General features: G+C 38.2%; 4 protein-coding genes across 8 annotated transcripts; 2 read left to right on the top strand and 2 right to left on the bottom strand.

Moving 5' to 3' along the window:
* Positions 1–31075: 31075 nt before the first annotated feature.
* On the bottom strand, positions 31076–31957 carry LOC138907439 (uncharacterized). Its single transcript, XM_070198036.1, has 2 exons — positions 31587–31957; positions 31076–31460 (listed from the first exon to the last, which is right to left on the bottom strand). Exons 1-2 carry the CDS (start codon positions 31955–31957, stop codon positions 31076–31078), a joined length of 756 nt encoding a protein of 251 aa, XP_070054137.1.
* A 1541-nt stretch (positions 31958–33498) lies between these two features.
* Positions 33499–37352, top strand: LOC104120840 (uncharacterized). The gene is made up of 3 exons (XM_009632693.4): positions 33499–34222; positions 34308–35061; positions 35928–37352. Exons 1-3 carry the CDS (start codon positions 33858–33860, stop codon positions 37011–37013), a joined length of 2205 nt encoding a protein of 734 aa, XP_009630988.1. The 5' UTR covers positions 33499–33857; the 3' UTR covers positions 37014–37352.
* Positions 37353–41507: 4155 nt separating this feature from the next.
* Positions 41508–43643, top strand: LOC104120846 (uncharacterized). The gene is made up of 2 exons (XM_009632701.4): positions 41508–41998; positions 43180–43643. Exons 1-2 carry the CDS (start codon positions 41632–41634, stop codon positions 43500–43502), a joined length of 690 nt encoding a protein of 229 aa, XP_009630996.1. The 5' UTR covers positions 41508–41631; the 3' UTR covers positions 43503–43643.
* Positions 43644–43946: 303 nt separating this feature from the next.
* Positions 43947–51444, bottom strand: LOC104120853 (protein EMSY-LIKE 3-like). 5 transcript variants are annotated; one of them, XM_009632726.4, is made up of 11 exons: positions 51123–51423; positions 50894–50983; positions 48963–49022; positions 48396–48598; positions 47973–48308; positions 47685–47873; positions 46517–46585; positions 45667–45888; positions 45488–45556; positions 45341–45404; positions 43947–44370 (listed from the first exon to the last, which is right to left on the bottom strand). In XM_009632726.4, the coding sequence occupies exons 4-11, from the start codon at positions 48492–48494 to the stop codon at positions 44210–44212; spliced, it is 1209 nt and encodes a 402-aa protein (XP_009631021.1). In that variant the 5' UTR covers positions 48495–48598; positions 48963–49022; positions 50894–50983; positions 51123–51423; the 3' UTR covers positions 43947–44209. The 5 variants fall into 5 exon arrangements, with proteins under 5 accessions (XP_009631021.1, XP_009631014.1, XP_009631030.1 ...); XM_009632719.4 differs by lacking the exon at positions 48963–49022 and having other exon boundaries at positions 51123–51424; XM_009632735.4 differs by lacking the exon at positions 50894–50983.
* Positions 51445–72089: the final 20645 nt, after the last annotated feature.

The following is a 72089-nucleotide window of genomic DNA, read 5'->3' as shown; positions in this document are numbered from 1 at the left end:
AACCACGGGATGTAGTACCTTGTGTTGAAGATAGGGTGAGGCTCGTGGCACTCTGAGATGCAACTAGGGAATATCGTGCCCTGTGTTAGCAATGAGAAATGTAACCAGGGGATGTAGTACCCTGTGTTAGCGATAAGGTGAGGCTCGTGGCACTTTAAGATGCTACTAGGGAATGTCGTACCCTATGTTAGCAATGATAAATGTAACCAGGGGATGTAGTACCCTGTGTTGGCAATAAGATGAGGCTCGTGGCACTCTGAGATGCTACTAGGGAATGTTGTACCATATGTTGGTAAGAGAAATGTAACCAGGGGATGTAGTACCTTGTGTTGAAGATAGGGTGAGGCTCGTGGCACTCTGAGATGCTACTAGGGAATGTCGTGCCCTATGTTAGCAATGAGAAATGTAACCAGGGGATGTAGTACCCTGTGTTAGCGATAAGATGAGGCTCGTGGCACTCTAGGATGCTACTAGGGAATGTTGTACCCTATTTTGGCAGAAAGTAATGCAACCAGGGGATGTAGTACCCTATGTTAAAGATAGGGTATTGATTCCCTAAAATGAAACTAAATATAAAATGATTACATGTATATTGGAAGAAAAATAAGGATTTGAGAACTTCACTTGGTGGTGTTCGTCTTTTCACGAACTATTTCCTACAACTGTTATGTTCCTGTTCTGAACAAAGAAAGATTCATTAGTTTTAAAATGGTGGTCAGTTAGTGGCCTTGATTTCTTGGGAGACTTGACCTTGCGTCCATTACACTTGTTAGAAAAACTGACTCCGTCGATGATTGTACAAATTGCCGGGAGATTCTGTCTTTTCTTTCTGGAGATCTTCTTTCTCAACATCAAAACCCAACCATTTTGCGCCTATCACCATTTGTGTTCATGGTGCAAACAACCTTGCTCCCAAAATAACTTTTAACTGAGTAACTTTTGTAGACCCTTGAAACATTGTTCAATCCTTCAAGCCTTTTGTTCGTCAGGAAAAATAACAGATGGCTTTATGCCTTTGCCCATACGATTTATGCCCAGCAATCTTTGCTTTATATAACGGAGAAACTGTAACCAGTTTTGCGGCCTTTTCTTTGCTTTGCTTTGACAAAATTAGACTGAAAGAGACTCAAAAAAGTAATGCGAAAGAAAATAAGAAGGGGAACTAATAGGTATTACAACTTAATCAAGAAGTGTCCCTTTCAGAGGAAATAATAATATAGGACTTATCTGGAGGAAGTATGCTGACTTCAATGAACATGACATACCCTTTGAACTGGATGCCCGATCCGTTTGAACCGTCTAATTCTCGAAATTTGTTGTAAACTTAACTTTGAAACTGAGTTCTTCGTCTTGACCATGCTTGTGTCGGGATGTACAAAGCCTTAAATCGATCAATGATGCCCTTTGTGGGTTTTCACCAATTGACCTCTCTCATTTGCCTTTCTCTCAACTCACTATTGCCTTATAGTGCCCGTGAAGATTTTCACTAATAAGACTCTCTTATTTAATTTTTTCTCTCTTCAATGGCTGAGGCATTACCCGTAGTATATTGACTTAGCATTCTCGAAAGTTGATCAGAAGGTCTTAGCAGGGAAAGGTAAAAAGAATTATTCAACTGAATTACAACTTTTGGAACCATTTTGATGGAACAACCATCGAAAAATAAAATAAAATCATGCCCCAGTTTGTTTGAATACTGAAAAAATATGGATTTTTGTTTTGGTGTGACCGAACCCCAGAGTGAGGCTGCCTACATATCCTTTCGGAATCAGGTCGAACGTAGCTCAATTAACATGAACTTGTTTTAATGACTTTTTTTTTAAAGTACATTGGTTCCAAAAGAGGGAAAAACAAAGAAATATAAACAAGGCTTCAAAGGGATAACTAGGGTTGACCAGTGTTTGGGTAGCAAGAATGATAGCCTTTCGTCATCCCAACCTGAAAATGCTAACTATAAGAATGCCCCAACAGAGCCATGTCATACATAGTATCTCTTGACCGCATCTGCGTTGACGGATATGTCAGTCACCTTTCCTTCTATATCTGCCAAGTGTAGAGCTTCTTTTGACAATACTTTCTTGACGAGGTAAGGACCTTGCCAATTTGGGGCGAACTTTCCTTTTGCTTCTTCCTGGTGTGGAAAGATACGTTTCAAAACAAGTTGTCCTACCTCGAATTATCTTGGGCGCACTTTTCTATTATAAGCGTGTGCCATTCTTTGTTGGTATAACTGACCAAAACAAACTGCCGCCAAACACTTTTCATCAATCAAATTCAACTATTCCAATTGGGACTTCACCCATTCAGTGTCCTCAATCCCTGCTTCAACAATGATTCAGAGAGAGGGAATCTCAATTTCAGCAGGTATGACCACTTCAGTTCCATAAACCAATAAGTAGGGCGTTGCGCCAACTGATGTACTGACAGTTGTCCGGTATCCCAAAAGAGCAAAAGGCAGTTTCTCGTGCCATTGTCTAGACCCTTGGATCATCTTCCTAAAAATCTTCTTGATGTTCTTATTCGCAGCTTCAACAGCTCCATTAGATTTGGGACGGTAAGGAGTAGAATTGCGATGCTCAATTTTAAATTATTCACATACCTCCTTCATCAGATGACTATTCAAATTAGCAGCATTATCTGTAATAATGGTTTTTGGAATACCGAAACGACAGATGATGTTGGAGTGAACAAAGTCTACTACTGCTTTCTTGGTAACTGCTTTCAATGTAATAGCTTCCACCCATTTGGTGAAGTAATCAATTGCAACCAATATGAATATGTGCCCATTTGAAGCTTTTGGCTCGATTGGGCCAATGACGTCCATTCCCCAAGCAACAAAAGGCCAAGGAGCCGACATAGGATACAACTCTAAAGGTGGCGAGTGAATCAAATCACTGTGAATCTGACACTGGTGGCACTTGCGAACAAAACGAAAGCAATCTTGTTCCATAGTAAGCCAATAATATTCTGCCCGAAGGATTTTCTTTGGTAGAACATATCCATTCATGTGCGGACCACAAACTCCCGAATGCACCTCATTCATAATCATTTTAGCTTCTTTGGCATCCACACATCTCAACAAATTCAAATCCAGAGTTCTTTTGTATAGGATATCCCCACTCAAAAAGAAACCATTAGAGAGTCACCTAATAGTTCTCTTTTGATCCCTGTTAGCATGTTCCGGATATTCTCTTGTTTTCAGAAACTGTTTAATATCACGATACCATGGTTCACCATCTGGTTCTACTTTGATTGTATTGCAATAACCATGTTGATACTGAATTTGAATTCCTAATGGGTCAATGTGAGTATTACCCGGATATGGAAGCATTGAGGCTAGGGTGGCCAAGGCATCAGCTAATTCATTGTGAAACCTGGGAATGTACCTGAATTCGATGGACTTAAACCTTTTGCTAAGATCCTCCACACATTGTGTATATGGAATGAGCTTGATGTCTAGAGTCTCCCAATCACCTTGAGCCTGCTGAATAAGCAAATCTGAATCTCCCATCACCAACAGTTCATGCACATTTAGATGTATTGCCATGTTCAGACCCATGATGCAAGCTTCATATTCTGTTGTGTTGTTTGTACAGAAAAAATGAAGTCGTGCCGTAGCAGGGTAATGTTGCCCAGTAGGTGATACCAGAATTGTCCCAATCCCTACGTCTTTGATGTTGACAGCCCCATCAAAGTATAGTTTCCAAATTTGACTGTCATCTTGGACTACTTCTTCAACTAAATTAACCTCTTCATTTGGGAAATATGTGTTCAAAGATTCATACTCATCATCAACCGGGTTTTCTGCCAGATGATCAGCCAAAGCTTGTGCCTTCATGGCAGTGTGAGTGACATAAACAATATCAAACTCTGTGAGCAAGATTTGCCAATTTGCTTGTTGGCATTGGCTTCTGAAAGATGTACTTCAGGGGATCCATTCGGGATATGAGGTAAGTTGTATAGGCCAAAAGATAATGCCTAAGCTTCTGGGAGACCCAGGTTAAGGCGCAACATGTCTTTTCCAAAAGAGTGTATTTGGCCTCATAAGTGGTGAACTTTTTGCTCAAATAATATATTGCTTGTTCCCTTTTGCCTGTGGCATCATGTTGACCTAGAACACAACCAAAGGAACTATCCATTACTGACAGATATAAAAACAGAGGCCTATCAGGTTCCAGCGGGACCAAAATAGGGAGATTTGACAAATATTCCTTGATCTTATCAAAAGCTTCTTGGCACTCATCTGTCCACTTGATAGCGGCATTCTTTTTCAACAACTTAAAAATAGGCTCACATGTGGTTGTAAGCTGCGAGATGAACCTACTAATGTAATTCAACCTCCCGAGTAAACTCATGACTTCTGTTTTGTTCTTCGGGGGAGGCAGCTCTCGAATGGTCTTTATCTTGGAGGGATCTAACTCAATGCCCCTTCGACTAACTATAAAACCCAAAAGCTTCCCAAAAGGAACTCCAAATGCAGATTTGGCTGGATTGAGTTTGAGATTTTACCTTCGTAGCCTTTCAAAGAACTTTTTCAAGTCTTGCACATAGTAAGCTTGTGTTCTCGACTTAATGATCACATCATCAACGTACACTTCAATCTCTTTATGCATCATGTCATGGAATATGGTAGTCATGGCTCTCATGTAAGTTGACCCTGCATTCTTCAAACCGAATGGCATGACCCTATAACAATAAGTTCCCCATGGAGTTGTGAAGGCGGTCTTTTCTGCATCTTCTTTATCCATCAGAATTTGGTGATATCCAGTATAACAATCCACAAAAGATTGGATTTCATGTTTAGCACAATTATCAACAAGGATATGAATGTTGGGTAAGGGAAAGTTGTCCTTTGGACTTGTTTTGTTTAAATCCCTATAGTTAACACAAAATCTGATTTTCCCATCCTTCTTTGGCACTGGCACAACATTTGCTAACCATGTAGTGTATCAGGCGACCCTGATCACATTTGCACTTAGTTGCTTCGTGATTTCTTCTTTAATCTTATCACTCATGTCTGTCTTAAACTTCCTTTGTTTTTGCTGGATTGGTGAAAAATTAGGATGTGTGGGAAGCTTATGGACCACTAGATCGGCACTCAAACCCGGCATGTCATCATACGACCAAGCAAATACATCTCTGTACTCGAACAAAACTTGAATTATGGCATCTCTCGTCTTTTGTTCAGTATGAATGCTTATTTTTGTTTCTCTGGTTTCTTTAGGACTTCCCAGGTTAATTGCCTCAGTTTCATTTAAGTTAGGCTTAGGCTTATTCTCAAATTGATCCAATTCCCTTTTTATTTCTCTAAAAGCCTCATCTTCGTCATACTCAACTTCTTGATTCATTATTTTGAGATTAGATAGCTGTTTAAGATCTAGGCATGAAGTTCGCGTGCATGTCATGTTTTTAAAGCCAGCATTATCGAAACTAAAAATGATAAGAAATTAACAAAAATTAGGGAAATAAAAAGATAGAATTTTACTACGAAAATGGAACTTCATTTCATTGAATTTGAAAGGATAGAAGGGTTAACATCACAGCAAAGCAATTAAACTAAAATATCTGGATTACAACCCTTAAAATAATCCAAATACAGAAAAAATAACAAAACAGGCTACCAAGACTCCTTCCTGGTGGGAAGAGGAGTTGCTTCCCAGTTGCTGAGCGAGGTATCTGGACCAATCAGTTGAACACTTGCACGGCTAGGGCCCTCCCTAACTTGAACCATATTGATCTCATAGAACATCTCCTTGAGACCCTGGCAAACTCCGTCAATGTCATCCTGAGTAGAAGGATTTTGGACTTCTTCAAATTGTGGCTTGACAAAAGAGTAGGCAATGTGAGGGATTGGTTTGGACAGATTCCAACCATTCTTTTTGCGGGCCTTGGCTCTGTCTATGTCAGCTGATGTTGGTTTAAAGCCCAAGCTAAAGGTATTTTTCTTTGAAAATAGAGCAATGTGGTTCACAATTCCTTGCAAAGAGGATCCCAATCCTTTTCCTGGTTCATAGCCGTTCCTCAACATCAGCGAAGCTACCATCATAGATGTGGCTGAAAGACAGGGATGCAGAATTGGTTTTCCTTCTTCCACTTGGTCCACCTCAATCACCTCAAATTCTTGATATATGATGGATTCACATCCTTCATTGGCCTCGATATATGTAATGGACGGGTCTTTATTGACGGATGATTCGTCCTCCCCATGAACAATAATTTCTTGCCCGTCACACTCGAATTTGACCATTTGATGTAGGGTGGATGGTACAGCTCTGGCCATATGGATCCACAGCCTTCCCAAAAGAAAATTATAGGAAGTTTCCATATCTAACACTTGAAAGACAATGTTAAAATCAACCGGGCCGATTGTCATGGTGAGTTCGATTTCCCCAATAGTGTCTCTTTTTGAACCATCAAAAGCTCTGATGCTGACATTACTGCTTCGAATTCTGTTAGTGTCAATGTTCAGCTGTTGTAGAGTGTAAAAAGGAGACACATATACACTTGAGCCTCCGTCAATCATGACTCCTTTTACGTAGTGCCCTTCACATTTGACCATAAGATGCAAAGCTCTATTGTGGCCAGCCCCTTCCTCAGGCAAATCATCATCACTGAAAGTAATTCTATTTACTTCAAAGAATCTTTCAGCCATTTTTTCTAGCTGATTCACTGTTGTCTTTTCTGAGACATATGCCTCGTTCAGAGTTTTGATCAACACACGACGATGCTCTTCTGAATGCAAAAGCAGAGATAACAAATATATCTGAGCAGGAGTTTTCCTTAGTTGGTCAATGATTGAGTAGTCTTGCATTTTCATCTTCTTAAGGAATTCCTCCGCTTCTTTTTCTGCTACGGGTTCTTTCACTGGAAAGTGACTTTCCCTGGCTTGCTTAGCTTGTCTCAATTCCTCTGGTGAATAACACCTTCCAGAGCAGGTCAAGCCCCCCATTTCACCTGGTTCTTCAACTATCTCTTTTCCTTTGTATGTCATGAAAGTCTTGTTATAATTTCAGGGAATAGCTTTTGTGTTTGTCACTAGGAGTTGGGCAATAGGTCGGATCACTACTGGCTCTGTTATATTCCTCAAACCATTATTCGAAATGATCTTTTGAATGCCCCCGGGGATGTAAATTTTTGGACCACCCAATTGAACCTCAACCTTTTTTGTGCTTCCAGGAACATAAAGAATCATTTTTTCAGAACATGCCAAGTTCAAACTAGAATTCGCACCTTTCACAATCAACGATGCCAATTGCGGCGGGCTCACTATCACTTTTGGTTCTGGCCCTATGGTTTTAACAACCATCTCTGTCTTGCTAAACTGCTTATAATCTCGATCATCATAAATCATCCCAATAAAATGTGTATTATCATGAGTTGGGAGCAGATTGTTTGTGATATTAGGAGTATCCTCATTGTTTGTTACCACAATTGCCTTTGCTTCAATCAAATTTTCAATGGCTTTCTTTAATGTCCAACAATTTTCAGTATTATGCCTTTGGGTGTTAGAGTGATACTCACATCTTGCATTTGAGTCAAAACCTTTTGAATTTGGATTCACATAACGTGGCATAATAGGTTCAATCAACTTCAACTGCATCAACTTTCGAAATAGACTTGTATACGATTCTCCAATTGGGGTGAACTCTTTCTTTGGCTCTTGTTCTCTCACATATTCTTGTCGGGGACGAGGATTATATGGTGCCTAAAAATTCGGCCGGAGTTGACAGGAGCCTTGTGGAATCGGTGCCTGCCATTGTTGGTGATTGGGAGGCCTAGCATAAGCCTGAGCATTAAACACTGTGTATTGTTGCAGGGGAACCGAGTATCGGGGACCTTGAGGCGGATAATAATGTTGAGGAGAATCGGATTGTCCTTGTTGGAATTGTACGTAAGAAGGAGCTATTCCTCTTTGAACTCCCCCGAACCCAGATGCCATCATGGATCCTTCCCCCTTCTTTTTCCGATTTCCGAAACTGCCTGACCCGCTTTGAATTGCTTGTGTGGTCGCCTTAAGGGCTGCCTGACTCACAATTTTGCCTGACTTCATGCCATTCTCAACTATTTCACCAATCTTAATCGCCTCAGCGAAAGGTTTACTAATGGAGGCCAACATGTAATGGAGGTAATCAGGATCTTGAGCTTGGAGAAAATAGTCAATCATTTCTGCCTCTTTCATTAGTGGTTTGACCCTAGCAGCCTGCTCTCTCCACTTGATTGCATATTCTCTGAAGCTTTCTGTTGGTTTCTTCTTTATGTTGATGAGAGAGGAGCGGTCTGGCACTATATTAATGTTGTACTGAAACTGTTGGACAAAATCTTGAGCCATGTCATTCCAAACGTGCCAGTGAGAGATGTCTTGATCTATGAACCACTCTAAAGCAATTCCTGTCAAACTTTCCCCAAAATAAGCCATGAGCAATTCTTCTTTGCCTCCCGCTCCCCTTAATTGGTTACAATACCTCTTCAAATGGGCAACGGGATCACCATGCCCATCATACTTATCAAACTTGGGGGTCTTGAAGCCGGGTGGCAAATGAACATGGGAAAACATGCATAGATCGTTAAACGAAACACTCTTGTGGCCCCCCAAACCCTGTATGTTTCTCATGGTTTGTTCCAAGCTCTTCATTTTTCTGGTCATTTCCTCTTATTCCATATTCTTTTCGGGATTTTCGATCTCAATTGGGAACACGTTATGAGGAGTATGCTTGTATGAATCTGGAACCTTTAAAGTCAGTTCTGGAGAGTAATGTTGGGCATCATGAGCATCTAGTTGTGGATCATTATTGGACTTTTGAGCAAGAGCCGATTGAGGGACAGTGAAAGTATGGACAATGGGTATAGTAGGTGAGTCATTTCTGAGGGGTACGATTGGAGGACGTGGAATGGAGGTACTGGGGATAGTGGGAAGGTTAATGCTCGGACTGAATCCAGGTTGGTACAATGGGTTACTTGTTATGGAGATAGGCACTTGAGTGGCAACTGACACATTATGAAGATTATTTGAGGGCCCTATGGGTAGTGAGGGCGGTGCTTGTCCATTCACCCAGGCTTGGTACATCTCTGTCAATTGTTGCTTCAACACTCTTACTTCTTCAACCAGTCCTGAACCTTGTTCAACCAATTGTCCATGGACATCATCATTATCTGACTCATTCTCATTGTTGTTTGCCATTCTACTTTTTCCTTTTGATCTCGTGTTGTAAGGGTGAGTCGCCAGTTTAAACCACAAACCAATCACCTATGTTTTACTTTATTTTTAAAAATGACAAACAACAAACGTATTAGAGTTAGGTATTTTGCAGATATTAATCACACATTATATGTCATGCACCTAATGCCATTTTCATTTCTAAAATGATCTTGGAAGGCTTTATGCTTCATCCCGGCTTATTGATTTATTTCCTCTTGAATTTAACGCTTTTTTTTCTTTTTTTTTCTTTTTTTATTTCTTTTAAGATTAATTATGGCTATGATCGCATCCGATGAGGATTGCCTACTTATCATGACGCCGCATGAATCAGACCATTACGTAGTTCAGGGGAGAAATAATAACAATTTTGATTTTTTGATTTTTTTTTTTTAAATAGAACAGACTAAAATATTTTTCATTCATTTTCAACCATTTTTTTTTATATACAATGAGATAAAAGTAAATATATATAAACTGACTCTACTGACTCTAAAGACATAAACATGACTGGAATAAATATTGATAAGAATAAAAGATTCCAAATATAAAATTAAAATGCGATAAACGAAAATGAAACTAAAAGCTAATTGATTGCACTAAAACTTTAGTCTTCAATGGTCTTCTTGCTTAAATTGATATCATCAATGATCTACATCTCTTGGCCTCCATTCTCCCCTCAAAGTCTCGTACAAATTTTGAAACACCACTGGCAACTGTGGGACTAGGGCACGTGCCTGTTGACCAACTTTCTCATTGTTTAAATGGCGATGATCATCATGAATATATGCTGCTTTTTCTGCCAATCGAAGTACTTGCTCTCTAGATTGCCCCATATTCACGTGACAATTCTGCAACCACATCTGGGTAGTGTTGAGGGCATGCCCCATCTGAGCCTTCCGTCCCTCATATTCTTCAATGCGACGGTTTAGCACATCTCTCTCAATCATCCACTAACGCCGCTCTGCCTCGAAATCTGCATGTTGATGACCCTTCTTCTGCCTTTTTATTTCTTCTAATTGTGCATGAAACTGACCCTTTGAGCGTATCCAGTGGGCCCTTTCTCTTTCAAACTGCTCTTTCTGCTGATCAAACTCTAATTGTTATTGGTTCGCATCTTCTTCAATGATACTCAAGTCTTCTTGCAGCTTATGTATTTCAGCATTTTTGTTCGCCTCAACTCTTCTAACTAAACCAATCGTGTTTGCCAGTTCTTCTTCTAAGTGGGCTGCCTCATTTTTAGCATGTTTTAGATCTTTATCCATGACCCGTAAGGCAAGTTGATAATCTTTCTCAATATTTAAACGAATCTGAGCGACTCTGTCTTGCTGCTGGGCTTGTTGTTTGGCTATGGTCATCTGAGCATGCTCCAATTCCTCTTTCAGCCTTTCTATAGTTCTTTGATCATTTCTCCTCCTGTTCGACCCCTCAGGCCTATCTCCAAATGACGAAGGATCATTAAACCAGGTAATATATTCAAGGATCACCTCTCTACGATCTCGGTCTTCTACCATCTCATTCAACTCCGAAACTTTACTTGCATACCAAATTCTTATAATTTTGTCTTCGTCATGAGGTTGATCTTTACCGAAATCATAACAGAACTTGCTCATATCTCGTGTTGGTGGCACCTCTTGTAGTCGTGCAAACTGGCGCATTACCCGAAGTGGAGCATAGGGCTGAACACCATCCAATCCTATGAGTACCAAATAAGAATGGTATGCAGACTCACAGATGACCTCTTTAGAGGAAAACCAATCATAATTCCAAGTGATTCGTATGGCGTACAGAGTAAGAAGTAGTTCTTTCCAGGCATCTATCCCTTCTGGTAAGTCACATTTATCAATTCTTTTCTGGTGATCATAAGTATGATTGGGCCATAGCTCCCTAAAATCAGTGATCGTAGGATGACGGCAAAAATGCTCCAAAAACCATATCTGTAGCAAAATGTTGCAACCATCAAAGTTTCGTGCGCCCAATTTACATCTAGTTAAAGCACAAAAAATGCAAGAAAGAATCATAGGGACCAAAGTATAATCATCCCCTTTTGAAGTCAGAGCCTCAGCTACACCTGCCAAGCGGAGGTCAATGCGTCCTTCCCTTTCCGGGAAAACTACGCGCCCCAAAAAAGCAACCATAAATGCAAACCTTCTATGAACCTTCCATGTTTTCTTATTTTCCTTTGATTTCAATTTTTCCACATTCCTTTCAAAATTGCATTCTAGTCCATACAAGTGAAACAGAAATCCCAACTTAACCCACTTGCCTCCTAAACCTTCATATTGTCCGTAATTTATGTTCAGGAGCTTCAGAAACTTACCCTCATTAACATTCTTTGGTACTATGGACCTTTGGCGGCGAATATTGAGGTCCCTCCCCTAAAAATGGGCGATTTCCTCCAAGGTCGGAGTCATTTCACAGTCGCTAAAACGGAACACATTGTTTTCAGGATCCCAGTGTGGAATCAAAGCTTCGATCACATCCCTCCTGGGCTTGATCGTCATCATGTGAACCAAATGTCCCAAGTACTTCTTTATTTGGTTTCGCTCATATTCCTTAAAGTCTCTCCACCAATCCTACAACAACTGTGGTATCTGATCGATAATCAGAAAATCTAGTATCCCTTCTAATCTGGGACTCTTTTCAGATTTACCTCTTTCCCCACTCATGGTGTACCTGTTTACCCAGACACGAGGTTAGGCTTTAATCAAATATATTATTGACACAAAAAATCCGATTTCATGGGTTTTGACTCTATAAAAATAAAAAATAAAAAAAGCCAAACTGTGGGACTAAAAAATTAATTACATTAGTAAAATAATCATGAAATTAAAAAATAAAAGGCTCAAAAATGACTATTTTTTCTTATAAACAAATGAACAGAAAAAAACTGGCCTCTTTTGTTAAAACGGCCATTTCGCATTTCTAAGGAAGGTTTCAAGGCTATTTCGACAAAAGGACCGGATGCAAGGACAAAACTAGTCAAAAGAGATAAAACTGACAAAGTGACTATATTATTATTATTATTATTATTTGGAAAAAAAACAATAATAGTCCATAGACACTTTTGTTTTGTTTTTTGGAGGTTGAACCTGATGAAGGTTGCCTACGTATCTCACATCCGGTGAGAATCAAACCTGCGTAGTTCGGTCTAAATAAATAAATTTTAAAAAACCATTTTGAAAATTGTGATTTTACACATTAGAACCCTTCAAAATTTTATTTTATTTTTTTTTTAAAATGGGTTTTTTAATGAAAATTTTGAGGAAATTTTCTCTTTTTCTCTTCCCTGTTCAATCAATCTATCCTAAAGCCGGTCAACATTTTAGTAAAGCCTACCAAATAATGTTACATGTAGAATAGAAAAATGAACATGTTGGTCTAAAAAAATTGGTACATGTCCTATACGGGCTCGGCCCCTATGCCGAGTCCCGCTAAGTCCAATGCATATGATGCAAATAAAGCGTAGCCTACTAGGGATATTCATTGTTGGTGGCTTGTTCTTCTAAGTTTTCAAATTCTAAAGGAGATGGTATCTAGACCTGGCTTACCTGAGTGGACGACCCGAGCCGAAGAGCGTCAACAGTAGTAGAACAGCACTGGCTAGCTAACGGCTCTCCCGCCTAAACATGTGTGACTAAATACTTCACCAGAAGCTGGTAGGCTAACTGGCTTTATCTCAAGACAGGAATTTTGTGATGCTGGTAGGCAAACACAACATAACTACCTATCAGAAGACTCAGAGGGGTGCGAGAGAGGATACAATTTATATCACAGTTCAAATAAATGTTAAAGCGGTAATGAAGCGACAAATAGCACATTAGGCTTCCAAAAACAATAATATCCAAAGCATGATAAAAGCCAAACAAGAATCAGTATATAAAGCTCGAAATCTTATTAGTAGTTATCCCCAGCAGAGTCGCCAGAGCTGTCACACCTCCTTTTCTCCCACGCAACCCTTATTACGAGGTTGAGTTAGAAGAGTTTTTCCAATTAAAGTGACGTTTTGAAAAGGGATTATTTATTATTCAGATTCGCCACTTGGAATTGAGTTTTGGTGTTCCAAGTCACCTTTTATTGAATCCCTTATCAAAAGGAAGATTTGACTCTTAATTTATGGTCTACGAAAATAGAAGATTGAGTAAGGAATTCTGTTGACTGAGGGGAAGGTGTAAGGCACCCCTCGAGTCCCGTGGTTCTAGCACGGTCGCTTTATTGACTAATGTAAGGCTTAAATTAATTTTTAGCTATTCTTCCATTTTATTGATTATGGCTTATTTATTACCGCGTAATTAATTATTATATTATTTTGATTTTTATTTTTTAATTGTGTTCACCAAGATGCGGTACGCACACAAGGTACTTCTTTGGAATTAAATGTTAAACCAAGGTACGGAACGTACATATAGTTATAACATAATTATTTTATATTTAAAAGCATCAAGACGCGGAATGCGCACATGATCCTTTTATTATTTAAGCATATCAATCCAAGGTTCGGATATGAACACGTGGGCTAATATTTAAAGTGTGTCTAAAAGTTTTCTATCATATTCAGAGTATTCATTTATTTTGTCTCTTTCAGATTCGAGACATTTATTTTTATAATTTATTATTATAAAGATTGTTTTGCCAAAGTTGTACGAATGCGCCTTGGTTTTAATTTTGGAACTTGTAATTTTGTCACGTGAACGCATACACAATCACGATGATTCGATTAATTAAGAGCGGGCTTAAAGCATTCTAACATATATGAATTATTTACCTAGGTTTGAGATTATTGTAAAGCCTATGAATTATGGATATAAAATTGTGGAAGAGTGATGTAACTTAATTGATAAGATATTACTAAAAATATATTTAAGGGTTAGACCTAGAGATGTAAATTGACAGATTATTTTCTTAAACTTACTATATTTATTTTTGTCTTATTCGATAACCTTGCCCTTAAAGATTCTGTGAACTAACTACAAATGATACAAATAGAACAACAAATTAGCTACATGAAACTAAGCCGAGGAGCAAATAGACTTAAGGAGAACAAAGAAAGCATGTGATTAAGAAGAAACTAACTAAAATAAACTTAGCATTAATACAGTAGACAATTAAAGAAAACTATCTAAAGAACATTTAAGCATGTATGTCATGGAAACGAAACTGCCAAAGGAAAATAGTGAACAAAATCTATCTCCAAACTCATTTTTTCATTTTTTTTCATTTTTTTAAGATTTACCAAAACTCAAAATACTATAAATTAACACAAAAAATAAAAAAAAACTTATGAGCTACAGATTAATCACAAATAGGCCATATCATTAAACAACCTAAGTTAGAGAACTCAGCCACAATAGAGCGACACAGCAATAGCTTTCGATCAAGGCAAATAAACACATTCAAAGACATCACTAACAATGATTTAACATAAAGAAAAAGAGAAGAATGAACCTTTAAAGTAAAACTCTTTTTTATATTGCAAAGTCTCCAGTAGAACACGTCGAATAACCACAAGCTAATAACCCAGCGAAAATCCAATGACGAATACTAAAAGTTGACTCAAAGCGGGAATCTCGAACGGACTCGGCAACCTTGATCGGACCCGCCGTACATATACCTCAACTCAACCTCTCACTCCCCTTTTAATTTTTTTTTTAAAAAGAAGGGCTGTTTTTGGACTGATGTTTGAGCTTTTCTTGCTGGTTTCTTGGTTTCACAGGTATTTTAATGGAAGTTCGCACCTGTTTTTTTTTGTTGTTGTTTGTATAGCTGGAGAAAAAATGTGTTTATGAGCTCCTCTCCATCTTTTTCATCCCCGCTCCTTTTATTCTATTTGTATTAAAAGTCTTATAGTTCCTAACTGTTTGTGTATGTGATCGTGGGATTAAGGGGATATAGGGGTTGGGACGTGAGTGTGTGCATTGGTGTAGAGTGACGTGAGGGGTGGGGGAAGTTAGGATTGTTAGCTTAGTCAAATCAGATTTTTAGAGATAAAGTTTGAGATCTTTTAACGTAACTTCATTTTTTTTACTTTTTTTTTTTGTCTTTTATTTTAAAAGATAAATTAAATTATTAATATAATAAGATTAACCAACATTTCTTATAACATGGAAAAACTAAATATTTACATGTACTTTAAATAATACTAAGAAAAGATACCATAATTTACTTATTAAAATTCTAATTAAAAGAAACCAAATATGTTTTTGTAAATTTTCTTTTTCTCTTTACAAATAGAAATAAAATTTGTACTATAAGTATGTGAATATCTTTGTAGTTTCTTTTTTAATAAAACCTATTAAGAGTAAGATAAAAGTTTAAAATATTAAGATTAAACCTAAAAGAAATATTTACACTAAAATTGTATAGAATTTGGGTGTGGTAAAAAATTAGGTGTTCACAATATTTTCAATTAAATGCTCTTTTAGTTTAGAGGTGGAATTTGAGAAGACAATAGTTAATGTCTAATAGTGAAAGATTACGTTCATTAGCTTGAACTAACAAAATTATATAGTAGTAGTTATAAATGAACAATGCAAAGTTATTATCATTTATGGATGTCACGATCCAAAATCATCTAGCCGTGATGGTACCTAACACAACCCATTAGGTAAGCCAAGTAACAGTCAACACAACTCAAAGAGAATAATAAGAGTAAATAAGTAAAATAACTGAATTTCTATACAACTCCCATGGATTGGTAGTCAAATCATAAGCTTCTAAGACTTAGAATTTACAAAGTCGGTATGAAATAAATACATCATCTGTTCGAAATATACATAAACATATTTATAAATTTAAAGCTATCAAGGACAAGTGGCAGCTATATACGGAAGGCAGGTACATCTTCAATACCAGCTCCCGCCATACACAGCAACATCAGCTCCAGGATCTGCACGCAAGGTGTAGAAGTGTAGTATGAGTACAACCGACCTCATGTACTCAATAAGTAACAAACCTAACCTCAGGTTGAAAGCACTGACGAGCTCGGAAGATGGTCAGAGTTCAACACCAATAGCTAGTAACAACTCGTAATAATGTAATAAAGACAATAAAGGTAATAACTTAAGAGATATGTGTTCAGCACATTCACAGTTACGGGAAAGTAAACATGCTTTCATGTGTGACAATTAAAGTCCAAATCTTACCACCGAAATCAACTAAACATGAGTTTATCAAAGAACTGTATTTACCAAATCACAACACCAGATAAGGATTTCTGCTTACTAATTAGCATAATGAAAGTACATCTTTATGCTTACAGGTCAATGTACAAGTCAAGTCATTAATAATCATATACCTTCTAGCATGAGGATTGTACATCTCTATGCCTATATGTCAAGTATACATGTCAAATCATCAAATGTCATATTATCATCTAGCATGAGGAAAACATATCTATATGCCTACATTTCAAGTTATCATTTGACATATTACCGTCTAGCATAAGGAAAATACATCTCTATGCCTACATGTCAAATATACATGTAAACCAAATATCATCACAGTGAAAACATCAAGAATAACCACACTTAGTATGCTAACGGTGCATGGCACAAGGCCCTAACAATCTCACACATCAACACTTTGCACTATACGGGTGCCTAGCATAAATGCTCTCATCAAAGCACGTATATAAAATAATGTACATGCGCCCACTGCTGGCATGTCAGACTCCGGAGAGGCGGATCCTGCCCAAGCGCTAATCATACTCACTTAGCCCAAATAGTGGGTCCTAGTGCACGGGTCACCCCAAATCAATAATACTTAGCCCAATACGAGCCCGGCATGTGCGTTACCTCAAAATTGGCCCAAACTCGGTGATTAACCGTTCAAGTCTCAAATAAACACTTCTCATAATACTCCGTTCAACAGTGTTACACATATGAGGCAACAACAATATGTGAGGAATAAAATAAGAAAATATTTAGACAGAGATATCATACACGGATATAGCATCATGACTGAGAGTATGTGTACAATTAATGCAAATAGCTCAGAAACGGCAAGAATAGCCTATCAAGTCTCAAATAGGTAGCACATATCCTAGACATGATTTCTAACAGGAATCAGAACTCAAAATGATTATACAGGTCTAGAAAACACATATATAACAAGGAATGATAGAAAAATAAACCCATAATAGACTAAAAGCCACCTCTAATCATAAACACTCTGGTGCACGCATACACGCCTGTCACCTAACCTGTATGTCACCCAATACCTCTCATATAGCATAGTTCCCAGGGTTAAATACCCTCAAATCTAGTTTAGATATATTACATACCTCAAACAAGCCAAATCTAATACCGAGCAAGCCAAACAATACTTCTAGAAATAACATCACGTGCGAAACATTCTCCAAACGGCTCGAAACTAGCCAAAAGCAACTCAAAAATATCAAATAATGCCAAAGAGAATAAACCCAAACTATAAAGATCGAATCATTAAATATTCAAGTCAACCTCGGGCTCGCACCTCGGAACCCGACAAAATATATAAATTCCCACAACCCATTCGAATACAAGTCCAACCATATCAATTTTACTCAAATCTGACTCCAAATTGATGTTTAAATCTCAAATATTCAATTTAGAAACGTTTAGACAAAACCCTTAATTCCTCTTTTGCAATCATCAATCAAATGCCAGAATCAAAGATGGAATCACGGAATATAATCAAAACCGAGTAGAAAACACTTACCCCAATCCATGTGGTGAAAATCGCCTCCAAAATCTCCCAGATCCGAGCTCCAAAACTCAAAATATGATAAAATGACCAAGACCTTCGAAATAGAGTACACTGCTCGGGGTATCCTTCGCAAACGCGGAAGTAGCCTCGCATTCGCGAAACACAAACACAACCGACCAAAAAATTACCCTTCATATTTGCGGAATAGTAATCGCAAAGGCGTCGAACACACAAATGTGAGGACAAGACCTCCAGCTCCCAGCTCTTATACGCGAAGACGGACACACTGTGTGAATGCGATGCCCAAGTCCACCCAACCTACGCGAACACAATCACTCAGTCGTGAACACGAAGAGGAAAATCACCCAACTCCAGATTTAGCCTACGCAATCGCAACTACATCTTCGCGATCACGAAGAACAACAGACACACCAGAAAACAGCACAAACCAGTAGTACCAACATGGCCCAAAATGGTTCGAAACTCGTCTGAAACTCACCTGAGCCCTTCGGGACCCCGTCTGAACATACCAACAAGTCCTAAAATATAACACGGGCCTACTCAAGTCCTTGAATCATACATAATAATATTAAAATCATGAATCGTCGATCAAGATCGATCTCTTAAGTTCATCAACTTCAAACTTCAAACCAAGCGTCCGATTCAAGCCTAATCAATCCGAAAGGAACCCAAATTTTGCACACAAGTTCCAGATGACATAAAAATCATATTCCAACTTCCGAAACAAAAATCCAGACTCGATAACATCAAAGTCAACTCCCAGTCAAATCTATGAACTTTTCAAATCTTCAAATTGCCAACTTTCGCCAACTAGTGCAGAAATCTTCTAGAAACATCCAAATGCAAATCCGGGCATACGCCTAAGTCCAAAATCACCATCCGGACCTTACGAATCCATCAAAACTCCGATCCGAGGTCAAATACACAAAAGTCAAACTTAGTTAACTCTTCTAACTTAAAGCTTCCTAGCTAGGAGTCCTTTTTCCAAAACAAATCCGACATCACTCGAAAACCAAAACCAACGATACACGCAAGTCATAATAAACCATATGAAGCTACTCAAGACCTAAAACCACCAAACTAAATGCAAATACTCAAAACGACCGGTCGAGTCGTTACATTCTCCCTCACTTAAACATACGTTCGTCCTCGAACGGGCCAAGAGTCATTCCAAAGATATTAAATCATTGTGTAAACTCACCATGCATATACCGGGGGTGATCCCACGTCACCCCAATCCATATAAGCCTGACATCATAGCCTAACTGAAGATCCTTACTTTAATCTTACTCCATAAATCTTAGAACTCAATTTCCAACATCCAGAATTTATTATAAGCCCTGATTATCACATCTACACACTGTACAAGCATGAACAAGATGTATCAATCCATAGCCATAACCCGATATGTAATCTCATGATATACCACATAACCCACATACTCATAGCAATAATTCTAATCATAGTAACTGCCCCATAGCAAACCCGGTGTAGGTAACAAACCTCATATCAAATAAAACCTTGTTCTAAATTGTTGTACACTACCAATGATGAAAGAAACACGTAGAGACTCATAACCACCCATCAAATTAATAAGTTGTGGAGCTCTCTCTCCCAAGAAGAACCATAGCCTAGATTTTAAGCTAACTAGTGACATCATCACATCTCCAAACATACCTTACTCAAATTCGATAGCAATCATTCCAGTTCCAATGACCTCGTCCCATCAAGTACAAGCTGCTCAACCGATATTCCACACAAATACCATCTATAGCCACACGTCGTGCAATCCATGCACTCAAACAAGCGACAACTCGAATGCTCCCAATAATGGAAAGAGAATCAAATAAAAGGACTGTCCCCAAGCTCAACATATATCACCACAAGCGCAATGCTATAAACCTATCACACATAGTAGAACCAAGACACATGAATCTAACACAAGGATCGTATCCCAACATAAGTTCATCGCAGTGCATAACCGAATCCAAACACCGGTCCACATGAAATACCTCGAGCCATAATGCTCAAAATCAACAACCATATGCAAATTAACAACTAACACACCAAGTGCATGACCATAACCATAGAGAAACGGATAGCAAAATATACCACAAACGGGAAAGATCATAACCAAGGCGCAATCAATCATTCAACACCCTAAGAACCATCTCGCTCGAATTTCGCCATAAGGCCCAAACAGAAATACATCATGTGTGCAAATAACCAACAGATCACAACCCATCGTAGAATAGAAGAGTAACACCTAGAACATATCAGAACATGAACCAGCTCGACTCTAACCGAATGACACACCCTTCGATAATAGCAGTGTTGAGTCAAGAAATTCGACCCGGTGTAGATTACACATCCTCATTAGGCCTACCACTGGGTCCCAAATCAACTCCGGTCATACACAAATAGATAAATAACCCTTCAAAATTCCACAGTGGCCTGACCATAACACATACCATTAGCTGTCTAACTTTGGCCATACCTTCACAGTCCACAATAAAGGAACAATCTGCCTCTGAGAACTCCCAATCTCCATATCCCTAGAATACCAGAATCACCATATCTGATCCCAATTCGACCACTCAAGTGATTGATACATCCCTCATATACCATCGTCCCACAAGAAATACTTCCAAAATTCTTTCATGCCATATAGCAAAATTTGAACATCAGTAGTCAAACAACCAAGGAAATTACCATAATACCAGTCAAGCATCCGCAAGTTGAAACATAGTGAGCCTTTCTAAAATACACGTTCTTCTCAGGTGATACCAAATAGTGCCAGCATTCTTGTAAACATAAAAAACTATCTATACTGTCTAGAACTCATGACCTTCCCGGCAGAACTGAACCGCAAGATTGCACATGCAAATCTTAATCTCACACAATGCACTGCCTCTAACATACCATCAAATGAAAGCACAAGAATCCCATTATCAACTTTGAGTCACAGGCGGGATACATACTCAATCAGCTAAAAACCTTCCACTAAATCCCATCTAGGAAAAAATCACAACACACATCAAACTCCTTATTCCTGTAGAGAACATTCATCTCAGGTCGTGGTGGAAGTCATCGAGAACTCTTCGAAACCTAATTGCACATAACCAAGCCATTAAAATGAATTCCTCTAGCTCAACCAAGTCACGCAGATCACCAAGCCCAAAAATATTATCACAACATACCGGTATTCACCATATCTAAAGAACCGATCATTTCTATTACCATGTTGCTCCAACCTACTACCAAATTATCCTATTCCTCCGAGTTTCTTCTAAATTTCCTTCAAGTTAACACTTATCATTGCGAGTACACTACGATCCTTAGCCCAACGCTCACCCCAAGAGATCCTAGCATGAAACCATATCGCCCTAAGGCACATAATCTATTGTATTCCCTTTTACGCACCCCAAACGTACCACAACCGAGATACCCACTCTGAAGAGACCTTATGTGAATCTGAAGCTCTTTCCTTAACCCCTATGATACTAAAATATAGAATCCATAATGATATAGAAATATCGCGAGTCTCGACACTATCCAATGTAAATCTCATATCTTAGCCTTTTACAAATCCGAAAATTTCTCAAATACCACATATGAATCATGAACACATTAGAACTTTCTCGAGAGTCATCCACTCTGCTCTAATCTCTAATGTACCACCCAAACGGGTTGGACGACTTGTGCTCCATTAGCACACAAATACCTTAAGAAGTAACCCACATCTTTAAGTAACTGAGTGAATCCCTACTCCATGCACACTATATCCACCCCGAATAACGCACCCGAATCATCTCGAGATTTCCATGTATCCACAAAATGTAATACATTATGCATCCAGAAATTTTCTTACTTGAGTCATCCTCGAAATCAACCTCCTCAAGTCATAACCGGTCCACAAGGATGCCTCAGGACAAAAGTAATATAACACAACCATGCAATCAATTCTTCGATAACAAACTCTCCTACTTGGCTCGAAACCATAGAACAAAACATCTGATAACCCATAATACCTTTACTCCATTCCTGCCATAATCCTGCACTGTAATTCAACTAAATCCTTCATAAGCTCATGTAACACAAATCATAAAATATCTCAAATCATTTGTCAAGCTCACATTCATCTTCATGACAGTCAAGTCAACTTCCTCAAGTGATTCAATCTCAAATTGTAATACATATAACGCATTGGTAGAAAGAAACTCTCCACAAAAATATCATAAGAATCACACATCTGTAGACAACCCCGCAGCAGAGAACCCACCTGCTTAGCCTCAAATTGGAATTTCACTATGTCCTACCATGGCCACAACCACTATGTAATCGCTAAATCTTCTCGAGTTTGAACTCGTCAACAAGGCATAAGAACACATTTCATTCCATAAATGAACAACTGAAAGATCTCTAACACACGCGTAACTCAGGACTGAACTATACATCAAGACATGCACTAGTAGTCCTTTTCACATCCCAAGAAAACTCTTCTCATCACATACAAGCCATCTGAACACATCCTGTAGTCATATCGTACTCATCATACAGTCATCCAACCACTCACCGGGACATAAATCCCTCTTCTAGGGACACTACCGGACATATAAGTCCAAAAGTACATACTCACACAACTGAAAACACTGAGCCCAAGCGGAGATCAAAATCCGGCCTCAAGTCCTCCTGACTGGACCATCACTAAAACATAGAAAACACATCTCGCACCTCATCCATGGAATTACAAGCTACTGATGCACAGCTGATACCGGGCGTTCAACATAACATACGAGTGAGTGGGAGAAATTCAAAGAGATACGCTTCAAGCTGAATCAATGTTGCATGATAAGGAAAGAAAGATGGGAGGTTTATCCTAGATATCTTATAGCCTCTCGAAGATAAGTATGGACGTCATCATACTGATCCGCAAGACTCTATTAGACACAGCAACATGGAAGTTATATTCGAAAGGCAGGTATATCTTAAATGTCAGCTCCCGCTATACACAGCAACATCAGCTCTAGGATCTGCACGCAAGGTGCATAAGTGTAGTATGAGTACAACCGACCCCATGTACTCAATAAGTAACAAACCTAACCTCAGGTTAAAAGCGGTGACGAGCTCGGAAGATGGTCAGAGTTCAACACCAATAGCGAGTAACAACTCGTAATAATGTAATGAAGAGAGTAAAGGTAATAACTTAAGAGATATATGCTCAGCGCATTCACAATTACGGAAAAGCAGACATGCTTTCGTATGTGACAGTTAAAGTCCAAATCTTACCACTGAAATCAACTAAACGTGAGTTTAATAAAGAACTATACTTACCTATTCGCAATACCAGATAAGGATTTTCGTTTACTAATTAGCATGAGCAAAGTACATCTCTATGCCTACAGGTCAATGTACATGTCAAGTCATCAATTATCATATACCTTCTAGCATAAGGAATGTACATCTCTATGCTTATATGTCAAATATACATGTCAAATCATCAAATGTCATATTACCATCTAGCATGAGAAAAATATATCTCTATGCCTACATATCAAATATACATGTCAAGTTATCATATGCCATATTACCGTCTAGCATAAGAAAAATACATCTTTATGCCTACATGTCAAATATCCATGTCAACTAAATATCATCACAATGAAAATATCAAGAATAACTACACTTAGCACGCTCACGGTGCCTGGCACAAGGCCCTAACAATCTCACACATCAATACTTAGCATTGTACGGGTGCCTGGCATAAATGCCCTCATCAAAGAACATATATAAAATTTTGTATTTGTGCCCATTGCTGGCATGTCAGACTCCGGTGGGGTGGATCCTGCCCAAGCGCTAATCATACTCACTTAGCCAAAATAGTGGGTCCTGATGCACGCGTCACCCTAAATCAATAACACTTAGCCCAATATAAGCCTGCCATACGTGTTACCTCAAAATTAATACCAAATCGGCTCTATGGCCCAAACTCGGTCATTAACCATTCAAGTCTCAAATAATCACTTCTCACGATACTCAGTTCAATAGTGTTACACATATGAGGCATCAACAACATGTGAGGAATAAAATAAGAAAGTACTAAGACAGAGATATCATACACGGATATAGCATCATGACTGAGAGTATGTGTACAATTAAGGCAAATATCTCAGAAACGCCAAGCATAACCCTATCAAGTCTCAAACAGGTAGCACATAGCTTAGACATGATTTCTAACATGAATCAGAACTCAAAATGATCATACAGGTCTAGAAAATACGGATATAACAAGGTGTGATAGCAAAATAATCCCATAACAGCCTAAAGCCACCTCTAATCACGAACACTCTGGTGCACGCACATACGTCCGTCACCTAACGTGTATGTCACCCCAATGCCTATCATATAGAATAGTTCTCGGGGGTAGACCCAACTTTGTCCTTTTAATTTAACATTGAGCACCACTTATCCTCTAAGTTCGCAAAACTTGAACACAAATAGTTTAACTAACGGAATGGACCAAACCGAGGCGGAAACTAACGGACTAATACCCCGTGACTTGCAAATTAAACCAAATAATGTCAAACCCGGCTCTAATTTCACTCCTACGAGCAATTCCGGGAAACAGACATACAAAATGCAAATTGGTGCCTAGTGACACCTTGCATATGGTGTTAGCACGTCCTCAAGTCCAAGACTGCTGCTTTTAGCAGGACCTGGTATCACTGTTTCTTAAGGTCTTGAGCACTTACTGAAGTCGTGGCTTGCCAATTGCCACATCTCATCATCGACGTTGAAGCTTCCTACTTCAAGAAAATTACCTAAATTGTCAATAAATATCTTACTTTCGGTAGTACAGTGAAGTTTGTCTTGAAAGTTGCTTGAAGTTCAACTCCACTACCTCAGGTCACATTTGATTGTGAAGATTAGATATGAGAAGGTTTTAGCAAGATTAGAGATTAGTTATAGCATCTATTTTGAAATGCTTAGGTATAAAATTAATTTAGATATGATTCTTTTACATACAATATAATTTGAGAAATATTCTACAAATTAAAATTTATTAAAGATCATTAGGAAAAATCGACGACATATGAGAATATTTTAAGAGAATAAAAAAAGTTCATCAAAAGTATCGAGATTTAATTTTTTTGCTATCAATTTGCCTCTTTATAACGGATTTATTTTTTTCCATAAACCATCAGTGTTCCTCCTTTTGCACCCAAAAAGAAAAGGCATCACTTTTCACCTTACTGGCATTCTTGCAACTGTCAGAAATGTAAAATTTAGAGCAATAAAATCAGGCATAAACTACTTTAACAAAGGAAAATACAATGGTGGAAATGAATTAGGAAAGAAGGGATTGCGGGGACGGAAACAGGGCCAGGTGGGTGGCTTTTGTAGGTATCGCATGCAAATCACGTGGTATTAGTCCGTTAGTATCAGCCATGGTGTGGTCCATTCCGTTAGTTGGACTATTTGTGCTCAAATTTTACAAACTTCAAGGACAAATGGTGCTCAATGTTAAATTTAAAGGACAAAGTTGGGTCTACCCCAAACATAAGGGACAATTTTGGCTAAAAACTCGTTACATGCCTCAATCAAGTCAAATTCAATACCGAGCAAGCTAAACAATACTTATAGAAACGTCATACCGTGCGAAACATCCTCCAAACGGCTCGAAAATAGTCAAAAGCAACTCAAAAATATCAAATAATGACAAAGGGAACAAACCCAAACAATAAAGATCGAATCTTTAATCAAATATTGAAAGTCAGCCAAATAGTCAACCCGGGGCCCGCACCTCGGTACCCGACAAAACTTATAAACTCCGATAACCCATTCGAATACGAATCCAACCATACTAATTTTACTCAAATTTCAACTCTGAATCGATGTCAAATATCAAATATTCAATTTAGAAAAGTTTAGACAAAACCTCCAAATTTCTCTTTTGAAATCATCAATCAAATGCCAAAATCGAAGATGGAATCACGGAATATAATCAAAATCGAGTAGACAACACTTACCCCAATTCATGTGGTAGAAATCACCTCCAAAATCGTCCAAATCTGAGCTCCATAACATAAAATACGATAAAATGACCAAAACCTTCGAAATAGAGTACTTTATACACTGCTCCACGGGTACCCTTCGCGAACACGGAAGTAGCCTCGCGTTCGCGAAACACAAACTCAGCCGAGCACAAAATTACCTTTCGCATTCGCAGAACAGTCCTCGCGAATGCGATGCAAAACATAACCAAACCTTCGCGAACGCGGCGTCGAACACGCGAACGCGAAGACAAGACCTCCAGCTCCCAGCTCTTATACGCAAATGCGGACATACTGTGCGAACGCGATGCCCAAGTCACCCAACCTACGCGAACACGATCACTCAGTGCGAACGCGAAGAGGAAAATCACCCAGCTCCAGTTTTAGCCTACGCGATCACGGATACATCTTCGCGATCGCGAAGAACGACAGACACACCGAAAAATAGCAGAAACCAATAGTACCAGCATGGCCCAAAATGGTCTGAAACCCGTCTGAAACTCACCCGATCCCTTCGGGAACCCGTATGAATATACCAACAAATCCCAAAATATAATACAGACCTACTCGAGGCCTTAAATCATGTATAATAATATTAAAATCACGAATCATCAATCAAGATCAATCTCTTAAGTTCATTAACTTCGAACTTCGAACTAAGCATCCGATTCAAGCCTAACCAAATCGGAAGGAACCCAAATTTTGCACACAAGTTTCAAATGATATAACAAACATATTCCAACTTCCGAAATAACAATTTGGATTCGATAATATCAAAGTCAACTCCTGGTCAAACCTATGAACTTTCCAAACATTCAAATTGCCAACTTTAGCCAACTAGTGCCGAAATTTTCTAAAAACATCCAAATGCATATCCGGGCATACGCCCAAGTCCAAAATTACCATCCGGACTTAACGGAACCATTAAAACTCCGATCTGAGATCAAATACACAAAAGTTAAACTTGATCAACTCTTCTAACTTAAAGCTTCCTAGCTAGGAGTCCTTCTTCTAAATCAAATCTGGCATCACTCGAAAACCAAAACCAACAATACACGTAAGTCATAATATACCATATGAAACTACTCATGACCTCAAACCACAGAATCGAATGCAAATGCTCAAACGACCGGTCTGGTCGTTAGTTTTTCGGAGAGATGACTGAGCGGTTGATAGCCCCGGTCTTGAAAATCGGTATAGTTTTAACAAAGAACTATCGAGGGTTCGAATCCCTCTCTCTCCTTTTTTGCTAATTGAATAGATTTTTTTTCTTTAGTGGTTTTGCCCAACCTGCTATCCGAAAGAAAAGGAAATGGATCGACTATCCCACCTAGTTAAGCCAAAAAAATAGATTAGATATAAATTAGATAAAATAAGTTGAAAAAGAAAAAAGAAAGGAATATTTAGGATGATTCCTATGATTGAATCAAAGCGATTTTTAACGGAGAAGAGGGAAGGAATTGTCAAATGTTGTCACCAACTACATAAAGGGCTCCTTGAAATTTTCATATCGATGTTTGGTCAGTTTTCTCACAAGCGTCAATATTTTTCAAAGCAAGCAATTAAAGTTTTTTCTTACTTTTGTTGGTAGATTGATATAGGTTTTCTCTACTTGAAAGTAGATTTATTTTATGACATTATTTTTTGTGGCTTGAGAACTTTAGGTTCAAAGATATATATGCATATTTTTATGCTTATTAATATTTTCGGATTCTTCTCTTCCTTCCTCATTTTATGTTGGTGTAGACGTGTAGTGGATATATTGAATTTCATGTGAAGCCTTTCTCTTTGTTAGAAAATTCTTTCTTCTGTTGACTTTATTTGATTATTAGAGGCATCACAATTTAAACATAGATATTATCTTATATATTCAATACTAATTACTAAATTATTATCATAATACTTTCTATTTTGACATGATTTTACTATTGTTAATTATTATTGGCCTTATTAATGTTTGTTGTATTTCCTTGATGGTAATTTCATTAGTTGAATACTTTATTTGGATGATTGTGGTGAAAATAAAAAAAAAATTAGGCAATTTAACGTGAATACTTCATTTGGATGTTCATTTTTACAAGACTAGGCACAAAACCAAAAATCCAAAATATCCAAACTGATTAATCTGAAACCGAACTTACAAAATTCGATCTAATCCGAGCTTATTTGGATTTTTACTTTTTTAATCTGAAAATCGAAAATCCAAACCAAAGTTTTCATATCTAATCTGAACAGCCGGAACGCCCACCCCTAACAACGTTAGTATTTCAAAGCAAGCGATTAAAGATTTTTCTTACTTTTGTTGGTAGATTGATATAGGTTTCCTCTACTTGAAAGTAGATTTACTTTATGACATTATTTTTTGTGGCTTGAGAACTTTAGGCTCAAAGATATATATACACATATTCTTATGCTTATTTATTTTTTCGAATTCTTCTCTTCCTCATTTCATGTTGGTGTAGACTTATCGTGAAAATATTGAATTTCTTGTGAAGCCTTTCTTTTTGTTAGGAAATTCTCTTTAGTTGACTTTATTTGATTATTAAAGACATCACAATTTAAATATTTGATTTTTTTGAAGTTAAATTGTATGAGTTATTGAAGAAAAGATTGACGCTTATGGATTCTCCTTTTAGTGAGTTAGCTAATTTGTTTATAACTTAATCATATTTTTTTAATAATATTTACATGATTTTTAAAACTTTGTAACGCTGAGAAGGGTTACACATAACCCATTTGTGGTTTTTTTTGCCAAGTAGAACGAAAATACGTATAAAAAAAAAAGAGTTACCTAACTATGAGCGTTATACCTTAACGGACGTTTTGGACGTTAAGGTATAACGCTCTTTAAAAGAGCGTTATACATATATAAAGCCCTTATAAACCGCGTTATGACTGGGCTGATAAGACAGATATGCATAGCGCGGTATATAAAAGCGCTATATGTATAGCGTTGTTATATACCGCGCTATACATAGATAAAAACGGTCCCCTTCCCCCTTTTCAAAAAAAAACCTTTAACCCTCCCTCCCCCCCCCCCCCCCCCCCCCAAAAAAATGTGGCTCCAAAAAAATTTGAGTGGACCCTATCCGTCACACAAAACGACAAGATTGTAGGTCCCACATCGTAGCCAAGCCTTCTATTGTTGTGGTTTGCTTGTTTCGGACTCAAATTTTCAATTTATCAACTTTCCGAAAAAACATAAATCGAGGTATTCCGATTTAATTTATGTCGAAACTCGTATAAATAATGCATATTAGTTATTTTGAATGTGTTTCCATTTTATTTGTGTTTTTTTTTTGCGATTAAACTAGTATGTTATTTTTATCTGGACTAAGATATTAGTGTTCTAAACAAATATGTAAAAATTGAGAAATCATTATTATTTGTTAATAAAAATATTTAATAAATTTATTTTACTGTTTTATATGTATTTTCGTGAATATTTTGTGATTAAATTTATTGTTATTTTTATCTAGTTTAGATTATTTATTTGCTTAAAGACTAGTAATATAGTGCCCTTTTAGCGTAATAAAATGTAGAGCCTTTTAGCGTAGTATCCCTGTAGTTTAAGTATATCTTATATTGATAGATCAAACACAAACTCTGTCCAATTTACAAAAATTAATTATTTAATTTACAAAACAAACATATAAAATTATGAAACTAACATGTAAAATAATAAAATTGACACATACAAGAATTCAGGATAGCTTGGTGCTACTGGACCTCAAATATCGAGCCTGAAACCCATAGATATATACTCTGTCCAATTAAATATTGTAGAATTATAAAAAATAATTATTTAATTTACAGAACAAAACATACAACATTATGAAAATAATAAAATTGACACATACAAGAATTCAGGATAGCTTGGTACTACTGGGCCTCAAATATCGAGCCTGAAACCCATAGATATATACACTGTCCAATTAAATATTGTATAACTTTAAAAATTAATTATTTAATTTACAGATCAAACATACAAAATTATAAAAATAATAAAATTGATACATACAAGAATTCAGGATAGCTTGGTGCTACTGGACCTCAAATATCGAGTCTGGAACCCATAGATATATACTCTGTCCAATTAAATATTGTAGAACTTTAAAAATAATTATTTAATTTACAGAACAAAACATACAAAATTATGAAAATAATAAAATTGACACATACAAGAATTCAGGATAGCTTGGTGCTACTGGGCTTCAAATATCGAGCCTGGAACCCATAGATATATACTCTGTCCAATTAAATATTGTATAACTTTAAAAATTAATTATTTAATTTATAGATCAAACATACAATTAATGTTGTTTAATTTACAGTAGACGACATGGGCATGCCGCATATGTATCCCGGACCTTTCTCCGATGAGTTATTAGTGTTACAGGGCGATCATAGGTCTGCCCACGTATGGGAAGGAGAGTTACTGGCCCAGACTCTCCGCGCCAGGAGAGTGGACGGCATGTGGGATTTTATGAAGGACAAAGATCTCCATCCCCGTGTAGTCCAGCGCCTGCGGGTTACGGGCTTCTACAGGATTTTGGATATCGGACAGCTGCAGCTCGACTGGTCTTTGGTCTCAGCCCTGATAGAGTGGTGGCGACCGGAGACGCACACATTCCACCTACCCATTGGCGAGGCCACCATCACGCTGCAGGACATGGAGGTTTTATATGGGTTGCTCGTTGATAGACTGCCCGTTGCACTGCCTCAGGCCATGAGAGAGATGACGCGTGGGCAGTATTCTGTCGTGATCATACTGTAAAAATGAATGCCAATGTGCTCGCCGCCTGTATTTCTCAAATCTCTTCATCGGCAGTGGCATAAATTCAATACCCCTTTCCATCAATGACGTTGCAGCTGCAACCCTTTCAACAAACCTCTCCGCCATCAGCTTGAACGACATGCGCACCATGGCAGTGACATGCAATCCTCTTACCGACTTCAATAACCCGTTGAACGACTCTGACACATTTGTAGTCAGAATTTCCCATCTTCTTCCACCATCCGTATGCAAAGTCCACTTGTCAAGCTCATATCGCATCAACCAACCATAGGCTCTCTCGTCTTCCTGCCTGATAGATTCCATGTGCCTCCGGAATTTATGCTCTTAGTGTTCTGTTGCTGCCATCCACATCAAATCATGCAGATCCTTGTTGGGATGTGCCTTCTGAAAATTGGTCTTCAGGTGCCTCACACAGTAATAGTGGTAGGCATAAGGTTCTTGCCATGCAGGCAAATTCTGTACAGAACTTAAGATACCACCATGCCGATCAGATATTAGACAAATACCGGAACGCTGTTTGACAGCGTGCTCTTTCAAATGGTTCAAAAATAGAGTCCACGTCTCTTGGCTTTCATTGGCACAAATAGCAAAAGCTAGAGGAAATATTTGTCCATTAGCATCTACTGCAACAACGATCAACAGCTTGATATCATACTTTTCATAGACATGAGTGTCGTCTATGGATATTACCGACCGGCAATGCGGAAAACTATCAATTGCTGGTTTAAATACTCAGGACACGTAATTGAATATATATTCTGGTCTTCCCGGACTCCGCTCAAGCTTCCATTCAACAACCGTCCCAGGGTTAAAGTGCTGCAGTACGGCCATGTACCTGGGTAAAGCTACAAATGACTTATCCCAGTTACCATAAATAATTTCAAACGCACGTTTGCGCCCGAGAAATGCCTTTCTTTTGGTAATAGTATGGCCATATTTCTGGTGGACTGATGTAATGCACTCTTTGATTTTATACCTTATGGATGCTTCAAGATGTGGAATAAGGACAGGAGAAATCAAGTCCATATCCAAGTTGTAGTGATTCCCATTGAATGTGTCCATTTCACATTTGTGGGTGGGAATATATTTACCCACTTTCCACAGACCTGTGTTCTTCTTGCTCGCATACAGCATCCAATGACAACCCGTAAACCATTTGCGGCAAATAACCTTGTATACATCCGGACTTGACTCCCATACCGTCATCTCATGACACTTTTTTACGCTGTATATTTTCGCCGCCCTGCTTAGGCGTACTTTATCAAGAAAAAGCATGCCCTTTGCCAGCACCGTTGGTCTAGAATCATCCCACATTGTTGTCCGAATTTCATCAAAATCCCTTGTCAGAGCATCCACATCCGACATACTTGGCAAATGATCAAGGTAGGGAATCTTCCTTGAATGAAACGACACTTGGGACTCGTACACTCTTGGTCTAACGGGGGTTGGAGCATACTCCCTCGTCAAATCAGGTCCTTCATTCTCTTCCTCCTCATCACCATCCTCACGAGGGAAGGGTGTGTCGTCTTCGGAATCATCGGCATTGTTGTCATAATCATTGTTCTCTTCCTCACTCTATGCATCTGCCAGATCCCGATTTAATATGTCATCTTCGGGCAATTGAGTCAGGACAGGTTGTTCAACTTGCTCGTTTTCACTGCAAAAATAACAAAATAAACATCATTACTGAAATTAATAAATACTTTCCATATAGCTGTATCACTTCACTTACAAGTCGTAATGTGTTGACATTCCTTGATGGACATTATCATGTTGGTGATGACTCCCGGATGGACCACCATGATCCAACACACCAGAACTACGCATATTCCAACTGGCCGCGGGTTCATAACTTGTAAAAGTCATATCTGGCCGGTACACCCTGTGGAATATGTGAGCGTTAATACAAATTCAATACAACAACAATATACATCGTAACACAAAGAAAAATTGAAATTTACCACTCGTCTTGTGGATTATGTAAAGCAGGAGAGAAATTATTTCCTCGCTCCTCATTCGCCGGTGGTGATAAGTTTAAATCAGGGCAAACTCTTTCATCCGGAACCTGTCCGGCAAAAACTGCTCCAGAATAACTACCCGATGACTGAGGGTTATCCCTACTATGCGCAACCTCATTATTGCGAACGTATTCGACCTTGGCGTACATTTCCAACATTTTTATCACAAGAAATTCTCGGTATTCATCCGGAGTCCTCAAAAAATCCCTCAAAGTTTCATCATCGTCGATGTTAAACTCAGCGTAACAAGCAACCCCTTACGGAGTGACGGAATACGGATATCGTCCGGTTACTTTAAGGTTCACCGAACGTTTCCTCACACTCATTTTATTACATAACAACGATACTAATCTATCGTACTTCATTGTAAGTGACAACTTAACATGACACTGTGGAGATAAACTATAGCTCACAGAGTTATTCGCCACCACAACCTCACCCCCCAATATAATGAAACCCTTACTTTTCGCTCTTAAGACATTATGAAAAAATGCTTGAGAATTTAACAAGAAGAAAAATTTGAGCGGGAGTTACGAATATTTTTGAATGGATTTTTGTAAAATCCTAACGCCTTTAAATAAGGCAATGCGTAGCTCGGGGGAGAGAGCTGAATTTTTTTAGGTATAGTGCTCTTTTAAAGGACGCTATACACATTTGAATTATTGTTATGTCAGTTAAACGCAAGAGACATATTGGTGGGCCCACAAAACATGTATAACGCTCTTTATAATAGCGCTCTTTAAAAGAGCGTTATATATAGTTATATAACTCTTTTTATTTTACACTCATTTTCGTCCTACTTGGCAAAAACAACCACAAATGGGTTCTAGACTCCACGCGACACTAGTTAAGAATAAAAACAAATGAACAAGTAGGATCACAGTGTTAAGCCATAGCCATAGGAGAACTTATCCAATCCAAAGAATGCTTAATTAAGGCTTTAATATAGCCAATAAGCCAAGCCTGAAGCCGATGAACAGCCAGTCATCTGCATTTTCCCATAGAGAAATAGCCCTAAAAACGACGGAGGAATTGCAGAGAACTTCAAGCCGGAGCACAATTCCTATACTTGAATCGGTCTCTCATTCATGGCCAAACCGGACGGAACCGTCGAGAAGTCATCGGAAGAAGAAGAATCAAGATGGGGAACCTGGGAAGAGCTCTTGTTAGCTTGCGCCGTCAATCGTTACGGCACAAAGAGCTGGGATTCCGTCGCCGTTGAACTCCAGAAACGGAGCACCGCCACTGCGCGGTTGTTATCTCCTCATAATTGTAGACTCAAATACCTTGACCTCAAACGCCGTTACTCAAACAAATGTAACGGTAATGGTAACGTTAATGATGACGATGAAGATAAGGAGAAAACCGTGTGTGTTCCTTTGCTTGAGGAGTTACGGAAGCTTCGAGTCGCTGAACTCAGACGCGAAGTTGAACGATACGATCTATCCATCGTGTACATCTCTGAATTCACATCTTATTAATATATATACACACATGCAAATATATGTATGTATAAGTAATGGTTTGCTTCTGTTTAGGTCTTTGCAATTGAAGAAACGACGACTCGAGGAAGAGAGGGAACGGAGTCTGCAACAGACTGAAAACGGAGAATCGAAGTCAGATCTGGTGAAGAACGAATGGAGAGGAGCAAATAACGAAAAATTTGAAGAAACTGAGATCGGAATTAAGCCGGAGGATAAGTCCTCGCCGGAATTAGTAGCCGCTGATGAAGCATCGGAAGAAGCTTCCGATAAGGATCAACAATCAGTTAACGAATCGAGCTCTACGGACCCGAAACACAGCTGCAGCTTAAAAAATAGCGCAGAGAACGAGGATAAGGCGGAGCCGGTTCGAACCGGAACCGTAAAGACAGAACCGCTCCAAACCGGAAGCATAAAGGAAGAACCAGATAAATGTGGTGAAGAAAGACCGGTTCGTGAAGACTCGTGTAATGGCAGCTCGGATAGTGTAGAAAAACCGCCGGTCGGTGTGACAATGAAAGTCGAACCAGTGAGCGAGTCGCCGGAGTTGGTTGAATCGATGGCCGAGTCAAAAGGAGGGGAGGAAGGGACGAAAGAGAACTCAGACGTGCAGAGCTCAGTGAGCAAATCGAGGAAGAAGTTAGACGATATTGTGGTCGGCGGGTGTAGCAGCGGAGATGAACGTGAGAAGGAGAATAGATCTCCCGCCGTTAAAGAAATACCCGTTGAATCTCAGCCGTTGATTGTCTTCCTCGAGAAGATTAGAAGTCATAAGCTCGGCTCAATGTTTGAGCGTCGGCTCGAAAGCCAGGTGATAAAACAAGAATCTCGTCTTTTTCTTTTACGTTATCTTATTATTGTTATTATTTCTTTGTTAAATTATTGTTATTATGTTTACTTCTGAAAGATTAACTGAGATTGTTTGTTAAAGTGAGAGTGGCATTGTGGTTATTCTATCCGAATCAAAATCCGACGTGGAAGCATGTGTGATAGTGATTGTTTGATTTTCTGTTAATTGTTTATTTTTTTGGGGGGGAAAGTTAATGTCAAGTTGGAAAAAATAAGGATTCTATTTTTTATAACATAGAAATAACTTTTTTTTTCGGCAACATAGAAATAACTCAACTGTGCTCATGTACCACATAAAATAAAGAGGCCAAAAATGCTAAATCTGTCCCAGAAACAGAAGAGTAGGCTGCCACTTTGGTAACCCATGTTGCATAATATTCATGTGGCACCACTTAAAAAAAAATAAACCCATTTTCGACCCACTTAAAAAAAACTTAATTTATTTGCCACATGTGAAAGATATCAAGTATTATGATTTTTTTTTTACTGGTAGTGGATCAACAACATCATTGTGTGTTTAGAAACCAATGGAAGTTTTCCTTTATCGCATAAAAACAGCACAATGTACAAAAGGCAAGAAACATAGATCAATTTTACCATATTTACAGAGCAATTATTAGCTGTATGATTAGGATTTTATGGAACTCCCTGTATTATTCTATTGAAGATCAGCCTCTTGGCATTACTGTCTGACATTGTGAATGTTGTGAATCATGTTGCTTGCCTTCACATCTCTTTGGGTTATAGATGAGTCTATGATTCGAAAAAAAAAATATTTCTATCATCAGATTATGTGCAAGATTTTATATAATACTGCTCATTTTGTAGGAAGCTGAAAACTACAGCAACTTAATTAGGCAGCATGTTGATCTTGAAATGGTTCAGACTTGGCTTGAAAATGGCCGTTACATAAGTTGCAAATCCAAATTCTTTCGTGATTTGTTGCTGCTTGTCAGCAACGCCATTGTTTTCTTCAAGAAGAATTCCTCAGAGTTTGTTGCTGCTACAGAGCTTCGGCAGCTTATTCTAAAAGAGATCTCCCGGACAAAAACCAAGTCATATTCTTTATCCGATAAACAAACCTCACTAAAATCAGCATCCTTGTCCCAGAAAGAGATAACAAAACCATCCGACTCTTTGCTATTGAAGACTAATATATCGGGGTCAATGATTGTCTGTCGCAAGCGTAGTTCCATAACAGCCAAAGCATCAGCATCATCATCTGGAGGTGATAAAAAGAGGGAGCAAACTATAACACGACCTGCGGAAAAATTAGTTGTAGACACGTTGCAGCAGCCTAGTCAACTGGCCACTAATGCTGGCGAAAATAGAATCACAAAGAAGAGAACACGAGATAGATTTGCTTCAGGTTCTGCAAGCTTGAATAAAAACGACAAGAGCCGTCCTAACACTACATCCATCAAGAATTTAGCAGCAGTCGTCGATAAAAACCAAGGAGAAAGGGAGTCTTCTTCCCAGCATCCGCAATCTAAAAGTGAAAGCAGAAACGACCAATCCAACACGGATGTGAAGAAACGGGGTGTTGCTAACTTCTTGAATCGAATGAAGCAAAGTTCATCCTCAAACAGCGGTTTGTTGCTAGATGCATTGAAGAGCAGGCCACTTAGCTCTGGTAGCAAAGGCGGATCGGAGCAGAAGAAAAATGAAAGTGGAACAGATGGCGGGAGAAAAGAACCAGCATCTTCAAAAACCCATCAAAAGAAAGAACCAGCACCTTCAAAGAACCCTGAAGCAAAGCAAGCAAAGGAAAAAGGCAGTCCAATGAAAAAGAATGTAGGGAGGCCACCAAAGAGAGGAGCTGATCCATCTCCCCCGTCTCGTAAACGGAGCAGGGAAGGAGCTGAATCTGCAGCAATTCCCCCAAAACAACCCAGGAAAAGATCAAGGAGGTGATGACACTGTATATTGTATGTATGAGTTAAAATTGTTTCTGTGTCCATTATATTTTCCTTTTTTCATCATGACGCGCCTCTCCTCTGTTCAATTGCTCCCTACCCCCACAGGCAAAAGCTGCATGGTGCTGGGAATGGGGGATTTAAAGAAAGAGGAAAGACAGTTATAGGGTTCTTTGAAGTTCATGTTCTGCTTTTGTTGAAGCATTTTCGTGTTGTAGAAATATGTTCACTTTTCACCAAGTGAGAATACTCTATTCTTCTTATTTTGATAAGTGATTTTTTCAAAAGTGCTTTTTGAATAATCACTTTTGAAGATAAGCAATTTGTGTTTGGCTAATCAATCTGAAAAATATTTTTGAGCAATAATTTATATTTGACCAAAGCTTTTCAAAAAGTGCTTTAAAGTATCAAATTACAAATAAGGACATGAAGAAATTTACTTAATAGTTAATATTTTATGAATAAATAAATAATCTCAAATATTTATTATTAAAGATAATAATTAAGTTTTTTCATTTTATTTAAGTAAAACGTAAAAATAAAATTAAAAAGTACTTTAATTCTTTCAAGATGATTTAAATATATCAAAAATCATTCAACAAATATAAAATCATTCATCCCAAAAGTCACAATAAATTAGAAAGTTATCCTAAAAATAAAAAGAAATATTTATACATTATGAGAGTTCAACAATATAATCTTTAATTCTAAGTATTGGGTTTAAAATAAGTAAGCTATTTTGGTATATACCATATTTTACTAAGGGTATTTTTGGTAAGAAGAAAAGTCAAAACTGCTTCTGCTTCTCCTTTTTGAGAAAATTTATTTTTTTCTACTTCTCTAAAACTGCTTCTGCTTCTTCCCAAAAGTATTTTTTTTTCATAAAAGCTTGGCCAAACATTTTAAGTGGAGAAAAAAAAGTGTTTTTGAGAAAAAAAAAAAATACTTTTGGGCTGGAAGAAGCTTGGCCAAACAGGATACTTACGTTTTATTTTAAATATTATGCCCAGTATGGTTGACCTCAAATTAAGCTTGGCCCACAACTTTCCTTCTTTTGCTGGAAAGATCCCACACTTTGAACTTCAAAATCTGGAAATTCAAGGATTCTGAGTACTAGATTAACGGAAGCTTAAGCCCCCGTTTGGCAATAAATTTGCCAAGTTTTCTCCAAATTTTTTTTTTTTTTTGGCAAAACATGTTTGTTTATAGATTTTATCAATGTTTTGGCAGATTTTGAAAACAAAATTTTCAAATCCCAAAACTAACTCTAGACCTGTTTTTGGCCCAAAAATATCACTGTTTATTTTTTAACAATTTCAAAAATTATCCCAAACTTTTGTATTTTATAAATAAAAAAAAACCTCCATCTATTATGACCCAACTAACCACAAGCTAATTACTATCATTTTCTTTTGGACTGATGGATCTTGTAATATTATTAGAATTTGACGAATTATACTGACTAGTAATTGTGTCATCAGCAGTTGATATTAAAATATCAGGTTATAGTTTTAAGATAGTGTATTATGTAGTTCATTATAAAAATGATAATTTTGTGTCAACTTATATATGTTCAGGGCTGTGGTTTGTGATAATGATAATCAATGACATTGATGAAGGTTTTGCATATACATGATTAGCAAGTTTGTTTGTTTGGTATTGTTGGGTATTTTTGATAGTTTTTAGAACTTATGAGTATAAGTAACATTTCATGTTTTTTTTCAAAAAAAAAAAGTGAAATATGTTATGAAAAATTATATCCAAACAAATTTTCATCTTCAAACCAAACTTCAGCTAAATCAGATTTTTTAAAATAAATTTGTGAATCTATGGCCAAATGCTAGCTAAATGTTAGAACATAAATTGTTATTATGAATGACCTTTGTTGTGCTAGATAAAATAAAGGGGGTGAAGGATGGAGTTGGTCGTGACCCAGTTACATCATTTAAACATTTGACTATGCAGTTCAAAATTCCCTAAACTACATCCCAAACTTAAATTTTATCCTTGATATATCATTGTGAACAAAAAGAAAGCCCCAACTATAACAAAGTGGGGCAGAATACATCCTACAGCTACTCTAACGATAAAAAACTAGGGGCGAAAAAAGTTATTTCAGGATTAATTATTCCAGAATTAGTTATCTCGGGATTAGTTATTCTATATTTTTATGGGGATAAAAAAATATTATAATCTTGGGATTAATTATACCTCAATTTTCTCTCAACCAAATATGGGATAACCTCTTCTTAAATTTAGTCTCGGGATTAATTATTTCTTATCCATCATACTAAACATGCCCTAAGGAAAAATACATAAGTTGCTCCTTATACTTCCCCGAAAAGTCAATTTCACGCTCAACTTTTACAGGTGTCCTATTACCACCCTATCCTTATCCAAGAAGAACTTATTTACCCCTTAAAATGCTACAACCAAATTCTACCCAAGTAGTGTTTACACGCGCTTACACATGGTATTTTCGCAAGTTTTTTCGTTTTTCTTCAATTTTTTACTGGAATATTCCTCCCCTATCCAAACCTGCCTTTCTCTCCTTCAAAATAATCCAAACGTTCTTATCAACTTTTCCAGCTTGCCGGAAAATTTTCAGCCACATTTGTCGAATCTCCGTGAGCAACCAAATTACAACCAAAGAAATGACTTTTTCAGAAAAAGTTTTTCTGATGGAACATTTGCAAGAGAAGTCAGGTGACTGTATTGACAAGAAAATGGTCTTTCTTTTTGGGTTTTTCTTTTCTTTTTTCTTCTTTCCATCTTGATCAAAAGATAAAAATGTAAATTGAAGTTAATGTATAGAGCACAACCACAAAGCAAGAGGAAGCTAAGAAAGATCCAATAATGTGCTGGGTTTTCGTTTCCACCTTGGTTGTTTGCTCCAGCCAAGTTGTGAAGAACAATTGGAGGGTAAAGGAAGTGATAAAATAGGTGGAGAAAGAGCTATGAATCTTTAATTTTTATTCTGTTACGATTATGATTGCATGGTGCTGCTCTCTTGTGACAATAGAGGAAAGAGAGAAGAAAAGGAAAGAGGAAAGAGCAGAAAAGAAAACGGGAAAACGAAAAAAGAACAAGGAAAATAAAAATAAAAAGGGTTAGTTTTACACTAAATACAACTGAATTAATTCAGTGTAATTAAATATAACATCCAATGAAAAAATAACATCTGTAAAACTTAAGTAACCTTTTATGTTTTTCAGCCTCCCACGCGCTTTGAGTAAGGTGAAATTAGTTTCTCTGTCACCACACCTTTGAATGAAGTATTAATTTCACTTTAAATAAGGATAGGGTGGTACTAGGATGTCCGTAAAAATTGAGTATGAAACTGATTTTTCGGGACAAGTACGGGGTGCATTTTATGTATTTTCCCAAAAACTAACGGTTCTCTAACCATACATGCAACGCACGTTATTACCCCATCTCTTTTCTTCAAATGTTAGGGTTTTGCCCGAATTTCTCATCTATTAGGACTATCTTTCTGGGAGGAAGGGAAAAAAAGACTCATACAAGGAATAAATCTCTTTCATGTGCCTTATCATTTTCTTGGATGAAAAGTCTTCGACATCTATAAATTGAGTATCTTTGCTTCTCACAATAATAACAATAACAAATATCTACAATGTAGCCAATAAAAGAGTTTGTTTAGGGGAGAATTTATTTTCTCAGTTAGTTTTTTTGTATTAATATTAGTAGATTTACGTATGTCACCTGGCCAAATCATACTAATATAGTAATATAGTATGTTTCTTTCGTATATTTTTTTCTTGTCTGATTTATCGTTCATCAAGCTTCATATTATTAGGTTCCGCATGCACTATTTTATTTCGATCCCAACAAGTAGTATCAGTGTCAATGATTGAACGAGATTGAATACAAATACACAGTGGGTTCAGTTCTAGCCGCAATTAATTTGACGATAATGAAGATTTATTCAAAATAAAATTTGAACGTGATGCTACATGTGAAGATAAATTTACAATCACAAATATTCAAAACCTCTTATGCTCATCTTTATAGAAATAAACTTGTTAGGCCAATTTTAACCATTTTGAGCCATGTCTACATCCTGCTTGCCACTTCGATAATCGCTCAAACCTCGTTGCAGCGCCAATGAAAGTGATAAAAATTAAATCAGGGTAATGCTTTTGCATCGATACTGAAACGTAGAAGTCTCCTCTGAAACTCATTATAACTTGAAACGTCCATTGCAATCTATGAACCAATTTGTCTTACTACCCTCAATCTCGATGCAATTGAAAAGATTAAGATACCATGACACGACGCAAAATATGACGGGATATGATAGGGCGTTTGGATTGACTTTTAAGTTGATCAAATCAATTTTAAACTCTTTTTAACTTTTTTTAAATTTTTTTTAAAGTTAAAAAGTATTTAAAATAAGTTAAAAGTTACCTAAAACAAGCTAAAAATATTACTTTTTGAAAGTATAAAAAAGTCACCGACTTCTCCAACGGCCCAACCAACCAGTCTGCATTCTCATTTAATTCTTCCTCATAAACCCAATCATCATTTTCCACTTAATTCTTCCCCAAAACCAAGCACATTAACACCATCAATTTCCCTCAATTCATCCCTAATCCATGGCTGATCAAGGTAGTACCAACAGCAGAACCAGTTGTACCATTGAGAGCACCGACGGTGTGACTTTGGACGCTCGAGTTTACCAGCCAATCTCCGACAGCAATTCCACAGACAACGTTGTTGTGGCAGTATTGGTGCATCCCTATTCCGTTCTAGGCGGATGTCAAGCGTTGATGAGAGGCATAGCCAGAGGATTGTCTAATCGAGGAGTAATTGCTGTTACTTTTGACAGTCGAGGTGCTGGGAAATCCAGTGGGCGTGCTTCCCTCACTGGATCCGCTGAAATTAACGATGTTATCTCCGTTTGCAAATGGGCTGTTACTAATTTCTCAACGAGGAAAATTATCCTTGTTGGTTCCTCTGCAGGTCAGTTCAATATTCTATGCTTCTAATCCTGGCTTCGTTTGATGATTCATTATCTTTTTAAATTTTTAGGGAAAAGATCCACATTTGTCCGTGTATTATTGAAATTGCTCAATTTTGCATTCATTTGCTCATTGCTATTCATCGTTTGTATTTGCTTTTGATTAACGGAGCTCCAATGCTAAATTGGTAGACTGTCCAAATTTTTCGAGATAAAGGTCCAAACTTGTGACGATGATTTAAAATTACTCTCACATTGGAGCTCTTAACTGTTAAGGGTCAAGGAACTACATATACATATTTTTTCTTTTCTCAAGTTGTACCTTTTTTCATTAAAGCTCACGCTTTATTTGCGCTTTGCGCTTAAAGCCCCAACGGAGCTTAGAGCTTTTTGCAATTTTCCGGCTTTGATAACACTGTTCAAAACTGACTTTTCAATTGTTATATTTGGAATTTTCTACTGTGTTTTCGCTGGGCTCCACTTAAAACCTAATTCTTGAGGGATGACCATGTGATTTGGGCTTTTGGAGAAATTAAAACCTGAAAATCCAAATTTAAGTGAGTTCATCTGCCTGAACTTTGGTGGACATGATGGATTACTCGAGACTCGAGAGTAGAGTAAATTTTCCTAACACCCCGCAATTTTGTTTTTGAAGAGAAATTACTATTGCTTGATGTGAACTCCAAAAGAGACCCTTGGAGCTGGAGGAGAGGAAATAATATTTGATATAAACTGATTTAGCACTAGAAAATCTCAAATCTTAAGATCCTTATTACAATTTATATAGGTTCTCAACTCTTTGGTCCAGTTTGCTTATATCCCCATTGCTGTGTTCTTAGTCCTACTTTGTTTTTAAATGATTTTCTTGTTGGTTTCCCTACAACCAAACATCGTGATGTCGAAGACTTCATATCATACTTTTGAATTGGGAAATTGGAAAGTTAGTGTGTTTCATATTGTTCCGGCTATCTATCTCTGAATACTTTTTTGTTGTCCGTTTGAAACCGTAAAAGAGAAAGAAAACTGCATCTTAAACCTCATGGGGTTATCGCATGTCTGAATCTTGTTCTCAAAATAAATTTGTTTTGAATCCAACTTAAGTCCAAAATTGAGCCTCAATAAGTGAAATAGGACTTGAGTAGTGTGTTTTTCAATGGTTGAATTTCTCCTTCCCTGAAAACAGGAGCAGCAATTGCTGGATCTGCAGTTGATCAAGTAGAGGAAGTAGTAGCCTATGTGAGCTTGGGATATCCTTTTGGTTTTACTGCTTCAATTCTCTTTGGGAAGCACCAAAAGGCGATACTACAATCCCCAAAACCAAAACTATTTGTGATGGGTACTAAGGATGGGTTCACCAGTGTTAAACAGTTGGAGAACAAGTTGAAGGATGCTGCAGGGCATAACACAACCCATCTTATTGAAGGAGCTAGCCATTTTCAGATGGAGGGGCCTGCTTTTGATGCTGATATGGTGAACCTGATTCTGGAATTCATTACCACATTATGATTTTCATGTGCATTATGTTATTTATGAAATACATGCAATGCCTTCGCAACACTTCGGCACATTTCAATGGTCTATATTTGTGGGGGTGGCTTTGAAATTAACACCCAAGGGTTAGTCTTGCACTCTAAAAATTATGGGAAACTAAGTTGTCTTGCACTCTAAAAATTATGGGAAACTAAGTTCAAATCCCCAACATAGTCGCTTTGAAATTAACACCCAAGGGTTAGTCTTGCACTCTAAAAATTATGGGGTACTAAGTTCAAATCCCCAACATAGTCAAGAAGACGCTAAATGATCTATCTCGGCTTTGGTGGGCGGAATCTCCGGAACTTGTGTTAGTGGCCGATAACAGTTATTCTGTAAAATAATGGAGCCAGCAACAGTTATTCTGTAAAATAATGGAGCGCAAACTGGCATGAACACTACCATTATAAGAAAAGGTACTTGGGAAAGGAAAAGAAAACAGAAGCAGCTTTATTCAGTGGATGGGAGGTGGAGGAAGGAGTCCATTGTTGCAGCACAACTAAAAGTTACTGAAATAGAACATACAAAGAGAACTCTACATGTCTTACAAGATTAACAAATGCAACTAACTTAGGCACTTTAATCCATTTCTACCATAAAATCGAGTCGAAATACAAAGTTTAGTAGCTCCAGAATCCTACATAGACAAAGTACAAATGTTGCTGTTATGAGAAGGAAATGAACTAAATAACGATGACATCCTCATCATGCTTATTTTCCAGTGCGCCTTGACCTCTTGCTGTTTCGTTAGCTAGAGATCTTCCCCTTGTCTCAGGCTCCATATCGGCGCCATCATGATTGCTCCCACGTGGATAATTTCTAGGAAAGGAGGGCTGCTCCCCACCTGATCATATAAAGTATAACCACAAAAAAGTGGAATTAGAAGATGTGCATATGCTTTTCAGAATCAAGCGAAAACTATTTGGTAGATGCTACTGCAGTTGAATCAAAGTATAGTTTCCATTGATACATCATCACATATTTAAAACAATCTACTGGAAATGCGAATATGCAAATAGGATGGGGGCTAATGTGTAATTCTTTTAGGACAAACTTTTGTTCAATATAGGTTTCAAGACCACAGAACTCTTTTTTTGTGAAATTACAAAAATACTAATTTTTGCACGACATTATAATCCAATTCTTTAGTGGCCTCAATCAAAACTAGCAGAACATTCTGGTAAAAGCTGTATCGAGCTTCATAGAGGTAAACAAGTAAACTTGCTGCCATGACTAAAGAATTTACCAGAACTTTTGAGAAGACGTAAGTTGTATAAAGCAAACCAAAACGTCTGTTTGGGAAATTATCGATACCTGGAACAAAAAATGTACTGTACAAAGTTTGATTTCAAAACATGATTTTTTATTTTTTTTGAAAAACTGTAAAAGTTTTTTCAAATCTTTTTCCCACCAAACACTATTAGAAGATAAGTTTTTCTGAAAAACATATTTAGAGGGGGTTTTGGGTTTTGCGGAAAACTTAAACGTTCTAAATAGCATTTTGTCAGACTTTTTTATCTTTCAAGTTCTGCAAATTCCGCAAAAACATTGACCAGTTTTTGAAATAAACTCCTCCATAATTGTAGAGTCAGGAAAACAAAATGTAATAGTGAACTCCCTCAGAGTTGGAATAACAGAAGTGTCTGAACTTATTTTCCAGGAACCCTTCCCCTTAAATGGCGATAAAGAAGAAGCTCTATCACACAACATAGTAGAACAAGAAACTACCAGACAAAAGTCAGATCAATTCTACACAAGTTTCCATGATTAACAAAGATTCTAAGAGAATAACCTAAACCGTAATTATTTCATACCACTTCCACTGTCACAAACATCCGCAAGCTTGGCAATCACATCAACTAGAGCTTGTTCATGTTCCTGTCAGGTCAAAAAATTATGATCAGGTTTCAGACGTCAGAATAAACAAATATAGGCTAAAGGAACTGCTGAACTAATTCTACCTTGAGCATTTTCTTAGCCTTTTCAATCTCAAGCAGATCAGGGTGACTTGCATCAATAACCTTCTCAACCTGATAGCTCGACAAGAAAAAAGAAAAAGAAAAAGACTTTTAAAATGATGTATTATATATTTGTTATCTAATGAGTCATTTAGTTGACCAAGATCCACACAGCATTGTACCTTCTTTAATAATGTTTCTGTGTGTAGTATCTCAATTTCATCTGGAGTCTTCTGTACAATTCCGTTTTGTGATGCGTGAACATCATTCTCAAATTGTTGCCTAGCAAATCTCCTCCCTCTTCCAGCACTTAGAGTATTAACTCCATAGCCTGGCCCACCACCTCCACCAACTTGAGAAATTCCAGGATCATCACCTACCCATCGAATATCATTGGAGGGAATCTGCATTTTAAGGTACTAACAAAGTAATTTCACTAATCTATTGCCTAATGTCCTCCATGTTCAAAATGCTATATTATAGTATCAATGTCCTTCACACCTCTTCTCTTTGGAAAGATATAATGTCCTTTGGCGCTAATAATTATTAAATATATTATCTCAACAAGTTTGAAGCAGAAAACAATCAAAGATTCTACATAAACCATAAGGGAAATAACATAAGAATTAAGTAAAGGTCCTGATAGAGCAAGAAATACATTGTTGCATTAATCATGAAGCAGAGATATATACAAATTTATCCAACAAAGGGCTAAAAGTGTGGAACCTAAGCAAACATCTCAAAAAAAACCCCACAAATGGCACCTATATAAGGCTGCAAGGCCACCCAAGAAGTGCAAGTTCTAGTTCTCTATAAGTCAATCCACCGATTAGAATCGTTATTTTGCAGAAGATTCAACAATTAGACTTTACAAGATTAAAAATGACCAATTTGCCATCCGAACAGTATCAAATTATTTGTACTAAATTCATATATCAAAAGAATTCAAAATAATGACTCTTCTAAAGACCAAATTTACATGTACCACACATGAAGCAGGAAGACAGCTAATTAATTAACAAAAGAGAATACCTCTTTGAGATCAACCCATTCCCAAGTCTCATTTGGTGTACCAATATCATACACCAAAGCATGCCGACCCTGGACAAAGATAATGCAAGTCAGAAGACTTTACAATTCATGGTGCAACAATTCACTTTGGTACTCTAAAAGTCAGTCGAACCCTATAGCGCCTTTAATTTTTTTTGTAAACCTGTATCTAGTCCATGGAACAGAGCATCTATAGTAATATTTTGCTTTATCAATCCCCTACTATCTTCGTTTTAACAGAACCCAAAAAAACCTTCTATTAGAATCTAAAAGCAACATTGTCAGGTTTCCAGAAAAGAACTTGCCAAATCATAAGGAGCTTGCACTAAACATTTATAAAGCATAGGGTAGGAACCTGTGGCAGAGGCAAGAATTTCATCAAGAGAATTCAGAAAAATGTTCCCTTGTATCTAGGGATTTAACAATTTATATATATATATATATATATATATATATATATATATATATATACACACAAAATTTCAACTATATATACAGTATAATTTTCTAGCGAAATTCAGTAGAACCCCTTCAGTCAACGTGTCTCCCCGCTGCTCCCAACCCCCTACCCCAAAAAAGAAAAGGTTAAGGCAATAGCAAGAATTGTGAAAAATCCTATCTAGAAAAATCAAATTAAGGATAAAGGAATGATAAAAATTTACATAAAAGAAAATTAGCAAACTGGAGAAATTCAAGAACCCATTAACCCCCCCCCCCCCCCCCCTCTCTCTATATCTATCTATATATCTTGAGGTTAAAGAATAGGTAATACATCTCTCTCTCTCTCTCAATGGAATTTGCAACACCTTAAACTAACCTCTTTTCCAAAGAAAAGGAAGAGAAAAGGCAAAAGGAGTGAAGTATGTCCAATTATGAGAGCACCACGTAGAAGAACTAAGAAAATACTCCTAGTTGAATATCACACTAAGGGAGCATTGCTACCATCTATTTTTCTTGTATAAACATGGCAGGTACTAGTGTACCATTGTTCTATAAAAAGCAAGAAAGCAGGCAAAAAGAATCACATTGGCAGCTAGTGACACTGAAAGCATGATCCTTTCTGATAAGTATGCTGACAGATAATTTGCACCCTCCCGCCATTTATGCACATTGCATAACCCCCAAAACACTAATTAAATTCAGAACGTACATCGACAGCGTTGTATTTAGTTATAATGGCCTCGTAGAAGTTGTTGTCATCTGGCCACCTAGTCATCACTCTTCTCCCAAGGAAGGAGTCACCTGGTCTTTCAGCAAGTTCACCTGAACGAAGAGCACCTGAAGAACCAGGACCAGCCTGTTGATAATGAACGGGCTTTGAGGAGAAAACTGGTTGACCCTATTGAAAAGATAGAATGCATTAAACTTTTCAAATATACATTGATATCCATATCTTTGACTACAGGAACAAAGCTCCATTAGTAATCAAGAAACATACAGGTCTAGACCTCAATCCTCCATTTCCTGGTGCCACTCCCCATTTTGCGCCTGGAGTTGTAGGTTGTGTGCTTGCACCAATTGTCTGATGGTGCAATGACTCGGATGGGGCACCAAGTGGCATTATCACAGACTGAGACATTTTAGGTCTCTTTCTTGATCCAGAAACTGTTGGACTAGGGAGTTGTTCATGAACAGGTTGGTTTCCCATATTCTTTCTCCATTCCCTGATCCTATGAATGAGGTTATCTGCATTGACCTTGGTTAGTAGGTCTCTGTGCTCATCATCTGATACTCTTAGCTCTTTCCTGAGTTCTGTTATCAAGCTTTCCTTTTCCTGAGAATTATAGATGCTGGAAAGCATAAGAGCCTACTCAAAAGAATGCTATAGAGACCAAACACACATAATGTAAAAGTTATATACCCATGTAAGAGCATCAGACTGTGCTTTGAAAGCTCGAAGGATTGCACCGTATGCTTCCTGCTCAAGGTTGTGAATTTGGGCTTCCATATCAACATACATCCTTTGGTATGGGGCTGAACTTATGCTAGACCTTCCGTTTCCAGCGATAATGCTTCCTGCAGGGGCTCTATTATATTGTGATTGAGGCAGATCATCATCAGTACCTACATTAATTGCAAAACAGTGAAGGAAAACACCATTGAAATGCAGGTACCTAAAGAAAAGGCTGTGAAAAGTTATTTAAAAACAAGATGTGCTTAATAACCCTTTTTTTACAGCCAAAGAACAATAACAAAGTAAAAAGGTCGGTTAACAGCCATGTAAAAAATAGATTCTACATATCTTTATGGTAAAACATTAACTAAGCAAATGATAGTCCCACTATCAGGCACTCTATATTTTAGAGATATAATGATATCAAATTTAGCCTATTACTGTAAGAGAACTCAGCAACCACCTTCATTCAGGGAAAAAAAAGGAGATTCTAGAGAATCCAGATGTGTGCAATGCAAAGAGATTGTAACACACCTCACCGAGATAAATATCCGAGATGCTAATAATGCATCTTTTGATTGGCCCACACAGACACTGTAAGCAACACAATAAACATACAAAACATACGACTCGTTCTTTAGTAAGAATGCGACAAGAGACATTACTGGCAACAAATTTGTCTTACTTATCAAAACAAGGGCAACAAAGGGCAACAACTTTTTCTTTATTGCATGTCACAGCAACAAAAGTTTGTGAAATAGCTGAAGGTAGAATACTGCAAAACCACATTTGAAAAGAAGAAAAGTCCAAATAATTTTGTTATAGCATACAAGAGGGAGAACAACAAAATTCCATGGTTGACAACATTAATTAGCAAAAAAATAATAATAAGTAAATGGTCAACTAATTTATAAGGTAAGTCATAAGTGTTCACATCTGCAAGTCAATTTACGTTTTGCTTCTTTTCTGCCTTTTTATTTTGATGATAACAGTAAGATTTACTTCCCTTTAATATCTTCATTGCAAGTGGTTCTATTTTTTATTTTTTAATGGTGTAACCAAATTACGAGAAACAAAGCTTCCAAAGCGGACACAACGATAATCAGTTGAAAACACATTTTAACTCCATTGCTACACCGGCCATAACATGATCGGTGAAAATGCATTCACCTAAGAAAGAAACCATCCGATTTAGTTAACAATCTTTTTAATCAACCCCCTCCCCCTAAACCCAGCTTCTATCATCCCCTAATTTTTGACGAGTTAGCTACTGATTAAGAAATAAACTGGATATTTGGAGCCTGTGGACATTTTCAGAAGAAAATAATAAGTAGGCAGTCCTAGCAAGTAGAATTTACTACACATTTCGATACATCTAATGCTTCTAAGGTTAACCGGGCTTGAAGTGCAAAGCAAGAAGTGCAATGCACATGGAGAATTAAAAATATCAAAAAAGTAAATGAATTTAGTTCTTTAATGATCAAATTGTAACTAAAACGACTAATTTCAATATCCAACATACAATTTATGCCAATAGTAATACAACTCCTAAAAGTTGAGATTCAAAAATTTGCTTCTCGTTGGGATCACTTTGTGCGTCATTGTGTGAAGCAATACTTCTCTAAAAGACATGTCCTCGCCCAAAAACACTTCGCTTCGAATCACTTCATCACTTTAAACGGAGAAGTGATGGCTTTTAATGACACTGCTTAAATCCAGACTCAAGAAAATGAAAACAAGGACAGAAAGCCTCTCTAAGTAATTCAGAATAAAACCATTTCCTCCACAAACCAGATGAATGAACATAACAATCTGCACAATATAATACATTATTAATGCGGTTTAAATTTGAGGAATATTTTCTCTCTGAGTATGAAAGGAAAAGAAGTAATAAAGAGGCATTAATGAAGAAGTGCATACTGTAAAATCCATTAGTTCGCATGGTCTTAATTTAAGTGCTGCTCCCTCCCAAAATTAACCCCCCACCATACCCACCCACCCCCCACCCCTTTCTTATATGCAAAGAAAGCAAAAGAATAATAGAAAAAGGCACAAAAGGAAGCAATTAACCCTATGCTTGAAAACTATATAAGGGAAGGAAAAAAGAAAGAAAAAAGTATAAACTTCAAGACTTGATTTTCCTAGGGGAAAAATAAGTTAAAAGTAATGATTTGCCTTTCCAGCAAAATAGATGTATCAGGATATGACTGATACAAACTTTCTTAAACCATAGATGCCATGTACTGAGTTTAAAACAAAATATTCACACAATCAGTACTCTTCACAAATATAAAGACATAACCTCTCTAAGAATAGCTTGTTATCGCGCCATAACATAATGAATTGACAAAATAAAAAAATTCATCGAATCATTCAAACTTAACAAAAAACAAGTACAAAGAAAAAGAACACGCTGCAAAATAAAGCAATGCCACATAGAGAAATGCCACAAACCAACTACATACCGAGCCCTAGTTTCTTTGTCCTTAATTTTCAGAGAGTAATCCAGCGGAGTTAACCCCAAATCTACACCATACAACCCTTTGCGGAATAACCTAAATAGAATGAGGACATAATTGTACATAATTACAGACCCTGAATTCAAGGAAAATCAAAGGGGTTTAGGGAAATTAAGAAAACCCTAAACCTAGGGAAATAGAACAAGAATTGGAGCCAATTAATAACGGGACTTACCACTGCTGTCTAAAAGTTCATAGTCCATATACTAAGAAACTAAGAGCAGAACACCAGATCTTCAAGATGGGTCTCAAGAACGCTTCAGAATTTGACGAATCTCTAGGAAAATGAAACGGCTGACGGAGAAAAAATTGTTGCTTTTCTTATGTGAAGCTGAAACAAAGCACAGATTCGACGGACGGACGGACAATTATGAACCAACAAGAAAGAGGGGATTGGGTTGAATTGAAGAGACAGATAAAAAGATTTAAAGGGATGGGAATTTATAGATGTAAAGGCTAAACCTCAGTTTGGAATAAGCAAAAATAAAAAGAAAACGAAAATGTAGAACAAGAAACACAAATTTTTGGTGCTTTTCTTGGGGGAGAAAAGACATAAGTATCCCTGAACTAAGGCCAAATTTTTAACTATACACGGTGTATCATTCTCAAACTTTTTTAAAACGGAATAAATATCACCCTAAAATTAGATAACCAAATTTTGGTAGACACGAAAATACATGCACTTGTGTTTATTTCATAATTTTTTAATTTGTTTCTCTTTTTTTTCCTTTATTACATTCTTATCCTATTATATTTTCTTTTTTTCTTTTTTTTCATTCGTTTTCACATTTAAAGTTTTCAACCGTTCATAAAGATCCATTCTTTGATTTAGTTCCTTGTTTGATTAGAGTCTGCGTAAATGGGTCTGTTGCTTTCTTCACATTCTTATTTCATTCTTTTTTTCACTTTCTCTTTTCTCTTCTTCATTATGTCTGTTACTACCAACCAACGTGAACAACAAAGATTCATCAATGTTCTTCAATTAGCCGCTAATCTACCTTTTTCTTTTTTCTATTGCTATGCTAGACTACCTTTAAATGGCTATTGTGGTAGAGGGTTTTGTGATGATGAATCCGACTAGTATTTGTGGGTGGCGTAAAAATAGTTGATATAATTAAAAGGTGAGTGATATGAGTGTATGTGTATCTGCTGAATTAGAAGAAGGCTTTTCGGTTAAAATTTTAATGAGTTCACTCCGGCATGGAGAAAACTTTTTGGTGATAGCTTTTTTCCCCAAATTTGAGTGTGTATTACTTTTGCATATGAATAAATCCTTTTAAAATATGACTGTGTGTGAAAGAAAAAGAAAAAGAAAGAAGATTAGCATAATAAATTGAAGAAGAAAGATGAGAAAAAGTCATTGGCGGGTAATGTTGTTCGACGGTACGGTGAAGACATGAAGTAGAGAAGAAAAGAAAAGAAGATAAAGAAAAAGTAAGAATTATATATTTAATTCAAATAAATTAAGAAAGCAATTTTTTTTATAAACTAAAATTATAATTTTTTGCTTCTCACTCTCTCAAGTAGAGTGCAATACACACACCCCTGCCACATAAATCGTATAAATAATTCTACTCTAAAATAGCTCGAGAGGGGGAAGAGGGGTAATAGGACACTGTGTAGTTGAAAATTCGGCCTTAGTTTAGGAGTACTTATGTCTTTTGTTTTTTCCTTCAAATTTATGGTGCTTTCTAGGAAGAAAATTTTAGCCTTTGTTTTAAATAGTGTTGAAAGTGTTTCTGGAAAAACATTATCATACTATTGATGATTCTTTTTAATTTATGCAAAAACTAAACAGTAACTACTTCAAATGGGAAAAAGTATGCCCTACAAGCCTACGAGGCTCAACTACTTGCTCTTTCTGTTAAGGTTCTGAGACTTATTGATGCCTATTGTCGAAGCTACATTTGGTCTGCTAATAACAGTATCACTAAGAAGTTTTTGGTATCATGGGAAAAGGTATGTACTCTTAAATATATTGGAGGCTTGAACCTAGTAAACATTCAGTTCTGGAACAAAGCTTCCATTGCAAAAGTATGATGGGATCTGGCAAATAAGCAAGACATGCTTTGGATCAAATGGATCCATTCCTACCACGTCAAAGGTCAGCAATTTACACAGATGGCAGTACCTCAGCAAGCCTGTTGGATGATTAGATAAATATTTAATACTAGAGGAACTTTGACCCAAATGCAAGGACGCAATACTGGAAGAGCTTGATCAAACACATCTATTTACAATTGCTGGGAAATAGACCTCGAGTCCCTTGGAAGTGCTTAGTGTTCCAGAACAATGCCAGGCCTAAAGCACAGTTTGCCATGTGGATGTTATTACAAGGCATGCTTCTCACTACAGATAGGGTACCACAATGGGGGATGGCTGTAGATTCACAATGCACTATATGCCACGATTATGATGAGAGCAGGGAACATTTATTTGTCAAATGTGCATTTGCCCAGAACCTTTGGAGTAAGATCAGGCGCTGGATGCAATGGGATTATAGACTAGCAGCTACTTGGGAATAACATTTCCAATGGACACTTCAGGATGCCAATGGAAGATCCAAAAAAGCCAAAGTCTTTTGAATGGTTTATGCAGAAGTTTCGCATGTCATTTGGATAGAAAAGAACATGGGGATATTTGAAAGGGGGAGTAGAGAATTGGACTACTATTGCATGAGAGATAGCCTACATCTGCAACATTAGAGCTTCTGCTGATGTACATAGGTTAGTACAAAATTTTATTCTTGATTGATTTTTAGTATGCATATTGTTAGGTCCATGCCCATGTTGTCCAGTCAAAGGCCCAATGGCCTAATCCTATTCTCTTTTGGTTTCCATTCCTATTCGGAATTGAATTCAGTTTTTTCCTATTTAGAGTTGATTTTGGCTTTAAGAGAAAGCACCAATCATTATCTATAAATAGGACAACCTTGGAAAATTATTCTATGCTCATTGGTACAAGTTTTTGAAAGACTTTAGCACATAAGAGTGGTTTTTGAGAGAGTCTTTGAAAATTATTCACATTTTTCGATTCGTTAACCGTTGGATCGATCTGAAATTTTGACTGATTGTTTGTAACATCTTGATTTGATTTGAATGGTGGAGATTAGATTCAGATGCTCGTAGCATCCAATTTCGAGCCCCGAACAACAACTCCATTTTTCTGGCTTCTCCTCTTTCTTCAATTGTTTGTTATTGCTCTTGTTGCTATTGTTGCTCTGTGTTTCACACTTGTTGTGTAGGCAATTTGGAGAATTTTTGTAACCCTCTTATTGTTACAGTGGAGCCTTTTGGATCTTTGTGATACCGTGGTTTTTACCTTCGATTTGAAGGGTATTCCATGTTAAAATTTGGTGTTCTTTATCTACTTTATTTTTGGGTTAGCCTCTTTCTCGACATAACAGTGGTATCAGAGCCTTGGTTATTTATCTAAATTTTTACGAAATGGAGGCGAATATGAGCAAGATGGTATATTTGAATGGGAGCAATTATAATGTTTAGAGAAGCAAGATGAAAGATTTGTTGTTCGCGAAGAAGATGCATCTACCCATTTTTGCAGCTCATAAACCCAAGAGTATATCTGATAAAGATTGGGATTTCGAGCACCAGCAAGTGTGTGGATATATACGACAATGGGTTGAAGATAATGTTCGCAACCATATTGTAAATAAGACACATGTGAGATCATTGTGGAAAAAGTTAAAGACTCTTTATACTTCAAAGCTTGGGAACAACAAGTTGTTCCTACTAAAGCAATTGATGACCTTTAAATATAAGGAGGACAGTCCTATCCCTGATCATATAAATGATATTTAGGGCGTCATTTATTAGCAGTCTGGAATGGGAGTTAATTTTGATGATGATACAAGGACTCTGGCTTCTTAATACTCTGTCAGACTCTTGGAAAACTCTTCGTGTTTCTTTGACAAATTCAGCTCTTGGAGGTAAGGTAACCATAGAATATGCCAAGAGTGGTGTGTTGAACAAGGAAGTAAGGAGAAAATCTCAGGGTTTGTCCTCACAAGCATATATCTTGGTTATAGAAGATCGGGGGAGAGATAGAACAAGAGATTCGAGGAATAGAGGTAAAAGTAGAAGTAAGTCAAGGTCCAAATACCATAATATTACGTGCAACCACTGTGCCAAGAAAGGACATATCAAAAGGTTCTGCCACAGGTTGAAGCAAGACATTAGAGAAGGAAAGATAGTTGAAAATAACGAGAACAATGTTGTTGCTATTGTTCGAGATGACCTTTTTTTTGCTTATGATGAAAACGTCATCAATTTGGTATCCCATGAGACGAGTTGGAAAGTAGATCCTGGAGCTACCTCACATGTCACACCAAGCAAATATTTTTTCTCATCTTATACTCTTATTGATTCTGGAGTGTTAAAGATGGGCAATATTAGTGAAGTTAAGGTGTTTAGTATTGGTACAGTTTGTTTGAAAACTAATAATAGTTTTCCTTTCAATTTGATCTTCGCAGGAAGATTAGACGATGAAGGTTACCATAATACCCTCTTTAATAGCCAATGGAAGCTCACTAAGGGCTCATTAGTAGTGGCTCAAGGAGTCAAGTCTTCTCATTTATATGTGACACAGGGCTCTATTCTTAATGACTCTATAAATCTGGTGAAAAGTGACACTTTATCAGGATTGTGGCATAGAAAATTGAGTCATATGAGCGAGAGGGGAATTACTTGTTTGGCTAAGAAACGTTTGCTTTCTGGAGTGAAACAAGCAAAGCTGAAAAGGTGTATCCATTGTCTAGCTGGCAAACAGAAAAGGATTTTCTTTCATAGCCATCCTCCTTCAAGAAAGTCCGAATTATTGGAGCTAGTACACTGTGATTTGTGTAGTCCTTTTAAAGTAAAGTCAAAAGGTGATGCACTTTACTTTGTCACCTTCATTGATGATCATTATTGTAATATCTAGGTGTATCCTTTGAAATCTAAAGATCAAACACTTGGCATGTTTATGGAATTTCAGGCCTTAGCTGAGAGACAGACGGGGAAGAAATTAAAATGTATTCGCACTAACAATGGTGGTGAATATTGTAGTCCCTTTGATAACTATTGCAAGGAATAAGAAATTTGTCATCAGAAAACTCCGCCAAGACGCCTCAATTGAATGATTTGGCAGACAGAATGAATAGAACTCTAGTTGAGAGAGTTAGATTCTTGCTTTTGGAGTCTAAACTTCCAAATGCATTTTGGGCAGAAGCACTTAATATTGTTGCTTATGCTATCAATTTATCTCATGCTGTTGCTTTGGATGGTGGTGTCCCAGACAGTGTTTGGTTTGCCAAAGATATTTCTTATGATCACCTGAGAGTTTTTGTGTGTAAAGTTTGTGTGCATGTTCCTAAAGATGAGAGGTCAAAACCGGATGTCAAAACTAAGCGGTGCATCTTTATCGATTATGGTCAAGATGAGTTTGGGTATCGTTTTTATGATCCAGTTGACAATAAACTTATTAGAAGTCGTGATGCAATATTATTTGAAGACCATACTATTAAAGATATTGACAAAGCTGAGAAGATAGATTCTCAGAGTAATGAGAGCTTAGTTGATATTGATCCAGTTTCTATTGCCAAGGAACCTATTGCACATGAAGGAACCCAAGAAATTAATGAAGAAAGTGATCAAGATCAAAGTGATCATTATGATGTAGATGTTATGTATGCTCCAATTGATGAAGTTGTGGTTGATCATCAACTAATTCCTACTCAGGTAACTACTTCGAATGCTCCTGAGACCTCTCTTAGAAGATCTAAAGGGAGAAGCAAAAATTCATGCGCTATCCTTCTGATGAGTATGTACTTTTGACTGACATGGGAGAACCTGAGAGCTATGATGAATCCATGAAAGATACTCACAAAGATCAGTGGATAAAAGTCATAGAAGATGAGATGAAGTCACTCTATGAGAATGACACATATGAGTTAATAAAATTGCTGAAAGATAAGAGAGCTTTATCTAACAAATGGATATTCAGAATAAAGCAAGATAACCATACCTCTGCACCTAGGTACAAGGCGAGGTTAGTTGTTAACGGTTTTGGCCAGAAGAAAGGAGATGACTTTGATGAAATTTTCTCCCTTGTTGTGAAGATGTCTTCTATTCGTGTGGTTCTAGGCTTAGCCGCGAGTCTAGATTTAGAAGTTGAGCAGATGGATGTCAAGACTGCTTTTCTTCATGGTGATATAGATGAGGAGATTTATATGGAGCAACCTGAGGGTTTTGTAACTAAGTACAACCTGAGGGTTTTGTAACTAAGTAAAAAGAAAACTATGTCTGCAAATTGAAAAGGAGCATGTATGGATTGAAACATTCTCCAAGGCAATGATATTTGAAGTTTGAATCTGTCATAGAAAAATAAGGGTATAAGAAACTTCTTTAGACCACTGTATATTCTTCCAGAAGTTCTCTGATGATGATTTTATTATCTTATTACTTTATGTGGATGATATGCTTATTGTTGGCAAGAATAAATCTAGAATTGCAGTCCTTAAGAAGTAGTTGAGCAAATCGTTTGCGATGAAGGACTTGGGGCCAGCAAAGAAAATTTTGGGCATTCAAATCCACCGACACAGAGATAGAAAGGAGTATTTTTGCCCCAAAAGCAATACATTGAGAAGGTACTCAAGAGGTTCAATATGATATATGCAAAAGTGGTTAGTACTCCTCTTGCTAAACACTTTAAACTAAGTATTAGTCATAGTCCATGTACTGATGAAGAGAAAAATGAGATATCTCATATTCCTTACTCTTCTGGCGTTGGTAGCTTGATGTATGCTATGGTTTGCACTAGACCAGATATTGCACATGTCGTTGGTACCGTGAGTAGGTTCCTTTTTAATCCTGGAAAGAAACATTGGAATGTAGTAAAATGGATATTAAGGTATTTGAAAGGTACTGCAGATTTGAAGCTGTGCTTTCGCAGTGAAAAGCCTGAACTTGTTTGTAACACAGACTCTGATTTAGGAGGTAATCTTGATAATTCAAGATCCACTTCCGGTTATTTGATCACTTTTGCAGGGGAGCAGTTTCTTAGCAATCTAGACTACAGAAGTGCATAGCTCTATCCACCACAGAAGCCGAATATATTGTTGTCACAGAAGGTGCCAAAGAACTATTATGGATGAAGGAATTTATTAATGATCTTGGCTTTGAGCAACCAATGTACATCTTATTTTGTGATAATCAAAGTCCTATCTGTCTCACCAAGCACTCCAGTTTTCATTATAAGACCAAACATATCAATAGAAAATATCATTGGATAAGAATGGCTGTGGAAGAGAAATTATTTGAGGTTAAGAAGATACAGAATGATGAAAATCCTTCGGATATTGTCACGACCCGGAATTCCCACCGTCGGGACCGTGATGGCGCCTAACAGTTCTCTTGCTAGGCAAGCCAACGTTAGAGAATCATTAAACCAAATCCTTATTTCTATTCAGTAAATAACAATAATTAGCTAAGATAAAATATAATAAGTGCGAAATAATATAAAAGCTGCCTTAATTACTACCACCCGGATCTGGAGTCACAATTCACAAGCATTCTAGAATTCACTACAAGCAATAGTCTAAGAGAAATACAACTGTTTGAATGAAAGGAACAGTAAAACAGAAAAGATAGACGGGGACTTCAAGGTCTGTGAACGCCGACAGATCTACCTTGATTCTCCGGATAGCGGGTTCAATAGCTAAAATCTCGATCAACCCGAGCCGGTACCAAAATTTGCACAAAAAGTACAGAGTGCAGTATCAGTACAACCAACCCCATGTACTGGTAAATGTCGAGCCTAACCTCGACGAAGTAGTGACGAGGCTAAGGCAAGGCACCTACAAATCAACCTGTGCAGTTTAATAATGTATATACAAATAACAGTAGTGAAGAATTAGACAGGAGATATCGGGAGGGGGAAACATGCTGGGGGAAATACAAGATAAAGAACTACAGCAGAATGATAACTGGAACAACCAATATATTATGAATCAACAGGAACACGAATACAGTAAAGGAAAAATGCCCGACATCACCCTTCGTGCTTTTACTCTCAATCTCACCATAAAATCAATAGAAACGGCACGACATCACCCTTTGTGCATTAACTCTCATATCATGGCACGATATCACCCTTCGTGTATTAACACTCACAATATAGCACGACATCACCCTTCGTGCTTTTACACTCACAATATGGCACGACATCACCCTTCGTGCATTAACACTCACATTATAGCACGACATCACCCTTCGTGCATTAACACTCTCCCTTACCATAATGAAATGCATAAATAACAACCCCTAGATAGAATAACAAGTACAAGCCTTACTTTAACATTTGGTTCCACAATATCAATCTCAACTTTGAAATAAATTCTCAATTTTCACCAGAAAATCCGTAAACATGATAGGAACGATCAATTTAACAACACTAGCATAAACACGTAGCAATTAGGCATAGGAAAGAGATAATATAAGAAAAACGGGAGAAAACAGGGAAAACAGGTAAGTTGGCGGCGCATAAGTACTCGTCACCTCACATATATGCTGCTCACATGAATTTCACATAACAAATAGTCTGGGGTTCCTAATTCCCTCAAGTCAAAGTTAGACACAACACATATCTCATTCCGAAGGCCACTCAATATTCAATCATAGCTTTTCCTCTAGAATTCACTTCCAAACCACTCATATCTATTCAAAAATGACTCAATAATATCAAATATTGCTAAAGGAATCAATTATTTTGCATAAATTAAATTTTCCAAATTTTCTTCCAAAAAGTCAAAAAATTGACCGCGGGGCCACTTGGTCAAAACCCGAGGTTCGGACCAAAATCCACTTAACCATTCACCCCCGAGCCCGAATATGTAATTGGTTTTGGAATCCGACCTCAAATTGAGGTCTAAATCCCCAAATTTCCGAAATCCCTAGTTCCTACCCTAACCCCTAATTCTACCATGGAAACTCTAGATTTTAGGTTGATAATCATAAAATATAATGGGTAATTGAAAGAAAATGATTTAGAATCACTTACCAACACTTTGGGGAAGTAAATATATCTTGAAAATCGCCTCTAGCCCGTTTGTTTTATGAAAAGTGGGGAAAATGGCTTAATCCCGTACTCGATTCTGTTTTAAGTGTTTGGCGACAATGTGCATCGCGTTCGCGAGGCCACTGTCGCGTTCGCGAAGAGCATTGGCTGCCAAGCCTTCGCATTCATGAGACAATGTTCGCGTTCGCGTAAGCTACCCCCCTGGCCTTCGCATTCACGAGACATTGCTCGCGTTCGCGATGAAGGAAAGATTGACTCCCCCCAGTGCCTAACACTACGCGTTCGCGAAGGGTAATGCCCCCATCTCTTCGCGTTCGCGACCAAGCCTTCGCATTCGCGAAGAAGAAAATTCTGGCCTCATCAGTTTACTCTTCGCATTCGCGGGAGTACCTTCGTGAACGCGAAGAAGGACATGCCAGAACACCTGCTGCAGCAAAATACCAGATTTTCCCAAGTCCAAAACATCCTGTGGCCTATCCGAAACTCACCCGAGCCCTCGGGGCTCCAAACCTAACATGCACATAAGTCTAAAAATATCATACGAACTTGCTCGCGATCAAATAGCCAAAATAACACCTAGAACTACGAATTTAGCACCAAATCAAATGAAATTCTCAAGAACACTTTAAAATTCCTATCTTCTCAATTGGACGTCCGAATCATGTCAAATCAACTCTGTTTCTCACCAAATTTCACAGACAAGTCTTAAATATCATAATAAACCTGTACCAGGATCCGGAATAAAAAATACGAACCCGGTACTAACAATGCCAAACATCACTCAATTCTTAAAAACAAATAATTTTCAGACTTTTAATTTTCATCAAAAATTCATAGCTCGAGCTAGGGACCTCCGAATTCGATTTCGGGCATATGCCTAGGTCCCATAATTCGATACGGACCCACCAGGACCATCAAAACACGGATCCGGGACCGTTTACCAAAAATATTGACCGAAGTCAACTAAAATTAACTTTTAAGGCAAAAAATCTTATTTTCAGAAATTTTTAAAATAAAAGCTTTCCGGAAACATACGCCCGGACTGTACACGCAAATCGAAGAGGGTAAAAATGAGACTTTTAAGGCTTAAGAGCAAAGAATTGAGTTCTAAAATATAAGATGACCTTTTGGGTCATCACATTCTCCACCTCTTAAACAACCGTTCATCCTCGAACAGACATAGAAAAGTACCTGAGCGGGTGAAAAGTTGAGGATATCTACCCCGCATATCGGACTCGGACTCCCAAATAGCTGCCTCAATAGGCTGACCTCTCCACTGCACTAGAACTGAAGGGTAACTCATTGATCTCAACTAGCAAACTTGTTGGGCTAGAATAGCCACCAGCTCCTCCTCGTAAGTCAAATCCTTGTCCAACTGGACAGAGCTGAAATCTAAACACATGGGACGGATCGTCGTGATACTATCGAAGCATGGACATATGGAATATCGGATGAACAGCTGCTAAACTAGGTGGCAATGCAAGCCTGTAAGCCACCTCTCCTACCCTCTCTAGAATGTCAAAAGGTCCGATATACCTGGGGCTCAACTTGCCCTTCTTTCTGAACCTCATTACACCCTTCATGGGTGATACCCGAAGAAACACTCTCTCCCCGACCATGAATGCAACATCACGAACTCTGCGGTCGGCATAACTCTTCTGCCTGGACTGAGCTGTGCGAAGCCGATCCTGAATAATCCTGACCTTATCCAAGGCATCCTGTACTAAGTCTGTGCCCAACAATCGAGCCTCCCCCGGCTCGAACCACCCAACCGGCGACTGGCACCGCCTACCATATAATGCCTCATAGGGAGCCATTTGAATGCTTGACTGGTAGCTGTTATTGTAGGCGAACTCTGCAAGGGGCAAGAACTGATCCCATGATCCTCCGAAATCTATAACACATGCGCGGAGCATATCCTCCAAGATCTGAATGGTGCACTCGGACTGCCCGTCTGTCTGAGGATGAAATGATGTGCTCAACTCAACCCGTGTATCCAACTCACGCTGTACTTCCCTCTAGAAGTGCGAGGTGAACTGCGTACCTCGATCAGAAATGATAGACACGGCCACACCGTGAAGACGGACAATCTCATGAATGTAAATCTCTGCCAACCGCTCCGAAGAATAGGTAACTGCCACAGGAATGAAGTACACTGACTTGGTCAGCCTGTCCACAATGACCCAAACTACATCAAACTTCCTCTGAGTCCGTGGGAGTCCAACAATAAAATCCATAGTGATACGCTCCCACTTCCACTCAGGAATCTCTAACCTCTGAAGTAAACCACCAGGTCTCTGATGCTCACACTTTACCTGCTGGCAATTTAGGCACCGAGCTACATATGCAACTATGTCTTTCTTCGTCCTCCTCCACCAATAATGCTGCCGCAAGTCCTGATACATCTTGGCGGCGCCCAGATGAATAGAATACAGGGAATTGCGGGACCTCCTCAAGAATCAACTCACGAAGTCCATCCACATTAGGCACACAAATACGACCCTGCATCCTCAAAACTCCATCATCTCCAACAGTAACCTGCTTGGCACCACCGTGCCGCACTGTATCTCTAAGGACAAGCAAATGAGGATCGTCATACTGCCAATCTCTGATACACTCAAACAAAGAAGATCGAGCAACTGTACAAGCTAGAACACGGCTGGGCTCAGAAATATCCAACCTCACAAACTGATTGGCAAGGGCCTGAACATCCAATGCAAGCGGTCTCTCTCCAACTAGAATATAAGCAAGGTTACCCATACTAGCTGACTTTCTACTCAAGGCATCGGCCACCACGTTGGCCTTCCCGGGATGATACAATATGGTGATATCATAGTCTTTCAATAGCTCCAACCACCTCCTCTGCCTCAAATTGAGTTCCTTCTGCTTGAACAGATACTGCAAGCTCCGATAATTCGTGAATACCTCACATGGAACGCCGTAAAGATAGTGCCTCCAAATCTTCAGCGCGTGAACAATGGTCGCCAGCTCTAGATCATGAACATGGTAATTCTTCTCGTGAACCTTCAGCTTCCGCGAAGCATATGCAATAATATTGCCACCCTGCATCAATACCGCACCCAGATTAATACGAGATATGTCACAATATACTGTATAAGATCCTGAACCTGTGGGTAATACCAATGCCAGTGTCATAGTCAAAGCTGTCTTGAGCTTCTGGAAGCTCGCCTCACACTCGTCTGACCACCTGAACGGGGCACCCTTCTGGGTTAATCTAGTCGACGGGACTACTATAGATGAAAACCCCTCCACGAACCGACGGTAGTAGCCCGCCAAACCCAAGAAACTACGGATCTCTGTAGCTGATGTGGGTCTAGGCCAGTTCTGGACTACCTCAATCTTCTTAGGATCTACCTGAATACCCTCTGCTGATACAACGTGACCCAAGAAAGCAACTGAACTCAACCAAAACTCGCATTTTGAGAACGTAGCATATAACTAGCTATCTCTCAGAGTCTGAAGAACGATCCGAAGGTGCTGCTCATGCTCCTCTCGACTGTGGGAGTAGACTAAGATATCATCAATAAACATAATCACAAAGGAATCCAAGTAGGGCTTGAACACCCAGTTTATCAAATCCATGAAACTCGTAATGCCCACACCGAGTCCGAAAAGCTGTCTTAGGGACATCGGATGCCCTAATCCTCAATTGATGGTAGCCAGATCTCAAATCAATTTTTGAAAACACCTTGGCACCCTGAAGCTGATCAAATAAATCATCAATCCTCGGCAATGGATACTTGTTCTTGATGGTGACTTTGTTCAACTGCCGATAATCTATACACATCCTCATCGATCCATCTTTATTCTTCACAAACAACACCGTACACCCCAGGGCGAGACACTAGGTCTAATGAAGCCCTTATCAAGAAAATCTTGCAACTGTTCCTTTAATTCTTTCAACTCTGGCAGGGCCATGCGGTATAGAGGAATAGAAATGGGCTGAGTGCCCGAAGCCAAATCAATGCAGAAATTAATATCCCTGTCGGGTGGCATCCCCGAAAGGTCTGTAAGAAACACCTCTGGAAACTCACGAACAACTGGTACTGAATCCATGGAAGGAACCTCCGCACTAGAATCACAGACATAAGCCAAATAAGATAGACACCCCTTCTCGACCATATGCCGAGCCTTCACATAAGAGATAACCCTGCTGGTAGAATGGCCAAGAGTCTCTTTCCACTCTAATCGAGGCAACCCCTGCAAGGCTAAGGTCACCGTCTTGGCGTGACAATCTAATATAGCATGATAAGGTAAAAACCAATCCATACCCAGTATGACATCAAAATCAACCATATCAAGAAGTAGAAGGTCTACACGAGTCTCAAGACTCCCAACGGTGACCACACATGAACGATAAATACAATCTACAACAATAACATCTCTCACTAGTGCGGACACATACACATGAGCACTCAGAGAATCACGGGGCACAACCAAATATGAAGAAAAATATGATGACACATAGGAGTAAGTAGACCCCAGATCAAATAGAAATGAAGCATCTCTACTGCAAACTAAAACAGTACATGTGATAACAACGTCAGATGATTCAGCGTCAAGCATGGCTGGAAAAGCATAACACTGGGGCTGGGTCCCACCACCCTGAACTACGTCCCTGGGACGGCCTCTAACTGGCTGGTCTCTACCTCTAACGGCCTAACCTCCACCTCTAATAGTCTGGCCTCTACTTCTGGCTGCCTGACCCCTGCCTCTAGCTGGCTGAGCAGGTGGTGCAGCAACTGGTGCCGGAACCATGGCACGAGAACTCTGATACTGTGAGTTACCCGTTGCCCGAGGGCAAAATCTAGCAATGTGCCTCGGATCACCACAAGTATAACATAACCTCGGCTGTTGTGACTGCTGACCCTGAAACTGACCCTGTCGACCTAAGTAACCACCCTGATAACTCTGGAGTGGAGGTGCACTAATAAGAGCTGGTGGTGCACTGTAAGCTAGCTGGTCAGAATAAGGCATATGAGGACTACGACCACCTGAGGCACCGAGGGATGCCTGGAGTGCTGAATGAAATGGCCTGGGAGGATGGCCTCTACCAAAAGTACCCATGCCTCTATATGGGGCACCGCGGAACTCACCGGAATAACGAGGTCTCTTGTCAGACCACTGACCTCCCTGAGTAAGAACTATCTCAACTCGTCTGGCGACATTAGCAGCCGCCTGAAAAGAAATCTCACTCCCAGTCTCCTTAGCCATCTGTAATCTGATAGGCTGAGCAAGTCTATAAATAAACCTCCTCACCCTTTCTCTCTCGGTGGGAAGCAGAAGAATAGCATGACTGGCCAAATCCACAAAATAGGTCTCATACTGAGTAACAGTCATACTGCCCTACCGGAGATGCTCAAATTGACGACGATGCTCATCTCTCAATGTGATAAGCAGAAACTTCTCTATGAAGAGCTGAGAGGCCTGGTCCCAAGTAAGAGCAGGCGACCCAGCTGGTCTGGTCAGCAAATAATCTCTCCACCATTTCTTGGCGGAACCAGTCATCTGAAATGCAGCAAAATCGACCCCATTGATCTCCACTATACCCATGTTCCCTAGGACCCCGTGACAGCTGTCGAGATACTCCTAGGGATCCTCTGAAGGGGCACCACTAAAGTGAACTGGAAAGAGTTTGATAAACTTGTCCAATATCCATAAAGCCTCAGAAAACATAGCTGGCCCATCTCTGACCTGTGCCACAACAACCGGCTGAACTACTCCGACTGGCTGAGCTGCTGGAGCCTGATACTGGGGAGCTATCTACTCTGGATCGGGAGTAGTGGGAGTCTGGGCTCCTCCTCCAGCATGAGATACTGCTAGTGCCATGGGAAATACACCAGTCTGGGCCACACTCTCCATAAGGCCCACCAAACAGACCAAAGCGTCCTGAAGTACCGGGGTGGCAATGAACCCCTCCGGAACCTGAGCTAGTCCGGCAGGAACAGTCTGTATGGAACCTCCTCGTCAAGCTCTATCTGAGTCTCCATAGCTAGGGCTGTTGCTCGGGCTCTAGACTGAACCCTGCCCCTACCTCGACCTCTGGCACAGCCTCGGCCTCGACCTCTGCCCCGTGTAGGAGCTGCCACTGGAGGCTCTCATTGGTGCTCAACTGAGGAAGCGGAACGTATTCTTGCCATCTGCGAGTGAACAAGAGTAGAAGAGTTTAATCAGTATTGAGAAAACAACATCGCCCGACAGAGAAGAATAGAAGTGAAATTTGTTCCTAAACTTCATAGCCTCTGGAAGATAAGTACAGACGTCTCTGTACCGATCCTCCAGACTCTACTAAGCTTGCTCATGAATCGTGAGACCTAGGCAACCAAGTGCTATGATACTAACTTGTCACGACCCGAAATTCCCACCGTCGGGACCGTGATGGCGCCTAACAGTTCCCTTGCTAGGCAAGCCAACGTTAGAGAATCATTAACCAAATTCTTATTTCCATTCAGTAAATAACAATAATTAGCTAAGATGAAATATAATAAGTGCGAAATAATTAAAAAATTGCCTTAATTACTACCACCCGGATCTGGAGTCACAATTCACGAGCATTCTAGAATTCACTACAAGCAATAGTCTGAGAGAAATACAACTGTTTGAATGAAAGGAATAGTAAAACAGAAAAGATATACGGAGACTTCAAGGTTTGTGAATGCCGACAAATCTACCTTTAGTCTCCGGATAGCGGGTCCAATAGCTAAAATCTCGATCAACCCGAGCCGGTACCAAAATTTGCACAGAAAGTGCAGTATCAGTACAACCGACCTCATGTACTGGTAAGTGTCGAGCCTAACCTCGACAAAGTAGTGACGAGGCTAAGGCAAGGCACCTACAAATCAACATGTGCAGTTTAACAATGTATATACAAATAAGAGTAATGAAGAATTAGACAGGAGATATCGGGAGGGGGAAACATGCTGGGGGAAATAAGAGATAAAAAACTACAACAAAATGATAAATGGAACAACCAATATATTATGAATCAACAGGAACATGAATACAGTAAAGGAAAAATGCACGGCATCACCCTTCGTGCTTTTACTCTCAATCTCACCATAAAATTAATAAAAATGGCACGGCATCACCCTTCGTGCATTAACTCTCATATCATGGCACGACATCACCCTTCGTTCATTAACACTCACAATATGGCACGGAATCACCCTTCGTGCTTTTACACTCACAATATGTCACGGCATCACCCTTCGTGTATTAACACTCACATTATAGCACGACATCACCCTTCGTGCATTAACACTCTCCCTTACCATAATGCAATGCACAAATAACAACCCCTAGATAGAATAACAAGTACAAGCCTTACTTCAATATTTGGTTCCACAATATCAATCTCAACTTTGAAATAAATTCTCAATTTTCACCAGAAAATCCGTAAACATGATATGAACGATCAATTTAATAACACTAGTATAAACATGTAGCAATTAGGCATAGGAAAGAGACAATATAAGAAAAACAGGAGAAAACAAGGAAAACAGGTAAGTTGGCGGCGCATAAGTACTCGTCACCTCACATATACGCCGCTCACATGACTTTCACATAACAAATAGTCTGGGGTTCCTAATTCCCTCAAGTCAAAGTTAGACACAACACTTACCTCGTTTTGAAGGCCACTCAATACTCAATCACAACATTTCCTCTAGAATTCACTTTCAAACCACTCGTATTTATTCAAAAATGACTCAATAATATCAAATATTGCTAAAGGAATCAATTATATTGCATAAATTAAATTTTCCATTTTTTTTCCAAAAAGTCAAAAAATCGACCCCGGGCCCGCTTGGTCAAAACCCGAGGTTCGGACCAAAATTTATTTACCCATTCACCCCCGAGCCCGAATATGTAATTGGTTTTGGAATCCGACTTCAAATTGAGGTCTAAATCCCTAAATTTTCGAAATCCCTAATTTCTACCCTAACCCCTAATTATATCATGAAAACTCTAGATTTTAGGTTGATAATTCATAAAATGTAATGGGTAATTGAATGAAAATGGTTTAGAATCACTTACCAATACTTTGGGGAAGAAAATAAATCTTGAAAATCGCCTCTAGCTCGTTTGTTTTGTGAAAAGTGGGAAAAATAGCTTAATCCCGTGTTGGATTCTGTTTTAAGTGCTGGGCGACAGTGTGCATCGCGTTCGCGAGGCCACTGTCACGTTCGCGAAGAGCATTGGCTGCCAAGCCTTCGCGTTTGCGAGACAGTGTTCGCGTTCGCGTAGGCTACCCCCGGGCCTTCGCGTTCGCGAGACATTGCTCGCCTTCGCGATGAAGGAAAGACTGACTCCCCCCCAGTGCCTAACACTACGCGTTCGAGATGAGCTTGTAGCGTTCGCGAAGGGTAATACCCCCATCGCTTCGCGTTCACGACCAAGCCTTCGCGTTCGCGAAAAAGAAGTTCCGACCTCATCAGTTTACTCTCCGCGTTCGCGGGAGTACCTTCGCGAACGCGAAGAATGACATGCCAGAACACCTGCTGCAGCAAAATACCAGATTTTTTCAAGTCCAAAACATCTCGTGGCCTATCCGAAACTCACCCGAGCCCTCGGGGCTCCAAGCCAAACATGCACACAAGTATAAAAATACAATACGAACTTGCTCGCGTGATCTAATCGACAAAATAACACCTAGAACTACGAATTTAGCACCAAATCAAATGAAATTCTCAATAACACTTTAAAATTTCTATCTTCTCAACTGGACGTCCGAATCACGTAAAATTAACTCCGTTTCTCACCAAATTTCACAGACAAGTCTTAAATATTATAATGAACCTGTACCGGGTTTCGAAACAAAAAATACGGACCTGGTACTAACAATGCCAAACATCACTCAATTCTTAAAAACAACTAATTTTCAGACTTTTAATTTTCATCAAAAATTCATAACTCGAGTTAGGGACCTCTGAATTCGATTCCGGGCATACGCCCAGGTCCCATAATTAGATACGGACCAACTGGGACTATCAAATATGGATCCGGACTCGTTTATCAAAAATATTGATCGAAATCAACTAAAATTAACTTTTAAGGTAAAAATTCTTATTTTCATAAATTTTCAACATAAAAGCTTTTCGAAAATACGCCCGAACTGTGCACGCAAATCAAGGAGGGTAAAAATAAGATTTTTAAGGCTTAAGAGCGCAAAATCAAGTTCTAAAATATAAGATGACCTTTTGGGTCATCACAGATATGTTGACAAAAGCGGTGGTTGCAGATAAGCATGCATTTTGTAGAAAATTGGCAGACATAACACATGTCAATAGTTCCTCTACTTGAAGGCATATTTGTCCCCTTGGCTGGAGGAGGAGTTTGTTGGGCCCATTCCCATGTTGTCCAGCTAAAGGCCCAATGGCCTAATCCTATTCTCTTTTGGTTTTCATTCCTATTCGAAATTGGATTCGATTTTTATTCCTATTTAGAGTTGGTCTTGGCTTTAAGAGAAAGCACTACTCATTATCTATAAATAGAAAAACCTTGGAGAATTATTCTATGCTCATTGGTACAAGTCTTTGAATGACTTTATCATATAAGAGTGGTTTTCAGAGAGCTATCATCAAGAGAGAAGAGAGAAGAAAAAGTGTTTGTTTTGCTGCAGATATTTGTTCTGACCAGCCAACTTCAAATTATGTTTTTTAATTCTTTAATCGTTGGATCGGATTGAAAGTTTGACTAAGTGTTCATAACATATTAATCTTTTATTTTAACGGTGGAGATCGGATTTAGAGGCTTGTAGAATCCAATTTCGAGCTCTGAACAGCAGCTCCATTTTTGTGGCATCTCCTCTTTCTTCAATTGATTTATTGTTGCTCTTGTTGCTATTGTTGCTCCGTGTTTGGCACTTATTGTGTAGCTAATTTGGAGAACTTCTGTAACCCTCTTATTGTTATAGTGGAGTCTTTTGGATCTTTGTGATCCCGTGGTTTTTACCTTCGATTTGAAGGATTTTTCATGTTAAAATTTGGTGTTCTTTATCTTCTCTATTTTCGGGTTTGCCTTTTCCTCGACATAACACATGTTTATATAGGCTGAGTTGTTTTTGTAATGAGATAGCTAGTTGTGTAAGCGAAGCAATGGCCTCGTACAATTATACCGATGATTAATATAAAATGATTAATTACCAAATTTTTTTTTTACATCAAATGTGATTTTCAGTAACTTTCCCCTCTAATGCCATAATATGAAAGAAGTTTCTGATTTTTTAAAAATTATTGCAAAATTAAAAGTAAAATCTGAAGAAAATTTTCACCTAGTTTTAAAACACCTGTTGCTGCCTTAATGAAAATTGAGTGTAATTTATCGCACAATATTATAAGGATGTAACATTATATATTTAAGGGATGTTTCGATTCATTTTCTTTCGACTTCCCAGTGCCACCATAATAATAAAAAGATTGTATATTTTTAATTCTTTTTCTTTGAATTTAAAATCTAAAATTCTCTAGTGCATTAAATAATTTATGTAAAAAGATGGATCTCATATAGTCAAATAATTTCGAAGTTCAAACTATATTAATTAACGGCATGATTAGATTGTTAGGATATAAAAACGAACATGTTTGACAATCAATTTCTTTCTTTTGTTGGGGTATTAATTTATTTTCTCAACTTTTCTTTTTCAACTATTGAATATTAAACTTATAGAAGAATGAGACTTGAATGCGAGATCGAGAACATATTGCTTGTTATTAAGTTTTTCTCTTCCTTTGTTACTTTAATGATTGTGCAATATACATAATTAACTTGTGTGAGAACTTTGAAAATTTGATCATGCCTAACTATGCCTTATAAAAAGGACTAAGCGGTCGTTGCAAATACAATATCCGGTCTAAGAGTCCGGAGTCGAATCCCACAGAGAAACTAAGGTTTAGCTACAACTGTTTACTATCACTAAGAAGACAAGTTTGAACAAATTCTGAAATTATAAAGGTTGAGATTTTATTTCTAACTAATTAACTAGCAAATTAAAATAGTAAATTAATAACTACTGATACTAAGGTTTGGAGACAAGATTAAGGAGAGGTCTAGAGTTATGATTTTTCCAATTGTCGGAATTCTCCCCGCTATATTTTCTATAATTTCGCCTAAGTATTCTCTACCGATCGTGAGTACTTCGGGTGTCGTAATTCTCTTCCGAGTAACTACCACGATTTACTAGACGTATTCTTCTGAACTACGCTAGTTGACACTAGTTCATCGCTCACTAAGATCGCACCAAGGTTTCGTTATTCCTAATCCCACCTTTAAACCCTCTGTATTGATTTCTCACATACGTTAGGAGTGATGCTACTCAACAATTACCTAAATATGTACCCTTTTTCAAGCAATACACAATAAATAGACACAGTCAATTGAGGGCACTTCAATCAACTAAGATAATCACGTAGTTGAACAAGAAGAGAAAATCCAATGGCAAAATCATATTAAACGCAATAGAAAATCATCCTTCAAAAGGTTCTATCAAACCCTAGATAAAAGAGTTTAGCTATTCATAACCATACTAACAATCATGATAATAATTGAAGCATTAAAATACATATTAAGGAAGAACTGAAGAGAAAACTCTTGTGCTTCGTTGCATCCAATTGTTCTCGTAGCCTTCTTGACTCTCCAATAATGTCTTTCCCTCTCTTAGACATGTTTAGGGCGTATTTATAGGCTAGAGTTGAAGTACTTGAGTTCAAATCTGGGTTAGAGTCTTTTAATTCGCACACGTTTGATCACCGGGCTATAGACCTCACGAGGCCAGGCTTATAGCGCGGTCAGCCAGGCTACAGAGCTGGCTACGGCTGGCCTGTGGCACGGTTAAGCTGGCTATAGAGCTAGCTATGCTTGGCCTGTAGCATGGTAAAGCTGGCTACAGAGCTGGCTATGCTTGGCATGTAGCACAGTTTGGGTACTTAGTGTTTTGTGCTCTTTTCTTGTATTTTTGTCCTCTTTTCGTGCAACTTTCATTCAACTCTTTCTGCCGATACTCCTACACATAAAACAACATAACTTATCTCAAAGGTCGCACAATTAATCACTA

This window comes from Nicotiana tomentosiformis, chromosome 3, assembly GCF_000390325.3.
Source record: "Nicotiana tomentosiformis chromosome 3, ASM39032v3, whole genome shotgun sequence".
Classification (NCBI taxonomy): Eukaryota; Viridiplantae; Streptophyta; class Magnoliopsida; order Solanales; family Solanaceae; genus Nicotiana; species Nicotiana tomentosiformis.
The sequence above is the reverse complement of the archived record's forward strand: the minus strand, read 5'-3'. Positions and strand labels throughout refer to the sequence as shown.

Coding starts and splice junctions, on each gene's coding strand:
- LOC138907439 (XM_070198036.1), bottom strand. CDS start 31,957: ATGACGGTATGGGAGTCAAGTCCGGATGTATACAAGGTTATTTGCCGC. Junction 31,461..31,586: donor TCATTTGTAGCTTTACCCAG/GTACATGGCCGT, acceptor AGCAATTGATAG/TTTTCCGCATTGCCGGTCGG.
- LOC104120840 (XM_009632693.4), top strand. CDS start 33,858: ATGGCCAAACCGGACGGAACCGTCGAGAAGTCATCGGAAGAAGAAGAA. Junction 34,223..34,307: donor CGATACGATCTATCCATCGT/GTACATCTCTGA, acceptor GCTTCTGTTTAG/GTCTTTGCAATTGAAGAAAC. Junction 35,062..35,927: donor AGCGTCGGCTCGAAAGCCAG/GTGATAAAACAA, acceptor CTCATTTTGTAG/GAAGCTGAAAACTACAGCAA.
- LOC104120846 (XM_009632701.4), top strand. CDS start 41,632: ATGGCTGATCAAGGTAGTACCAACAGCAGAACCAGTTGTACCATTGAG. Junction 41,999..43,179: donor CCTTGTTGGTTCCTCTGCAG/GTCAGTTCAATA, acceptor CCCTGAAAACAG/GAGCAGCAATTGCTGGATCT.
- LOC104120853 (XM_009632711.4), bottom strand. CDS start 51,150: ATGGACTATGAACTTTTAGACAGCAGTG. Junction 48,599..51,122: donor TGAACTTTTAGACAGCAGTG/GTAAGTCCCGTT, acceptor CAATTAATGTAG/GTACTGATGATGATCTGCCT. Junction 45,405..45,487: donor AGGCTAAGAAAATGCTCAAG/GTAGAATTAGTT, acceptor TTGACCTGACAG/GAACATGAACAAGCTCTAGT.